Source organism: Pinus tabuliformis, chromosome 9, assembly GCF_031772625.1.
Source record: "Pinus tabuliformis cultivar Carrire ecotype Pingquan chromosome 9, CPIR1, whole genome shotgun sequence".
Classification (NCBI taxonomy): Eukaryota; Viridiplantae; Streptophyta; class Pinopsida; order Pinales; family Pinaceae; genus Pinus; species Pinus tabuliformis.
The window spans coordinates 1,229,925,369-1,229,997,457 of record NC_142307.1 but is presented as its reverse complement, the minus strand read 5'-3'; the positions used below and the strand labels follow the sequence as shown (position 1 = coordinate 1,229,997,457).

Below are 72,089 nucleotides of genomic sequence, written 5' to 3'. Positions count from 1 at the left end.
GACGAGTCCATCGTCTTGGCACACCAGTAGTATGCCGCTGCAACCTCAAGGGCAGCTCGTCAGTCCTCACATCTGGAATAACAAGAGTGAGGCCCTCAACCTGCTCCTATAATGCTATGAGAGTCTCGGCCACATCGAGGTCGCGAAGGATAGCCCTTCCAACAACCTCTCCTGCTGGGGCGGCAGCTGGCACTCTTAGGCGTGCTACTGGCCGAACAGGACCAACATCTGCATGAACACATGAGTTTGATTAGAGTATTGATAAAATAAAGCACAAGGACATTATAAATGAAAAACGATAAACAGGAATATGGTCAAAGAATTTACCAATGGCGTCCCACTGTTCGCCATCCGGCAGTACTAAATCTAGATCACCCCGGAAGTCCATGCCAGCATATGGATACTCGGAATAAACCATCTCTTGACAGTCAAACCACCTGAAGAAGGTATCAGAAAATGAAATCTGAGACTGACCAGCGTGCCTAGACATATGGTCAACCCATCTCTGCATACGTGGTTCAGTAGGTGAAGGTAAATCGAGTGCAATATACTGCGGCTGCATCAATGGTATCTTCTCCAAGGCAAAGGCGGTCAAAATAGAACCATACCCAAAGTTCTTCAACCTCCCGCTCTTTACCTTGGTCAACTGTTCTTTCATCACAAGAAGTACTGCGTCGCACCAGTTGAACACCTTCGGTTGGAGGCATTCCAAGGCATACTGCATATAAGATCGGTTGGCTACATGAAGAGCCGCACCACCAACCATCCTACCAAAAGTAAATAGAATAGTCCTGAGGGACCTGTCAGTGACATCACAGATGATGATCTTGCCATCTTTACTCGGCTGAGATCCCTCTCTGCAATACCGGCGAACATAATCTCTCACAGATTCACCTCCTCTGGCCGAACCTGATAAAGAAACGGGGGCACCCCGCCTTGACAAGCCGGTCAAGAAATAGATGTCTACTACAGTCAAGGGGATAGATTTGCCCCTGATCTGGAACACCTGGTTGGTAGGATCCCAAGCATCGAGCAAATACTACAGTAAGTTGATCTATTGTCTCAGGCTAGAAATGCGGAAAAACTTCAGCAAGCCATAGTTCCGCAGTGCGTTTACTGTAACCGGATCATGAAGGGCAAGCATGTCCTCTTCTTCATGCTCACGTTCTCGCCATGTAATAGTCATCTTACTCCAAAGATCTCTGGAAAACAAACAAGAGAAGAGTTAGATCTTGATTTTGGTAAGAAACAGGTAAAATTTCCATCAAAAACTGTGCATAAAATTCCTTCTCTGCGCCCATCGCACCTACAGTAGTGCTCTGGGTGCGTTGCATGTTAGATGGCCATTGGACAGGCCAACATCCAACGCACCTTTCGATACACAGAGGGTGCGCTGAAAGCAGAACAAGTTTTTCAAACCCCAGAGGCTCACGAAAACCAGGAATCAAGCTCAGAATGTAAAATGGAAAGCATGAAATGAAAGAGCTCAGTTTTAGCTCCTACCTGGTCCAGACGGCGCTAAGAATCGTCCACAAAATCTCCCGAAATCAGCTGATGAAAATCAAAGGGGGAAAGCACCTCCAAAGCTCCAACAAACCAAAGTTCAAATGAAATGGTAAAATGAGAGGTAAAAGCACTTTTCAATTACTTTTTACGTAGTTCAAAGTAAAATATTAGTGTTCTAACTCAATTTTCAAGCATATATTGTTCATTTCTGACTAGTTTGATGAAGCAATTGAAAATACAGTACAATCTTTGAAAGAACAAAGCTACTTATGGTAAAATAAAAAAGAGACCATTTCATCGAGCAGTTTTAGCACATAGTTCAAGCTCGTTAAAAAATAAACATAAGACATGAGCAAATGTTTCCCCCCGCGTTTAAGCTCATTAAAAAATGAGCTATTCCCCGGTAAATAACCATCGTGAATGTAGTACTTCAGCCTTTAAAGCCTTGGTCGTGTTTGCACCATCACCTCCACTTTTGCATTGGCCGATCATTCACCTCCATTTGATTGTTTACCCTTTTTGAGGAACAGCTGCGAAGAGTGATCTCACTAGCCATCCTTGTAACACTGCCATGATTGGAAAATTTCAAACCTTACCTGGAATCAGCTGCTACCCATTTTATCACTCGTTCCTCAAAAGACGAGTCTCCTTTAAGCTCTTTTCAACTGACTTGTAAAATATGAAAAGATTGTCGAGCCATTGGCCTCTCCAGCTCGTTAAAGGGACCAGAAGTGCTATCCCTCCTCTAAATTTTAATCTTTTTGGACCTGAGGGATTATTACACAAAAAGATCGAGCGCTTGTTTTGTTCGGCTCATTAAAACTATCGAAAATTCATCCCTTCTGTATTGTTTTATACTTTTTCAGACTTAAGGGATTAGATGACGAAAAAGGAATTTTGGAGTTTCCTTTACGTTCCTTTTCAGACTCTCTAAAATTGAAAAGGACCGAGTTATCTTTGTCATTAAACTCGTTAAAATTTTAATAGCGACAAACTTGTCTATAGACGAGAACGAGTTTCACCGTCGCTAGGCTCGTTAAAACATAGCGATGGGTTTGCCCGAAGGGCAAATTATAGAACAAGCATATGTTATCCTCCTCAAGCTTGATAAAAATAAAGAGGTACTGGTCAGCAATGACTGGGGAAAATTAAGAAGAAAACTTGAAGAAACTTTGTTGGTAGCAAGTCGCTCTTGAACATGACACTTTCACTCCGCATCCAAGTCAGGTTGGGTTGTTTCATTCACCGGTCACATCACCATGGTCCCATCATACCATCCACATTTGGGGTAATGCTACCAATCCATCATGTCAGTGTCGCCGATATGTTCAAGAGAAGTCATTCAGAGAATTCACTTGTGTCTCACCCACTACAATCCATTTATACTCCATTCTTTCATGACCGCCACCCTGAACCTTATGTCACCAGATCGTTTTCACCTCCATTAAAATCATTTGCTCCGTTCCGTGTCATTGATGTGGGATTCATTAAGGCCCTCCTATGACGGATCACTTCTTGTCGACATCAGCTCATTATCCAAGAAGTTGATCTAGGAACACCCCATTCAGTACTTTGAAGCTTGCATGCCTCAATGGCAAGTTTCTCACTTCCGGTGACAGGTTTACATCAATGACCTTCGACCGAGAGATTTTGCGTGGTGTTCGACGCCAAGTCCTTTATTCACACCACGTGAATTGTACTGCAGTACCTTGAGGGTCATTATCATTATCGGTGATTCCTCTCGCGCTTGTTAACAGCTTACATCATTGGCTGGTAATCAAGCGGTGTCTTTCCATGTTCGACTTCAGAACATTTCTCACATTGATAGACTTGTACTTCGAGTGAAGATCGAACGAGATTGAAGACCCTGGATCTAGTTTCATCCATCCGGGCTGCGATATACATTCAGGAAAATAAAAACATCAAATGTACATCATGGCTGCACAGATAATCATCCAATCAAAGGGATGATGGCTCTATCAGAATCATCAGTCTTCACTCAGACGATTGTTTGTCCTATGTACATGAAAATGAATTTATAAAGTTGAGCATGGGAATGCCCGCCTCAACTAGATCATGAAAATATTATGAAGATAATGTATTGTACTGTATCTTATTACAGGTCTCCTCCCAGCATTGAAAGAACTTCGGATCCTCATAATAAAGCATTTCACCCGACATCAAAAGATTAACGACCTCATGCTTTAGGGGGCAACTGTTATAGACATTTTTGGGCACTACAACCCCAAGCATCAAATGTCCATAAACCAAGGGCTCCTAAGTCCCTAAAAGTGTTGTTCTAACCCCTAAAGGAACAAGGTCAACAGATTACAGCTTCTCCCAGAAGTTCTCCATGAAAAACTGCTCAGAATTGGTCAAAACAGGATCATTTCAGCTGCTCCACTGGCCAAGTGCATTGCATCTCACCTAAATACACTGTGTGGGTGCGTTGCATTTCAAAAATCCCACCTCGCAGTGTCATTCCGCGAGGTGGAGAGGCAATGGAAGCTTCCAGAAACTTCTCCTGTGACACTTGCCTCTCTGAATTCGACCAAGGATGAGTAAGAGATCATCAATCTCCAAGTGGAAGCAAGAACTATCAGAGGGAAGACACTAATCAAATCATGAGATGACTCATCTCCATTATAGATATCTATATATGGATCTCTCATCCCAGAGATCCGGAAGTTGGAATTTTGCATATTGTAAGGAATTGCTGTTGGTTTCTTGAGACAAACATCAGATTGTTGGGTGATCTAAGCTTTGTATGAGGTGAAGAGGGGCTTCTTTGCTGAGAGGTTGATGCTGGGTCAGAACAACTGGTTGTAACTCCTCTTGGCTCTTTCTTGTTTATCAATAAAAGATATTCTAGTTTTCCTCCATACTCTTGTGTCATTGATATTTGTTGCATTTGTATGGTCAATTTACATCTGATCCTAGATTGTTTATGATTATAGATCCATGTCTTTGTATAGTGCTATGCTACTATGAGCTTACAGGTACTTTGTGAAGTTGGGCGTGCAAGGGAGCAAGTAGCGAAAGACTATCAAGGAAGAGAGGAATCAAATCAGGAGATTAGCGCAAGACAGAGGTTGGTCTTCTTGTTCCTCTCTATCTATAATTCATAAAGGAAAAACGAAAGTAGCTTTTCTCTGTTTGTTTCTAAGGCAGCTGTCACACCTTAGTGGGATAGAGCAGTTCTATATAGACACTTTTCCCTGTAACAGGGAGGAAGGAATGGAAACCTCCCCACCCAAGTTCAGTGTTATGATGGATGTTGAAAATATTGACTATGAAAAAAATAAATCATAAATTTAAGGAATTTTGAAAATCAAAGAATTAATAGATAAATTTCTTTTAACTTAATACTTTTTACAACAAATAAAAACTAGTATATTATTTGGAGAATAAATATACTATAAATAAATTGATAGTTGAAACTAGAGTATTCATTCTTTTCATTTACACTTTTTGAAACTTTATATTCCTTGAAGTTTTATTCGTTTGAATTTTGTAATATGTTTTAGGTTATATATTGTTAATTATATATATTTTGGATGGTTAAGATGAACAATTGTTATCTTCCCTACTAAGATTTAATTCTCATAAGTGATATGTTGAACTCATATCAATTACATTCTTATAATTACTTTGAAACTGTTATTATAATATTTTTAGTCTTGGATAATATCTTACTTTTACAAATGAATTGAATAACACTAGCCTAGATCCATCTTAACAGTGGATCTCTTAAGCATCTAGAGGGATCAAATCTTGCACTAAAAAAAAGAGTTTTGCATCTCAAGGAATTTGATCCCTCTCAACTTTGATAAATCTAGAGTTAAGATAAATCTAGACTGGTTAACAAACAATTAATTTTATTTATTTTTTAATTTACCATCCACATAATTATATCATAAAATATTAAAGGGAAACATGGTAAACATTTTCAAATATATCACATCTCACATTTTACTAAACCATGATAAAAAATTTCAAATAAATCACTTTCCTCATGTTGATGGTGCTGGAAATTCGTCAACCTAGGGGGTCTCCCTGATGTGAAGTCCCAATTATACCTCACAATGTTTGGAGTAGCAATTCCATTCGGGGTATCAATCCGACTGCCATGTATTGTTGTAGATTTTCCTTGGCTACAAATTTTGGCACAAGAGAGTAATACACAGGTATCTTCGGATCAACAAGTGAGTATGCCTTGTGAAATGTTCAACTGCAAAAAGTATCAAGGTCCTTCTACCGAAAGGGGAGAGAAAAGTGGGCCCTTTAAAGACAAGTAATAGTATTAATCTAGAAAAGGCACATGAGCACATACATAAGAATGAATCGTTGATCAACCGACGAAGTAGTTCAGAAATAAGCAATGATTTTTAAAGAAAATACAACACACCTTCAACAAGATAAGTACCAAAGCCACAAAAATAGTTCAATTTCCTTAGTACAGATGAGAAACAACATACATCACAAACATTCAAAGAACAATCTTACAATATTCACAACATATGCATGAAAGTGTGTCGGCTCAACGAGCTTTTGAATTAAGTAAAATTTCTAAGATACATCAAGACAATGAACACCACTATCCCCAATAATAGAGCATTAGAGCAGACACTTGATCCTCCAAAACAAATATCTTCCTCTCCAGTGCCTAGTAGGAGGAGCCAAGGGTGAAAAGTTCTTTACATAAGTAATGAGGGTGTATATATAACAAATTGGGTGATCATTCACATCCCTTGTGACTCTTGGACTACCCTCATGATTGTTTGACTTTTCAATGAACTTTCAACTTCCTACATGAATTTTCATACTAAATGGATGACTCTTGGACTTCCACTTTACATTACATTTCTCTGATATTGAATTTACATAATCTACAAATGACGTGGCAAATAATGACTTGTGACAGGACATGACATGACATTGATGACATGGACTGCATGATGATGTGGCAATGCCAAGCTATCCTTCTTGTTGCTTCTTTATTTCTGTCTTAAATAATAGATGTATCCAATACTTCATCTTCATGAGAGATATGATTTGTTCTTCATATCCACCCTCCAAAGGGTTGTGAATTAGATGGAGTCTTCATGCGGTCCTGATCTTTGGTCTTTTGTTGTAATCCAGTGTTCCTTCATCTTCTTGCCTGATTATCATCTTACTTCCTCAACTACTTAAGTTTCTTCTAGCATTGTCTCCTTCTCCATATCCTTCATCATCATCTTGTCATTACATAATAGAATACTTGCGACTGCAATCCACTCATGACAAGATGACATCAGTCCGATACACCCCTAGCCTAAGATGTTTCATGAAATCACTTCTTAGGGATGGAACTGGTGACTGATTGAGTGACTAACTCAGGGATTGCGTAGTTCCATAGGCCAAGGTCCGAGATTGAGGCTTGAGACTGCACAATGCACAGTTCAGGATGGAAAAGGTCAAAGGATTTCACAATTGAGGGACTCAAGGACTTAGGCCGCTTGAGACTGCGTCATGCGCAGTTCTGGAAGCTTGGGCAGATGGATTGTGCAGTTAAGGGATTAAAGGGCTCAAGTTGGAGGATTGAGGCTTGAGACTGTGCAATGCGCAGTTCTGGGGGCTTGGGTTAAATGACTGCGTAGTTGGGGAACTCAAGAGGTCAAGCTTGGGGCTTGAAGTTGTCCAATGCACAATTAATACAAGAGAACAAATTGGGATATTGTGTTGTTGAGGGGTTCAAGGGCTCAAGGTTGAGGCTTGAGGCTTGAAGTTTCCCAATGCACAATTTTGGAGGGAGAACAATCTCAAGGATTGCACAATTTCGCAACTCAAGGTGTTAGGCTGGAAGCTTAAGGCTTGACACTACGCAATATTGCACAGTTCTAGAGATGAAGGGTCAAATTTGGGCACTATGACTGTGGAATGCGCAATTCCAAGAGGCAAGGTCAAGGCTTGAGGGTTAAGATTGTGCAATGCACAGTTCAAGAAGGTTGAGTGAGATCAAGTTGCCCACGAGTGAATTTTTTTACATGAGGCTAAGTGTGTAATCAGTGAGACCAAAGTGGACAAGGAAAAAATTGAGCATGATCACACACTTAGAAAAGTTGAAGACACAACATTGATCACTCGAAATACATGAACAACATACTTCTCTCAATGCGACGACATTACGACGGCTAAATTCCCTAAGTGTAGCACTAAAGTTACACTTTGTGACAACAGTGATGACACTTGTGCGACAATGCATAAAACTCTGAGAATGAGTGTAAAACATGTCTACATGACTAGAGGGACTCATCAACTCCAAAGTTACCTATTGAAACAAGCCAAAACTCCACTTTACACGATAAGCGACGCTTCCCGTGCCAAAAGATGACATTTTCTATATAAAGAGAAAAGTGAGAATGACACTTGCGATATGTGAATGACGGTGAAAAAAACATGCCATAGTCAAGATAACATTAAAACGACACTAATTAGGATGAAATCAAGTGAAAGATATAGTCAAAAACATGAAAGCGACACTCGTGAAAGTGAAGGCGTGTAAAAGCAGCAGTTCAAAAAACTCACCGAAACAAAAGCACAATCACAACCAAAAGTGAGAGACTTTCAATGAAAGCACACATTGATTGTTGACATGGGTTGATCATCGCATAGGCAGAGTCTTGATGGACTGTGTTATGCATTTACAAGCTTGCGTAAAAGAGTGCACTCATGAACATGTTGCAAACTGAGCATGTGTAAGCAAGTGACTTCGACTCTTATAATCCACGAGGGAGCTTAGAGACTTAACAAGGCATCAACAAACCAAGAAGTGACTATGGAATGACCGATCACAAGATCCCTAGTAGGCTCCAAAATTAAAGTGTAGGCAAAATTTTGGAGGGTGTTTGTCGCAGCGACAACACCTCATAGTGAACCAACCTCCAAAAATATATATAAATGAAAAAAAATTGTGCCTAAATTATAAGACCTTCAAATAAAGAGGTTACTTTATTATTGTGAACTACTCCCAACTAAAAACTACTTTATTAATGTGAACCACTCCATAACGAAAGTACATGCATTAACTCCAACTCCATTGTTTCTCGTAGCTTGTTGATTGAGAGAAACATTATCTTCCAATATCTCTCAGGAATAGTTTGGTTTTCGTAAGATGAGGCAAATTCATGATGTCATAGTTGTGGCTCAAGAGTTCTTAGACTCGGTAAAAACAAGATATCAAAATGCTCTCATCCCAAAGTTAGACCTTCTGAAGGCATATGACTATGTTGATTGGGGTTTCTTTGTATGGTGTTGCATAAGATTGGTCTCACTTTTGGAGTGGTTTAGTGGATTATGGTGTGTGTATCTTCTGTTCAATTTGTAGTCTTAATAAATGGAGTTCCTTCCAAGATTTTTAAGGAAACAAGGGGGTTGAGACAGGGGTGTTCCTTGTCTCCGTGGTTGTTTATAATTTTAATTGAAGGTTTAAGTCGTCTTATAAACTTGGAGAAGATGAGGGACCAAATTATTAGCATTCGGGTATCTAGGAACTTGTCAATCTCTCATCTACTTTTTGTAGATGATGTCCTTCTTTTTGGTAAAGGTGCTCTCATGGAGTGGAGAAATTATTACAAAGTAACCTATTCCTTCAGTTGTGCTACTGGTTTATATATGAGTAAGGAAAAGTCTTTTTTCATTCATTTTGAGGTTGATGCTGGAATTTTAATGGAAATTTCTGCTCTTTTGATGTCCATGTTTATCCAATAGTTGAAGAGTTTACTTTGGTTTTTTCCTTAAACCAAATAAGTATGTTTTGTAGAATTGAAGGTGGTGAATTGGAAAATTCAAAAGGAAGAAGGATATGTGGACCTCTAAATGGCTAACCAGAGGAGGGAGACTCATTGTCGTCCAAGTCTATCCATTAGCTGAACAGTTTATTTACTTGGGGTTTTCCTTAAACCAAATTAGTATGTTTTACAAGATTGGAGGTGGTGAATTAGAAAATTCAAAAGGAAGCAGAATATGTGGACCTCTAAATGGCTAACCGAAGAGAGGGACTCATTCTTGTGTAGGTCATACTTCATAACATGCCTGGATGCACATTGCTATAGTGCCAAAATCCATTATCAAGTAGATTAATTCATTAATAGTGAATTCATAGGGAAAGACATGTTATAAAGTATTATTGTCATTCTAACCACTCCAAGTTGTCAATAAATTTTATTGGCAATTCAACTTAAAGTTTTTGAAATAGTTATTAAATCTAAATTATGTGCCTTAAATTTTTCAATACTAATATATTTAAACTTTAAAAAAAATACATTTCAAATAATAAAAATGAATAATATCATTTTTTTTCTAAGTAAGAGTAATCTATTGAAAAAAAATAAAAAGGTATTTACAAAGGTGTCCTGGTCGGAAAGGAACACGACCTAACTCAACTTGCTGCCATTAACAAGATCTGAGACTGCCCCAACAGAGGGGAAACCAGTCTGATAGAGAGAGAGATGCAAAAGAACACCAAAAATTATCCATAGTTTTCTGAAGAGAACCAATAAAACAACATTGCAAACCCAGCAACCCCACCCAAAACCAGCGGACCACCCAGAAAACCGGCAGTGCGTCCGCACTGGACCGCCAACCTGGACAAAAAGAGGCAGAAAAAACCAAGAGCTAAGTGAAGTGCCACCTGGCATTCGTGACACGCGTAATGAAATCCTCCGTGGCAGGTTCCTCCACAATCGGGCAAGCCCAGTCATCTGGGTTGTCTGACTCAGTATGGCCCACTGCCTGCTGCTCGCCTTCTCTGCTGCCGGCTTCCAGCTGCGGGCCCGACGTGTCCGTCATGCGGCTTTCCACAGCCTGCGTGTCACTCTGCAGGCCCAAATCCTCATGCAAGCTGCCAACGATGGCCTTCCCATTCCGTTTGTTCCGACCACCATTACCACCTTGAGCTTCTTCATTGTCTCTATTTCGACTCGGTCCAGCTCTGTGCATCTCGTCCATGGAGATTGTCATCGGGATACTCTGCTCTGCTTCCTCAGTAATGGAGATGGAAATAGTGGCGACGATGATCGGTCTGTTTAGAGAGCTTCTGAATTGGAATTGCATGGTATGGGGGGTCTGGTGCAGGGGCAAAGGGAAGGGAGCAGAGCGCACAGCCGCCGCACCGCTGCCAGAGCAGTGAAGGCCTGCTCTGCCCCGGCCACTTCTGGTGTTTGGATAGTGGGGATTTTCTGCCGAGGAAGTCGGAGAATCCGAGATACTGCGATGCCGAGCCTGAGACCAAGAGCTACCACCCCTCGAGCCGCCACGTCTGCTAAGCATACGGTGGCGAACCATGGTGGAAGGAAGAGCAGAGAGAGAGTCAGGGTAAGCGGAGGGGGAGTAGACAGGGGATTTGGGCGTTGAGGAATCAGAATGCTGGAGAGCGGGTGCTGAATTGCAGAGAATTGTTTGGGAATGGTGGTAACCCTTGCCCGAAACAAGGCTGCAAACAATCCAGCAGCGTCGCCCTGTACTGGTTCTTTCAGTATGCTCGGCCGCCTGCAGAGGGCAAGCGCAATGGAACAGGGGAAGAATGCTAGGTTTGTGAGTGGGCGTCATGGTTAAACAGGGTATGGCTCTGCCTCAGCTATAGTGGGCATTTAATGCCGTCTGCGAGGTGCTCTGAGGAGTATTAACTTTGTTCTTGGGAAGATTGCCGAGAGCCAAGTGGCCAGCCCATCCGCCATCGTCCCGTCTTCTCACCGCAAGCGCATTAATGGTCACCCGCATCCGGGGGATGAGCTTCCTGTTGCACCAAGTTAGTGCAAATTTGCAGTTGATTCTGGTCATCTATGATGTCGAGCGGTCCATAGTGAAGGATCTGGTCTTGATCTGTCCCAATGTTTGCTAGAAGATCAGCAACTTTGTTACAGTCCCTTTTGACATGAATAAAAGTTATTGCTTTTTTGTCTTTTATCCATTTCTCTATTGTTTCAAGCCTGGTCATTAGTCTCCAACTGTTGACAACTCGTAAGGCAGATCTTCCTTGTTGTATTTGAGTAGCCATATTGATGAGGATTTGAGTATCCCCTTCTATAAGGATTGGATAGAGATTATGTTGGTCAGCGAGCTTCATACCTTGCCACAAGCCTTCCAATTCTACCGAGTTGTTCGTGTCCCATCCAATGGAGCCAAAAAAAGATAATAAGGGTTGGCCCTCATGATTTCTAAATATGCCTCCATATCCTGCTTTGCCCGGGTTGCCTTTGGAGGCTCCATCAAAGTTTAATTTAATCACTCCTGTAGGGGGGCGTGACCAATATGAGAGCTGCCTGGTTGTGATGCTGGTTCTATTGTGAGTCAATTGAACTTGTGGGAGTTGTAGATTCCAGTTGGCCCATATGCTTAATTCCTGTGGCTGGGTTGGAAAGTCCTCCATTGTCCATTGATGCAAGGTGAGAGTTTCCTTGATGTTCTGACATAGGTTAGTCCATATTGTTTCTAAGGAAGTTTGATGATTTTTGAAAATTCACTTATTTCTTTCCTTCCAAATTGTCCATAGAAGGAGACCTGGCAGGATGGTCCATAACTTATTGAGAATTTTGCTGTTGTAGGGCTCTGGAGTCCAGTTGTTGATGGTGCTTCTTAAATCCCCAAGAATTCTGCAAGGTCTCTGGCATCTGAATGTGAGCTTCTCCCAGAGGTGATTTGCCATGCTGCAGGAATCCATTAGGTGCTGAATATTTTCTTCATTGTTTCGACAGTTGGGACAGTAAGAAGGACCATGAAATCCTCTTTTAATTAAGTTATCCCATGTGAGAATTCTTTGATGATACAGCAGCCAGATAAAAGTGGAGACTTTGGGCCAGATCCCTGTAGTCCATATACGTTGCCAGACGGGATCAATTGGTTCCTGAGTTTGGCATAGTATTTGGTATGCCTCTTTGGTGGTGTATGTGCCTTTCGGTGTGTAGCCCCATCTTAGAACATCACTTTCTGTATGGACTCTGATTCTTCTATTGGTAAGCTCTTTGTGTAGCTCCAAGTGATATGCTTCCGTTGCTTGCTGTACTATTTGCCTTGCCAGTTTCCATTGCCTGAATCCTTGTGTAATTCCAGGAGTCCAGAATTGTGCAACATTGTCTGCCTGGTTAATGTGATTTGCATGATGGCTTGTATCTGGTAAGAATGCTTCAATTTTGGGTCTCTGTTGCCAGGAGTCCATCCAGAAACGAGCCGTTCTTCCATCCCTTATCTCCTAGAAGCTATGTTGGTAAATTACCTCTCTGTGTTGCTTGGCCGCATTCCAGATTAGGGAACCTGTAGGTGTAGTCGTGATTCTGATTAGTTCTTGTTGCGGTCTATTGTTAGCATATTTTTCTATCCATAGTTGCGCCCATAGCTTCTTTGGACAGGAGACCCATTGCCACCAGATCCTTGCTCCCATCAAAGTGTTGCTTTGTTCAGGATCTCGTAAGCCGAGGCCACCCTGTTTTTTGGGCTTGCAGACTTTATCCCATTTGACTAGAGCCCACTTTCTGTTTTGTCCTGTGGAGCCCCATAGGAAATTGCGTTGCAAATTGCGAATTCTTTTCAGTACCCATTTCGGCGCTGCAAGCACTGAGAACAGATAAAGGGGAATAGCTTGAAGAACAACTTTTATCAGGACTAGTCTACTTGCCATATTGAGAGTTCTATATGTCCAAGATACTAGTCGATTTTCCATTTTCTCTATGAGTTGATGCCAGGAAGTATGCTTTAAAGCTGAGTCTATAAGAGGGGCGCCTAAATACTGAGACGGAAGCTTGGCTTGAGAGAAACCAATGATGCGAGTGATGATTCTTTGGGTGGAAATAGGAGTATGGAAGAAAAAGATCTGAGATTTGGAGGTGTTGATGGTGGTGCCCGAGGCTTCTGAAAACGTGTCTAGAATAGCTTTGAAGGTTCTGGCTTCTTGTACAGAGGGGTGACCAAAGAGCATATTGTCATCAACAAATTGTTGATGGGTAATGGCAGGGGATCCATGGACAGAGAGTCCTCTGAGATCATTGGATTGGACTGCATGTTTTATGATACGACCTAGACCTTCAGCCATGATTACAAAAAGAAAAGGGGATAGTGGGTCACCTTGACGAATTCCTCTGGAAGGGTGATAAGGTTTAGAGGGGATACCATTGACAAGAACAGAGCAAAGAGGGGAGGATATGAGAGTCATCATCCATCGAACCCAAGTTGGACTGAAACCAAAGGCCTTTAGCATCTGTCTTATATATGTCCAGCTGAGTTTATCAAAAGCTTTGGAAAGGTCGATTTTCAGCAACATACCTGCTTGTTTGTTCAATTTGAGCGAATGAATGGTTTCATGGGTTAGAATTATACCATCCAGAATTTGGCGACCTTCTACATATCCAGATTTCTCTGGAGAGATGAGAAAAGGAAGGAGCGGTTTGAGGTGATTGGCTATGACTTTCGAGATAATTTTGTAGATAACATTGTAGAGGGCAATAGGCCTGAACTTCTCTGGAGTGCTTGGTTGTGCGACTTTGGGAATAAGGGCGATGAAGGTTGAATTGAGCGAAGGGAGTAACCAATGCATTTCTCTTGATTCCTCTACTACCTTCCAGACATCTGCTTTAATAAGATCCTAGAAGTGATGATAAAAGTTGGACGTGAAGCCATCAAGTCCCGGCGCCTTCCCGGCCTTTAGCTGATTGGATGCTTCTTCAACTTCCATAATTGTTACTGGTCTCAGCAGTAATTTATTATGCTCCTCAGTAATGAGTTTAGGTATGTGTTGTAGGATATCATTGATGGCACTCTGTCTGTCTATGGGTTGTTCTTGGTGAACAGTTTTGAAGTGATTTATCAACTCCTTCTCTATGTCTTCCTGTTTTTCCAGTTTGTCTCCTTGAGAGTTTTGAATATGTGAGATTGTATTGTGCATTCTTCTTTGTATGGTTGTGCTGTGGAAGAACTTCGTATTTCGTTCCCCTTCCTTGAGCCATCTAATTCTTGATTTCTATCGCCATAGCAGTTCCTCTTGTTTGCCTCTTTCATCTAGCTGAGATAGTAGTGTTTGTTCCTACCTTGCATACTCCTCTGTTCTGCCTTCAAGGATGATTTTCTGCTGAAGTTCGATCATGCTTTGCTCCAGGATTTTTTTCTCTTGGAAGATGTTACCAAAGGTGGTATGGTTCCAGATTTTAATTTGTTTTTTGATATGTTTCAGTCTTTGCTGGAATTGGTACATAAGTGAGCCTCCGTTGGGAATAAAGCTTTCCCAAGCGTCTTTGACCATGGTGTTGAACTCAGGGTGGGTAAGCCAAAAAGCTTCAAATTTGAATGGTTTTCTGTTGGAGTTTCCTGGATTCTTCCATTGTAAAGAAATAGGCCAATGATCCAAGCCAGCTAAGGGTAGGATAGAGGCACTTATATCTCCACCAAGATGGACAAAGTTGTCTGAGAGTAGAAACCTATCCAACCTGGATGCTATTTGGTGAGTACCTTCTCTTTTGTTGTTCCAGGTGAAGATGTCATTGTCAAAGGGTGGATCCATAAGACTATTGTGTTGAATATATGCTTTGAACTCATTGCTTTCTTTGTCCAGCTTTCGTCTGCCGCCCTTTTTTTCCTCCAACTGTGTTATCATGTTGAAGTCTCCTCCTGTTATCCAAAGTGGATGGGCTCTTGGAGCGTTGAGGATCTTCAATGTTTCTAATTGCTTTATCTTTTGCGTACTTTCCTGAGGGAAGTAAACATTAGTTAGGTGTCCATGTATGTTGGTGCCGATCAAGTGGAACATGGCTTGAATGAAATAGTGTGAAGCATGGATATTTGTTAAAGAAATATACTAGGAGTTCCATGCTATGGCTAATCCTCCTGATGCACCAGTTGCGTCGACTATCGCCAATTGACAGCCCACCCAGGCTTTGGATAGAATGGGTTCTAAGGTACTGGCACTGCATTTTGTTTCTTGCATGAAAACAATGTGTGGTTGTTCTTGCAGGATCATGTTCTTCAGCATTCTGTACTTCCCGGGACCATTAAGTCCTCTTACATTCCATGAGATGAGCTTCATGGTTGACTGGTAGGTAAGGATCGGTAATACTTGGTCAACTTGGAGCATCTTCCCGACTCCACTAGCATTTCCCCAATTAATATGGTACGTTGTAGATCTGTCTTTCTGCCTCTTTTCTTTCCATCTTTAATAATGTGTTTCCCATCCCATTTGCCTCCTTGCTGTATGCCCAAAGTATTGTGCTGATGCACCCTTGTGAGCACTACTTCCAAATTTTCCAGTTGTCTGTCTGGTATTGAGTCGAAATCTTTTCTTTTGCAGGCCTGCTCTAGAGTGAAGATGTCTATTTCCCCCAGATCAAAGCTTTCTGGTTCCTCTTCCATTAAGCTTTGTTGATTTCCCCCATCCTGGTGGATTGATGGCTGAGAGGGTTCTGCCTGAGTATCATCTATGTCCATATTTTTTTCAGACCATAAGGCTTTGTGAATAACAGGATTGGGGTTTGGTTGCGAATCGGAGGCCAACTTTTCAGAGGGGATGGCTTTCACGGGATGACTGGTGTTAGCTTGGGTGAGAGTGGGGGACAGAGGTTTGGAAGGAACAGAGTGAGGGTTTGCTGGCCTGGGCGCTTCTGAATCGAGCTGTTCTAGATCCGTCAGAATATGAAAGCTGTTGCTGGAGGAAGGCATAGCCGAAGATGGAGCTGCATTTTTGGGTGCTAATGGAGGTTTCTTGTTATGCTTTTTCCTGCTTGTTACCTTGGTGAAGCCTTCTAGATCTGACTTGCCACTTGAGTTTATGGTTTTAGGCGGTATATTTAAGGGGCAGTCACGAAAGAGGTGACCGTGGGTATGGCATCGCCTGCAACGGAAGGGTACATGTTCATAGTCAAGGGGCTGAATCCATTCAAAGTCGTCGTGAAGAAGACTTACCGTGTCTGGTAGCTCATGGCCAAGCTTCATGTAGACGCAGATCCTCGCATAAGATGTGTATCTCCGGATCTTAGTTTCCTCTGTTGCCTTTATAAACTCACCGAGTCCATTACCAATGGCTGTTAGGGAATCCTCGTCCCAGTATTCTAGTGGAAGCGAATACAAGCGAACCCAGACTGGCGCCCAGCTGAAATCTTCCTTGTCGGGGTTGAATCTTTCGACCCAGTCACGCAGATATAGACCCGCTGCGTTGAAGAAGTAAGGTCCTCCATCCAGGACCCTGTTCCGGTCTTCAAGGCAGTTGAAAGTGGCAGTGAAGAAGCCTTTAGGGCCCAGCTGTAGAGTTACATGACCTTTGGGCTTCCATTTGGAGGAGATCCAGCCTTGCAGAGCTTTTTCAGTAGGCCAGAAGCCTATAAATTTGCCAATCAGGGCATGATCTTTCATGTATTGTATTTGCGCATTGATCCTGTGACCAGGCAGCTCGATCTTGGGCCTTTCCGTAGCGATGCGCTTACATGTGGTCGATGAAGCATTCTTCGGCTTGCCTGGAGTCGTTGGTTTATCCGATTTCTCTTGTTCCACATCTTCTTGTTCATTCTCCTCCGGCTATTGCGCAGGCTGTGTTTCATCTTTCTCTGTTGTTTTAGTTTCATTCTCAGTATGGTTTCCCTTATTGTGCGTTTTGGGGGAAGGCGCTGATGCCTCCCCCATTGGACTGCTCATTGTCCTTTGCTATCAGAGTTCCAGAGTCAGAGCTAACAGATCTGTTGGTGAATGTAGAGCTATGTGCTCAGACTGTGCGCCGTGGAAAAGTCTGTCAAGAACCCTAGTTCCTCAGTGCGCCGCATCAGAGCTCACCCGCAACTCAAATTATTTGTGTTAGCTCAATGTTCAAAAAATGAATAATATCATTAATAACTATATCATTAAATTAAATTAAATTGAATTAAAGAAAGTAATAATAATAATGATATTTAGGCCGATAGGCCTTCCTATGCATCAACAATTGTCAACACTTTTAACCTGAACTGTTTGATCAAGTTTGACAGTTTCAACCGTTGATTTGAAGTTGACTGCTTTTTCCAAATATATGAGTTGCCTTCTTTTCACCTCCAGTTCTGTTGTGAATTGAACCTGGCCCTTTGAGTTGCATTGCTACTTTTTCCAATTCTTTTGTCACTCTCGAAGATATTTTCACTGTCGAAGATATTTTCACTGCTTTTTCCTTTGACAAATGTTGTTACTGTTCTTCTTCCCTGGCTTTTGGCAGCTTTTTGGCCAGCACTGAGCTTCATCTACCATCACCTCACAAATTTTCATGGGAAACTGTTAGGCCCCTATACTACTAGTGTAACCCCTTATTGTTATTAGTATAACCCACTTATTATATTGATGTACCCATGTAGTCCCCATATTGTTACTATTGTGCCCCATAGAAGCCCACTATTGTTATTATTGTGCCCTTACATTATTATTGTTATGTCGGCTCTGAATATGTTATAACCCCTTAGACTCCTATATATAGAAAGGAGGTCTTTTCATTTGTATCATCCAAGAATTTTTCATTTATGTAATGTAAAGGAGGTTGCCCCCTCGAAGAGGCTGAATTCTAAGGCGTTGATCTATCTTTTCTATCTTTTCTTGAGCTGGTTTCATAACATTTGGTATCAGAGCTTTGGATTCTAGGGTTTCGCTGCTCCAAACAGGTCATCGTGGCATTTTCGCTATAACTTTTTTTCTGTGATGTTTCAGAAGTCTAAAAAAAACCCATTTGAGAAGAAATCGCGCTGAACCTTGGGACCAAATTTCAGAGCTTTTCACGCGATATTTGCGGATATATGATCTGATGAAGTTGGTCTTTTTGCAGACTCCTGAATTACATTCAAAACATGTGACCTGGGAAAAATCGTCATAACTTTCTCTCTGGGGATCGGATTGAAATTTCGTAAGAAGGTATAGAAATAGCACAGACTGTAGTTTCTTGTATGCATTTTTCAGATCCAAAGGTTGAAACAGTGACACGTGGCACTTCATACAATTTCGCTCTTCTTGAAAGGTCTATAATCAGGTCATCTTGGGAGATTGTGCATAACTCTTTCTTAGAGAATCCAATTTGGATCAGGCTGGTGGCATTGGAAAGAGGACACAGAGGGCTACTATAGTTCACAATTTCAGAACTTAAAGATCTGAAAGTACAGAGTTACAGTCGTTTCAAGGTCAAGCTCCTAAAATCAAGAAAAAGCAAGATGAGGAAGTTTGATGGCAAGGATCCGGTAAATTGGATACTTCAGATGGAGCAATATTTTGATCTACATGGTGTACAACTGTTACAAAAGGTATGTATTGCATCTTCATATTTAGAACCAGATCAATTTTTATGGTATGAAGGGCTTTGTTCTCGTTAAAAACTTGTACGTGGTCAATTTTCACGGAGGAAATGATAGCACATTATGAGGATACAAAGAGCAACACCTTCTTTAGAGAAACACCACAACAATTGGAAAGAGTAAAAGGGATTTGTGACATAATGGAAAGAAAAATTATGGAAACCAGGAAGCATACCCCTCACAACTATAAAGATGGAAGTGTTGTTTCTCCCAGCCTTCCACAACCTACAAGGGTTACACCACAACAATTGGAAGAAAAAAGAGAAAAAGGGCTTTGTTACAATTGTGATAGCAAATGCACTAAAGGTCATAGGTGTGCTGAGAAGAAATTATTTTACATAGAATATGAAGAGGAGGAAGAAAAGCATCAAGAAACATCAAAAGAAGAGGATATACGCAAGGACACCACCCTAGAGAAAGAAGAAATCAATCAGACCATATCTTGTAAAGCATTGGCAAGAATTACCATTCCTCAAACTCTCAAGATAGAAGGACATATCAAGAAGAAAAAGGTGCAAGAAGTGAAAGATCACATCGAGAAAGAAGAAATGAATCCAACCATATCTTGTAATTCAATGGATGAAATTACCACTCCTCAAACTATAAAGATAGAAGGACACATCAAGAAGAAAAATGTTCAAGAAGTGAAAGATCACATCGAGCATCAAGAAATGAATCTGACCATATCTTGTAAAGGACTGGAAGAAATTACCACTCCTCAAAAGATAGAAGGACATATCAAGAAGAAAAAGGTTCAAGCAGAGAAAGATCACATCGAGCATCAACAGCAAGTTCTCCAACTTTTAAAGGATAATGCCACTTCGGTGCAAAATCAAACGAAACAACAGGTAGATCAACATCCTAGTGAAAAATGTTTTGATGTAGGTGATTAGGTATTTTTACAGCTACATCTCAAGCAAGCTATTTATGAGAAGGAAATGTTGGCAATACTACATGCACTTAAAAAATGGCGACCTTACCGAATGGGAAGACTCTTCAAGGATGAGGATGTGGAAGCATTGTTTTGTGCTATTTATATTATCCAACCAGATTGGATAGATGAAGCAAGGGATGAATGGAAGAAGGACGAAGAAGTATGGCCACTTATTCAAAAGTTGCAAAAGATCCCAATTCAAGCAATATTGCCAGAAATTGAAGAGGAAGGAAAAATCATATTGGAACCTGGAGCAGTCACAGAAACAAGAACCCGACAGCTACGAAATCAATCAATTTCAGAGTATCTCATCAAGTGGAAGAACTTACCCGCTAAATATTCCACATGGGAGGACAAGAATTTTATACAGAAGCATCAAGAACTACTCAAGCGTTGAGGACAACGCTTTTTGAAGGAGAGGGGCATGTTAGGCCCCTATACTACTAGTGTAACCCCTTATTGTTATTAGTATAACCCACTTATTATATTGATGTACCCATGTAGTGCCCATATTGTTACTATTGTGCCCCATAGAAGCCCACTATTGTTATTATTGTGCCCTTACATTATTATTGTTATGTCGGCTCTGATTATGTTATAACCCCTTAGACTCCTATATATAGAAAGGAGGTCTTTTCATTTGTATCATCCAAGAATTGTTCATTTATGTAATGTAAAGGAGGTTGCCCCCTCGAAGAGGCTGAATTCTAAGGCGTTGATCTATCTTTTCTATCTTTTCTTGAGCTGGTTTCATAACAGAAACTTCACACGGGAGATACTCTGTCCCCTGCAATCCTTGGAGCCATTCAAAGTGCGTCAGTTCATATTTCCCTTTTTATTGAGCGTTACGTTGAATCCCCTTGGTGTTTGGAAGAGAACATTGACCTCAGCAGTGGATCCAAATACTCTGTCCCCTGCAATCCTCGGAGCCATTCAAAGTGCGTCAGTTCATATTGCCCTTTTTATTGAGCGTTACGCTGAATCCCCTTGGTGTTTGGAAGAGAACATTGACCTAAGCAGTGGATCCGTTGTTGAAATTGCAGGCATAAACGTAGCGCAGGTACTTACTACACCAATAAATTTCTTTTAATACAGTACATTTAAACTAACAATTGTTTGCTCAGAACATCTCAATGGTCTGTTTTAATGTTTAGGCTAATTAATTGTCCCAATATTGATTTTAGGTATCGAGTTAGTAGTTCTTTCGCTGGTTTTTAAGATTCTTATAGGAGGGAAATCAGACAGGCCGTCTATGACCTTAGTTGAAGCAAATATCTCTTTCATGACTAAACAGATTTTAAGAAATTATTTCCTTTTCCTGTGGCTGTGGTTTCGTTTTATTAACTTATTTCCTGTGTTTTGTGACGTTGAGCCTAAAGACCTTCGTTACGTTGAGAGTGGGCATTACGCTAAAACCTTTGAAGAACACCAACGCAAAGGCAGAGTCACGGTGGAATGCATCCAGACGTGGAAGGCAGCCCTTAACCAAGCCTCCCGCATTTCTGGTCTGCTATTTAAATCGACTGAAAGGTAAAACCCTTTTATTTTCTTACAAGTCCATTGATTTTATAGTCTGTGAACAAATGTATTGTGAAACAAATAATCCTTTTTAATCCAAACATTGCCTGTTTTCGTTTCAATACTGGACCAATGTTTGCTGCTGTGTTCACATAGAAAATCACTTTCCGATCAGATTTTCTTTTTAATGCAATGGTCAGAAAACTGACCATTGTTCTTGTTCTAAATCTGATTACTGCTGAAAGTGGTTTTGCTATCTTTTATTTAACAGTTTGTTTTGTAATGGACATTAACGTGTTAAATCCAATTTGTTAATTCAATAGATCTATCAATTAGAAATGATGTAAATCAATGTGGAGTTTTCATATCGGAAATCGATGTAGTTAGTCTTTAGCTTTAAGTTGCAGGTCTAACATATACACATCAACTCACAATCAATGGTTTCTAATGGTAATATGTCTACCCAATGGATCTGATGATTGTCACCTCATTGTTCGAAACCTTAAACGGTTACTTTGCCCCCTTGCTTTTTATCATTCACCATTGTTACGGAGACGCTATAAGTTATGAATATAATCCACAAAAAATTTAAGTACTCGCTGTCTGTTATGTTGCATCCAACAGAGAATAAATGTACAGAAAGCTGATGGAAAACAATGCATCAATTTTTATTTTTATTTTTATTTGTATGTGGTTTATGGAGAGATCCAGATAATTCCCAAAAAAAAATGGACTGACAATAAGTAGTTCAGTAGTTTTCATTTATTTCATGTAATTGGCCTTTAATTCAGAATTATTTAAGTCTTCAATGTTTTCATCATTCAATATGCTATTGTTGCCTAGTCACATGAATGAGATTGTTCCTTCTTTCAGTGATCACCCAAATCTGTAACTGCAGTAGTGCCATATTTTGGGAGAGGGTTCAAACACTTTAATATCAAACATGATAAATAAGCCAGTGGGATTGTTTATTCAAAGAGTAATAGAGTACAAGGGTTGTTGGGCTTCCCCAACTTGATAGTTTGCATTTTCATGCAATGTCTCCTAAGGTTGCTTGACCTTTTTATATCATGTATAAAAATATAGATTCTTTCCTGGAAGTACAGGTACTTTGCCTATCTTTTTGTTTCTGAGGAAAGGAATCAGCATCCCTCTTAGTCCAAGGGCTAGAGTGAGCTTGCTGGTACCTATGGTACCAGGCGAGGCCATAAGTATACTTACTTCTTTGCCCCCTTGCTTTTTATCATTCACCATTGTTACGGAGACGCTATAAGTTATGAATATAATCCACAAAAAATTTAAGTACTCAATGTCTGTTATGTTGCATCCAACAGAGAATAAATGTACAGAAAGCTAATGGAAAACAATGCATCAATTTTTATTTTTATTTTTATTTATGTGTGGTTTATGGAGAGATCCAGATTTTGGTGAAATGACTGCTATGTTTGTGTGCGATATTGGTGACCGGTGACTACTATGTTTGTGTGGAAATAGTATTTTAGGCATTTTTCCTCTCTTTGCCTTAATTATGGGGTTTAATTCCCAGGGCATATAGTTGAATTCCTAGTATTTAAAGTATTTTTTCTCGAGGATAGTTGAATACATGAAGGCCCAATTCTTTTAGGTGCCGAGATAGCTTCCTTTTTTTCTTTAGAGACCACCAGATATTCTATTTGAGAGGCCCCTGTGTTGGTTGTGGCCCTTTTAGCAACCATTTCAATCAACTGTTATTTTTCACTAAAAATTTAAATATGTAAAACTAAAAATGTTGTTGGAAACTGCTAAATATTATTGCTTTCTAAAGCCATACCTCCAAGATAACACTACGTATGAAACCTGAAATGTAAAATTCTTAATGTTGTATTATTGTCCCAAAGCATGGGTTTGAGAGTGCAGGGTGATATTGAAAAGTGGCTAAACAAAGAATCCATGAATGTTCATGATTGAGACAGGGCATTGGTAATCCCAGCATTGTCCAATTTTACCATCTCAGCTATGAATTTCTTCAATCCCTTACTTTGCACAATTACAACACATTATCTATTTTGATAGATTTTTTCTCGAGGATAGTTGAATACATGAAGGCCCAATGCTTTTAGGTGCCGAGATAGCTTCCTTTTTTCTTCATAAACCACCAGGTATTCTATTTGAGAGACCCCTGTGTTGGTTGTGGCCCTTTTAGCAACCATTTCAATCAACTGTTATTTTTCACTAAAAATTTAAATATGTAAAACTGAAAATGTGCACAATTACAACACATTATCTATTTTGATAGATTTTTTCTCGAGGATAGTTGAATACATGAAGGCCCAATGCTTTTAGGTGCCGAGATAGCTTCCTTTTTTCTTCAGAGACCACCGGGTATTCTATTTGAGAGGCCCCTGTGTTGGTTGTGGCCCTTTTAGCAACCATTTCAATCAACTGTTATTTTTCACTAAAAATTTAAATATGTAAAACTGAAAATGTGCACAATTACAACACATTATCTATTTTGATAGATTTTTTCTCGAGGATAGTTGAATACATGAAGGCCCACTGCTTTTAGGTGCCAAGATAACTTCCTTTTTTCTTCAGAAACCACCAAGTATTCTTTTTGAGAGGCCCCTGTGTTGGTTGTGGCCCTTTTAGCAACCATTTCAATCAACTGTTATTTTTCACTAAAAATTTAAATATGTAAAACTGAAAATTTTGCTGGAAATTGCTAAATACTATTGCTTTCTAAAGCCATACCTCCAAGATAACACTGCATATTAAACCTGAAATGTAAAATTCTTAATGTTGTATTATTGTACCCAAGCATGGGTTTGAGAGTGCAGGGAGATATTGAAAAGTGGCTAAACAAAGAATCCATGAATGTTCATGATTGAGACAGGGCATTGGCAATCCCAGCATTGTCCAATTTTACCATCTCAGCTATTAATTTCTTCAATCCCTTACTTTGCACAATTACAACACATTATCTATTTTGATAGATTTCCTAGAAAAACATGGACTGACAATAAGTAGTTCAGTTGTTTTCATTTATTTCATGCAATTGGCCTTGAATTCAGAATTATTTAATTCTTCAATGTTTTCATCATTCAAAATGCTATTGTTGCCCAGTCACATGAATGAGATTGTTCCTTCTTTCAGTTATCACCCAAATCTGTAACTGCAGTAGTGCCATATTTTGGGAGAGGGTTCAGACACTTTAATATCAGACATGATAAATAAGCCAGTGGGATTGTTTATTCAAAGAGTAATAGAGTACAAGGGTTGTTGGGCTTCCCCAACTTGATAGTCTGCATTCTCATGCAATGTCTCCTAAGGTTGCTTGACCTTTTTATCTCATGTATAAAAATATAGATTCTTTCCTGGAAGTACAGGTACTTTGCCTATCTTTTTGTTTCTGAGGAAAGGAAGCATCCCTCTTAGTCCAAGGGCTAGAGTGAGCTTGCTGGTACCTATGGTACCAGGTGAGGCCATAGGTATACTTACTTCTTTGCCCCCTTGCTTTTTATCATTCACCATTGTTACAGAGACGCTATCAGTTATGAATATAATCCACAAAAAAATTAAGTACTCGTTGTCTGTTATGTTGCATCCAACAGAGAATAAATGTACAGAGAGCTTATGGAAAACAATGCATCAATTTTTATTTTTATTTTAATTTGTGTGTGGTTTATGGAGAGATCCAGATATTGGTGAAATGACTGCTATGTTTGTGTGCGATATTGGTGACCGGTGACTACTATGTTTGTGTGGAAATAGTATTTTAGGCATTTTGCCTCTCTTTGCCTTGATTATGGGGTTTAATTCCCAAGGCATATAGTTGAATTCCTAGTGTTTAAAGTATTTCTTCTCGAGGATAGTTGAATACATGAAAGTCCAATGCTTTTAGGTGCTGAGATAGCTTCCTTTTTTCTTCAGAGACCACCAGGTATTCTATTTGAGAGGCCCCTGTGTTGGTTGTGGCCCTTTTAGCAACCATTTCAATCAACTGTTATTTTTCACTAAAAATTTAAATATGTAAAACTGAAAATGTTGCTGGAAACTGCTAAATATTATTGCTTTCTAAAGCCATACCTCCAAGATAACACTACATATGAAACCTGAAATGTAAAATTCTTAATGTTGTATTATTGTACCCAAGCATGGGTTTGAGAGTGCAGGGTGATATTGAAAAGTGGCTAAACAAAGAATCCATGAATGTTCATGATTGAGACAGGGCATTGGTAGTCCCAGCATTGTCCAATTTTACCATCTCAGCTATGAATTTCTTTAATCCCTTACTTTGCACAATTACAATACATTATCTATTTTGATAGATTTTTTCTCGAGGATAGTTGAATACATGAAGACCCAATGCTTTTAGGTGCCCAGATAGCTTCCTTTTTTCTTCAGAAACCACCAGGTATTCTATTTGAGAGGTCCCTGTGTTGGTTGTGGCCCTTTTAGCAACCATTTCAATCAACTGTTATTTTTCACTAAAAATTTAAATATGTAAAACTGAAAATGTTGCTGGAAATTCCTAAATATTATTGCTTTCTAAAGCCAGACCTCCAAGATAACACTGCATATGAAACCTGAAATGTAAAATTCTTAATGTTGTATTATTGTACCCAAGCATGGGTTTGAGAGTGCAGGGAGATATTGAAAAGTGGCTAAACAAAGAATCCATGAATGTTCATGATTGAGACAGGGCATTGGCAATCCCAGCATTGTCCAATTTTACCATCTCAGCTATGAATTTCTTCAATCCCTTACTTTGCACAATTACAACACATTATCTATTTTGATAGATTTCCCAGAAAAACATGGTCTGACAATAAGTAGTTCAGTTGTTTTCATTTATTTCATGCAATTGGCCTTGAATTCAGAATTATTTAAGTCTTCAATGTTTTCATCATTCAATATGCTATTGTTGCCCAGTCACATGAATGAGATTGTTCCTTCTTTCAGTGATCACCCAAATCTGTAACTGCAGTAGTGCCATATTTTGGGAGAGGGTTCAGACACTTTAATATCAGACATGATAAATAAGCCAGTGGGATTGTTTATTCAAAGAGTAATAGAGTACAAGGGTTGCTGGGCTTCCCCAACTTGATAGTCTGCATTCTCATGCAATGTCTCCTAAGGTTGCTTGACCTTTTTATCTCATGTATAAAAATATAGATTCTTTCCTGGAAGTACAAGTACTTTGCCTATCTTTTTGTTTCTGAGGAAAGGAATCAGCTTCCCTCTTAGTCCAAGGGCTAGAGTGAGCTTGCTGGTACCTATGGTACCAGGCAAGGCCATAGGTATACTCACTTAAGAGTTCACAAGGTTTGAAGCCAGTACAACAATATTCATAGGCACAAGTCCATTACAACAATATTTATCAAGGCATTATAGCTCATCATGTCACTAATGGGGAAGATAATAGCCATTTTGCCCAACCACCCTAGATAACACAATTGACAGCTACTTTGCCTACCTATTACCAATACAATTACTAATAACATATCACAAATTCACAACTTATTATCAATATTTGACCACTTAGAGTTTTTATGCCTACTATTCCCTCTAAAAGCTACCATAGAAAGTCCTAATGTTCAAGTTGATAGATTGATTTTAACATTTTCGATGTCTTCCGTGCTTTTATAGGCAAGGATGGAACGAGCCTTAGCAAGTGATCTGGCATATTGTGAAGAAATAATTGTAATTAACATCAACGTATTGCTAAATCAACCTGAGATGCAACGTTGCATATGCATTAAGATTTCAGCTAATACACATTGTTGTTTTATGTGGGTGTGATAATAAACATTTCAAGCTTGCGGATTGCAATTTTCCATACGTGAATTTTTTTTCCTGTTTTTGTCTGTAGTTTAAGACAAACTCACTATTTATTGTTTTTTATTTTGCCAGACATTTCACTGTAGGCATGGGAAGTCATATCTCCTTAATACTGTGCTGCTGAATCACACAATTGTGATTAATAAAGGTTGATGATCAAAATGTATATCGCGTTTGAACTTGACATTTTTATAAACTTAAATTATGTCCCCATCAATATGATAGTGCATGTCATTCTTGATCAATGACATCTATTTTTTATTTTATTTTTTCAAATATATAGTTATGTAATGAATGGGATCCATCCAACTTGTATCTTTTACCATTTTACTAATTCATCATCATAATCAATGATATTAGTACAAACACTTGTGATATGAGTACGTATTCATTATATATTCACTATGAAGATACCCTTTTTCACTCATATTTAATCCTACCTCTGAAGAATATGGTTTGTAACTACTTCGTTCACAAAGGAGGAACTTGATTTACAACCATAACTCGATAATGGAATTTCTACTGTTATTACTAAGCCGTAGCTGCTACTGCTGAGTTTATTGATGTCACTATTGTTTTCTTTGTTATTTTCTACTATTAGCACACTATCAGGTTTAGATTATATATATTTAAGTTTCAAAGTTTCAGTTTTCCTACTGTGAGTTTCTTTTAGTTTTGAAAAAAAGTCAGACTTCAAGTTTAGGTTCATGACATTTTATGATGCTCTTGAGGCAAGGATTCAGTGTAGAAAAAAGTGTTGATATTGCTAGAATACCCAATACCTCCCTCTCTGGGATTCTCAATACTAATGGTCTTGGACTAAGACATGATAAAGTTTAATATTCCTCAGTATCATGTTTGGCTTTTGAGCTTCTTTAGTTAACGTCACAATCGTTCTTTTGTGCAGGAATCATCTTGGAGCCGGTCATGAGGAGTTCTTCTTACTGCACAGAGATCCCCAAGCGAATCTAGAAAGAACCAAAGGTGATCCTTTCTACACTTCCTGTCAATATATGTCAAATAGATGAACATGTGTGTAACAGGTACCTTTTGCAGATAACCTTATGGTCTGTCGGAAGTCTCAGGAAGACTTTCGAGGGTAGTTTTCATCCCGTGCATTTTACCCCTTAGCAGAAATGACGTTCTTTGTATCCTTCTCTGATCCACCATCTAACTTGTTGCATCCTGCAAAGTTGCTTTCTCTTCATAAACTGATCCCAAAAGCCCACTTTTTGAGCTCTTTCTCTCACTAACGCATGTTGCCAATCTACACAGAGCTTTATAAAGCTCTTTGACTGTGCACATGGAGCATTAGTGGCCAAGCTAAAGCTCTGTTTACACATAGACAGAGCCTTAGTGAACCATTTCCATGTTTTTCAAGAGATTTTGTGGACCAAAAGGGGGGGAAACTTGTCCCAATGGCTAAATTAGGATCTGCAACAGTATCATGCTAACAAATTTGGTGTCTTAAAATTTATTTTTTAAGAAAATGCTTTAGTTTTTCTCTCATAAAAGAAATTCTTGTTGAAAGAAAAGCTGATAAACTGTATATCTCCTTCTGTCGAAATAGTTGTAGGTTGCTTTGTTTTGGTTCAATAGTTGTTAGGGAATATTGAGAAAATGAACTTTCAGTTGTGCGTTAGTGACCCATTTCCATGTTTTTCAAGTGATTTTGTGGACCAAAAGGGGGGGAAACTTGTCCCAAGGGCTAAATTAGGATATGCAATAGTATCATGCTAACAAATTTGGTGTCTTAAAATTTATTGTTTAAGAAAATGCTTTAGTTTTTCTCTCATAAAAGATTTTTTTGTTGAAAGAAAAGCTGATAAACTGTATATCTCCTTCTGTCAAAATAGTTGTAGGCTGCTTTGTTTTGGTTCAATAGTTGTTAGGGAATATTGAGAAAAGGAACTTTCAGCTATGCAAAGTGTTGAATGAATTTATATGCACTGATGAATACATGAATATGTGAAATAATACATGTGTAGAATAAGACTTGTTTGCATAAGAAATTGAAATTTTTTTTTACAGCATTGTTTTGCACGGTTTATTGAGTCGAGAGTCTCATCATATTCATACGTCAACACCCCCTCCGAAGACAAATAAGAAAGTACACTAAAATTTACACTAAAATCAATCAGATACTCTTTTTTAGAGCAAACCAACATTAGATAGATTAGGACCTTGGGATAAGAGAGTGAGTCAACTACCCAAGGTTGCAAATCAAACTAGTGTCGTTAAAGAGTGAAAAATCCTTCTGCACTCATATTACCAGGACCACTCCACTCACAACAGAGCGAAATACGAGACAACATTGGATTGTAATCGAAGGTAGCCCGCCTTCTTTTACAACTCCTTTGGGCATTCTATGTAACGGGGGTCCCTTCGAGGATTTCGGAACTGAGTCGGGGACTCAGGTATCCTACCCACACAACGTGCTGTCTACGACTATGTCCCCCCTGGTAATGTCTGTGATTTGAGGTATCTCTAGTGGCCAATACTTCTAGGTACTTACCTAAGGTGACTGGGACGAGCTGTCCTGGTACCTCAAACGAACAGACCTACTTTGTCTTCATTTTTTGGGAGGGTGCTCGTCTTCACGAGAGTACTTGGCCCCTCAATCTGAGGTTCGGGCGAAGCTCAAAAGTAACTGTAACCGTACATTTGGCCATCCTTCTCTGTTACTCATTGAGAGACTGGGTTTCATCTCCAGTAATTGGTGTTTATCAGACAAGGTAATTTCACTTTGTTTGCTGATTGTCATTTTTAGTGTATTTTTTCTTTTTAAGTACCTGAGTGCTATCGTTTTTGAGACTTAAAGAATATCACCTTAAAATTTATCTGATAAAATATACCAGTCATTGTGACTACATCTGGCCCTCACCGTCAATCCAGATGGTTGTTAGGACTTCCTCCACTCACTGTGGAGAATCTGCCGAGATCCACTGACTTGGATTCTTCATCTTCGAGGAATCAGTCTCCTAAATTGCACATGGGGTCTATGTGGACAACCGATGATTTGTTTATTTGATTCAGCAACGGCTAATATGAAATCCCCTGTTCTTCCTGCAGAAGAATTCCATTCCTAATTTCACTTGCAAGGCTGCAAGAGATTTCTGTTTGAAATCTTCTCAGAATTGATGGAAGCAATAGATGTTACTATTGAAAAAACAGATGAGTCCAAATTAATATCACATGGATCTTTTGATGCACTAGTACTTCTACCTAAGCTAACCTTAACTGACAACACCTACAAGGTCATCTCATCTTTAATAGTGTTGTGAATGACAATTTACTCTCAAACCTTCTGCCCTTATTATTGTTTCACCATCGAAAGTTAGCCTTGCTAGATTAGTTCCCTCATTCACATCACATTATTCTTTACATGACTTTTGTGTTGTGGTGATTTGATGAATTACAGGTACTACTATCACAGAAATATAATCCCTCTATTAATATTATGGAGCCAGCATTGACTACAAATGCCATTCCTCTGCTGCTGAATGGTTCCACTGATATTCAACCACTGCTCTAGATAATCGATATTAGTTCTGTTACATCATTAAAAACAACATCCTCACACTTTTGCATTACTCTATCTGATGGAACACATCAACACAAGACTTTGCTACCATCAACATATAGCCAACAAGTTGCATCTGAAGACATTCAAATTGGCTCAATAATTCTACTTAAAAAAGCAGCTTGCACGGTGCTTCAAAACTCCTCGTAAGGCCCAACATTTGAATTTACCCTTTTCTATTTTTTGTCTTCTATACGCTTCCTGCATTACACAAAAAAAAAACTTCATTAATTCATTTCTCATTTGTTTACATAAGGTCCATCCGAGTGGTTGAGCTTGAAGTTGTGATGCGCTCAGTAGCATTGACGAAGGACTCATCAACCCTGCTACATGCAAAGGCAGGTACATCCCAAGTTAGCTCTTCATCAATAGAAGATACCTTGCCCTCTATAGTTACTCCACCAATTACGGCAACAACTACAACAATTCCATTCACGGCACTCAATCCTGCTCGAAAATATTGGTCAATCCAAGGTAGAGCATCTGCAAAAACATCATTGAAGACTTACAACAATGTGCGAGGGTCAGGAAAATTTTTTGGGTTTGACCTTATCAATCGTGATAAGGAAGAGATCCACCTTTCTGCATTTGCTGAATTGGCTGAATCTCTTTACAGTCTAATTCAAGTTGGGCAGCTATACATTGTTTCAAATGGCACAATTAAAGAAGCAAATCCAAACTACAACCACCTCAAGAACAAATGGGAAATTTACTTGTTTGCTGCTTCCACTATCAATCCATGTCCCATAGATGATCCAACGTTTCCTTACCAGAGCTTTCACTTCAAGACTATTGCCGAAATAAAAAGTGCAAGTCCAAATACGAATGTGGATGTCATTGGTGTTGTTACTTCCACCTCACCTGCATCAACAATTCGACGAAAAGACGGAAGTGAAACATTAAGGAGAACACTCATATTAAAAGACAAGTCGGGTTTTAGCATTGATGTAACATTATGGGGAGACCATTGTGACTCTATAGGACAAAACCTTGTTGAATTCTACTCTTTCGACAACCCACCAATCCTTGCAATCAAAGGAGGTCGTGTATCTGAATTTAATGGCACCACAATAGGGACGATATCAACAAGCACTCTCATCATAAATCCACAAGTTGAAGAAACTCATCAACTACATGCATGGTTCCGTGAAACAGGTTATAGCTCTTCTTCTCCATCTTTGAGTAGAAACTATGGTGTTGCTTCGAAACGTGCCCTACCACGAAAGACGTTTCATGAAATTGCTGGCATGCAAACCTCCGATAAAGCAATATGGGTTTCAGTTCGTGCAACAATAACTGCTCTTCACATGGACGACTTCTACTTTCTAGCATGTCCATTAGATTTCAATGGAAAACAATGCATGAAGAAGGTTGTGGAGCATTCTAACAATCTTTGGCATTGTACAAAATGTAACGGCGACTTCCCAGAATGTGACTATCGTTACAAACTTAAAATTGAGCTACATGACCACACCGGGCACCTGCAGAATGTCACAGCTTTCAATGATGCAGGAAACGAGCTCATGGGCATCACGGCAAAAGACCTGTTCCTTCTTTCTATCGAACCAACTGATCTGCAGGAAATTTGTGGCCGAATTTCAGGACGCCGCTTCCTGCTAACACTTTCCATTAAAGCAGATTACTTCAATGGTGTTCAACGCTTGCAACCAATACTGATAAATTTAGAAGAAATTCAATATGCCTCTACATGCAAAGAAGCCCTCAATGACATTCAAGCAATATCCACTTCAAAACGACCTGTTGTTTGTCGCCTTTGAAAAGTTTTTTAGGGTCTCTTCAAACACTATTGTTTTTACATAAACAAACATTTTTGCACAACTCATTGTTTCATATTGTTGTAAATTACACCCATGTTATTGTGATGCACACTGTTGCTGCAAATACTCTCTTTCAGTTATTCCAAAATATGTATGTTTACCACTTTTCATTTTACATAATATAGATATCAACATTTGTAAAGACTTACTACATAATTTTCTCGTTCGTTGTTTACATGTCTATACATTGATCTCTTGCTTGCTAATCTATTCATGCTATCATTCAAACTTGTAAAAAAAAAGAAGAAGAAGGAAGAAAAATATTGGTTATCTTGCTCCTCTCCTCTCAATAATAGATGCCAGAATAACATATGATTTTATAGTACTCCTAATTGCATGTTTTTCCTTCTACCTAATCTACCTACATTCACTGATGTTCAAATAAAAAAAAAAATTTCTAAAACTTGTAATACATTCTCCAAACATGCAATACTTGTTTATGAAAACTAACACTAATTGTTTGTACTTGTTTAGATATGCCAAAAAACAATCAAAATGCGGACAAACACGAGCGGCGACGTCTTCTTTATGCACAACAAAAGGATACAAATAATGCACAGCGGCGACTACTTTATAAAAACCGCAACAACCCTACTACTTCCTCTACATCCCTTCCCACCTCAAATGCTCTCCCAACTATACAAACCAACCCATCTCACCTTCATCAAATCCAATATAACCCTCCCCTTAATGAAGAACACCATCGCTTTCGAGAAAGGATTGATGAACTTTCTAGCATGCATGTTTGCACAATATGCAAAGAAGCATACCCAGGAATGAAAACAAAGCTTTTACATTGTAGGCTTTCTTGTTTTCGTTGTGCATCATCTAAATCCACCAATCATTTTTCTGAACTAAACAACATGAACCCTGGTGAACAACCCTATGTCCTTCAACAGTTAACACAAGTTGAAGAAATGCTCATTGCACGTGTAAACCCCATTCTACAAGTCACTCATGCTCGTGGTGGTCAATACAAATATAGTGGCCATACAATTAGCTTCCCTCAAGACATCACCACTATTGCCAAATACTTACCCCGAATGATTTCTGACTTAGACATCCTCATTGTGAAAAGGAAAAATCCATCTGAAAAGGCTTATGAATTCTTCGTTTGCAAATCACGTGTCCTTGCAGCCCTTGAATACAAAACAAAAAATGACCCTTACTACTGTGATGTTCAATTCAATTCATCTGCTATTTTTGCACTACCAGATCACCCTACCGATATTTCTTCTCTTCTCCATAATGTAACCACCTCCTCTTTTGAACCCCATCAAACCAATATTGATTCTACTTATGATACCGATTTCATGCTACCTCCATTAGAAATCCAACCCTCTTCTTTTGTTCCAATACTCCCAAATTCAAGTACTGAGCTTGAGCACATTTGTAATTATTTGCACTTGACCCATTCAAATTCAACAAGCTCTATCGATTGGCCTCCAATATCTTTAACAGCTATGAATGAATACAACACCATAGGCCTCTTTGCCATGGCATTCCCCACACTCTTCCCTACAGGCATTGCCATGATCATGCAACCAAGACTTACAAAAGTTGAGATGCATGAATATGCTTTACACTTGCTGCACTACCATGATAACCAATTTGGCCAACACCCAAGATTCCGCTACTATCTTTATAACATTCTAATGTGCCATCGTAGCCAAACTACTGCTAGTGTTTTTGTGAAAAAGTACATTGAGAACAACTTGCCAACAACGATTTCAGACCTACGATAGTGTCTTCGTGACTCTCCAGATTCAAGATTGCCAAAGCAAATAATGTGGTTCGGTTCAGCCCTACGGGGAACACGGTCTTTCTGGAACAGACGATGATCTGAGCTGACTGACATGATCACGCAAATAGGAAGTCTGACATTCTTTTTCACTCTCAGTGCAGCTGATACTAAATGGCATGACTTGCACATGATCATGCCTGCCAGTGTTCCTTCCAATTCAATCAACCACTTCTAATGGAAAATCCAAAACATAATTAAGAACCCACATCTAACAGCCCAATATATGCATTGCAGATTTACAGTTTTTCTCGAAGAAATCCTACAAAAAGGCCTCCATGCAGTAGACTATTGGTGCAGGTATTTTTTAATATCCATTTCCTTCTACATTAATTTTCTACATTGCATATATATGTTTTAACGAGATTTTACCTTCATATTATATTCAGATACGAATGGCAACATAGAGGATCCACACACATTCATGGCTTCCTCTGGCTGCAAAATGCACCAAACATGGACACAATTGACTGGAACAATGCATTAGAAATTGCTAATGCACAGAAATATTTTGACCACTACGTAACTGCCTGGAATCCACGTCAAGCAGAACACCGAAATATTCCGCTTCACCAATCAACAATTCATAACCCATGTCTTCTTGACACAACATCAATATTCACATCCAATCAGTTTGAAGACTATACAGAGCTTGTCAACTGCATTCAACGTCATACAAAGTGTCATGAGTCTTCTTGTCTTCGCAAGAAAGACAATGTACTTAGCTGCCGGTATGGAGTACCGTGGGAGTTGAAGTCCACATCTTCACTTTTCATTGATGATAAAGGTCATAAAACCTATGTCCCTGCACGCAATGATGAAAGATTGAATATTCACAATGCCGATCTACTCTCTATTTGGAGAGCAAATGTTGATTGCCAACCGGTCCTTTCTCGCCATGCTGTGTTAAAATATATTTCAAAATATGCAGCAAAATCATAAACAAGATCTGAGAGCTACTGTCAAATGCTATCACGGCTATCACAAAGTGCCATTCCAGAAGCACCTACTATTGCCGTTATCTGAAAGCTCCTTACAAAAACCATTGCAGATAGAGACATTGGAGCACAAGAAATATGCCATATGTTACAAAAGCTACCTCTTTCTCTCAGCAGCTGTACATTTCAGTCGTTGAATGTCAACAAGTCTGTTTTCAAACGCGTTTCACAAGATACTGAGAACCCTGGTTTGACACCAAACTTTATCCTTGCATACATGAACAGGCCTGTCTCATTAGAATCACTGCCCCTCCTTGAAGCTTCACGCTCATGGTCATATTCTTCCCAGCGGAAAAAAAAACCAATGGAAACACATATTCCCACCAATGATTGTACATGTATTGCCCCGTTACAATGTCATTCCTTCCTCTAATGATCCTTCTTATGCCACTTTTTGCTGGAGTGAATTACTATTGTATTTCCCCTTCCAAACACTCCCCAATGATATTGGTTCAACTGATGCAACAATTATTGCACACTGGGAACAAAAAAAGGGTACATATACACCATGGCATGTCCATTGAGAAATTGAAAACCCACAAACCCCACATACTGAAGATCAAACTACCCCTGACATCCCTCCTGATTCCATGCAGATGAATGAATGGAAAATCCTCTCTCAGCTGCACCCAGGTTACAATATTGCAATTGATGACCTTGACATGATTGGCTACCGCGACTTCGATGCCAACCACAATTGGTCACATAATACTATCCCTCCCCACTTGCAAGAAATTGCCATAAATTTTGTTGAATTCAACCGCTCAATGATTCAAAACCAACATCATTCTTTTTCCAACCTTCCCCAAGATCACACATTATCTCCTACCCAAAACATAGCCTTCACCACTATTTTTTCACACTTTAAAACCCCTTCGCCAAAACCCCCACGCAAAATCATCATACAAGGAACAGCTGGGACAGGAAAATCCCATTTGATTAAATGTCTACACCATGCATTTGTGGAAAACTCACCAGCAAACAAAAACCCTTTGTTGTTACTTGCACCAACAGGCGTTGCAGCTTTCAACATAAATGCCCTCACAATTCACTCTGCCCTTCGTATCCCTATCCAAACAATGCATCCTCTTGAAGGCCAACCACTCCTACAACTACAAGAGCAACTCTGTCATGTAGAGTACATTCTCATTGATGAAATGAGCTTCATTGGTCCAAAAATGCTTACTCGCATTGACGATCATCTAAGAGAGGCATTCCCTCTTCACCGAAATGCACCATTTGGTAATCACTCAATTATCCTTGTCGGAGATTTAGGCCAGCTACCACCTGTAAAAGACATTCCTTTATACGCTGGGACATCGCGTGGCACTGCACTTTGGCGCAACTTCGACATATTCATAACACTTTCAACCGTTTTTCGTCAACAAGGAGCTAGCCCGTCCCAGGTTGCTTTCCAGCAAATACTCACAAATCTCAGAAATGGAATATCTACACTTGAAGATTGGCAACACCTAATGTCAAGAACAAGTTCGTCTCTTACACATGAAGAGCAACGCACATTTGAAGAATCCATGCACCTATATGCAATAAACAACTCAGTTGTTTTGCATAATAAGAAAATGCTTAAAAAATTGAACATCCCAGTAGCGCTTTGCTCTGCAGAACAACAAAGGCAGAAAACTCCTACTACAATAGAAGATGAGCATTTTCCTGCAAAAGTGCTCTTATGCAATGAACAAAAAGTTATGCTCACCAGCAACTTATGGGTACATGTAGGCCTCGTCAATGGCGCACTTGGGAAGATCATCTCAATATTTTATTCTATTAGTTCAAAGCCCCCAGAATTACCATCCTTTGTGGTTGTCGACTTTATACAATACAAAGGAACACCATGGGACATTTCACACCCAACATATGTACCCATTTCTCCCATCACAAGGGGTGCACGCCGTCAGATACCACTTCAAATGGCATGGGCTTTAACGATACACAAGTCACAAGGAATGACATTAGACAAAGCAACAGTAGACATCGGCACCAAAGAACGACAAGGGCTAACGTTCACTGCAATTTCAAGAGTGCGGTCATTGGCAGACATTCAAATCAATCCAGCATTCCCATTCTCACGCATTGCACAAATGCACGAGAATCCATATCTTAAGCGTAGACAACAAGAGGAATCATTGCTTGCATCAAAATCTATGCAGGAGAATATACTCTAGCCAATCGTACAACCTGTTTTCCAGAATTACCCACATGGTAAACACCACTTGCTGCAATAACCAAATTTCACATACATTTGCTTTCTATTACATTTAACCTCATATGATTTTATATTAGTTTGAAATCATTTATTTTATTTCAAATATTCAAACAAAATATTTCCCGCCAAGAACAACAAGGTCTAGCATTCACTGCAATTTAGAAATTTCTTTAAAAATTTATTTATTTTACTTCAGCGCTTTAAAAAACATGCTTTCGTCAAACACATCCATTGTCACTTACAATGTTTTCTTTTTGGATGGAAACAGGTATGAATACAGGCTATTTATGATTGTTGTATGAGTATTGCCAAGAAATTCAGCATCCTGCCCCAACAAACATTGCCTCTTTACCATTTGCGTCCAACCATTGAATTGTTAAAGAAGGTAAAAGAAATACTCAAGATAATAATTCACATCCATGAAAGTGACACACACAGGAAAATGCAGCGTCAATTGCAGGAACAACTCTGTTGCCGATGCCATGCCCCATCATGCATATATAGCTGCTCATTGTCAATTACATCTATATGTAATAGAATGCTCTTATTTTACATATGTTTAGAAGCCAAAGAATACTTTCATTGTATATATGTTTAGTTATTACCTACCAAACATGTCTCTATGTGTAGACCATATGTAAAATTTCAAAAAATACATTGCAAAGCATGTAACTATCTCCTGTATAATTGCTTGTGATAAACACACAATACCAAGTAAAATATTTAGAAGTATTCAAGTGTAATAAGTCTAGTATGTTCCACTAGACATGATGCATAGTTATGGAGTGTCATAAGTGTTTATGTACCTACAATTTTAATAAAAACTCAGTTTACATAGATTTGGCCTTTTGAGTGTGGTTTCTATTGTTCATGGAATGCCAGATGTTATGCTACTCAAGTTAAGTTATCTTTGTTTTTGTTTTCAAAAATGTTATATAGGAATATGTATACCTTACATGGGCTTCTGCAATGACATTTATAGAGTGGTTAGTTGTTTGTTTTTAAATTAGAATACATTTACATGAAATTTTCAAATTCTCTTCTTTTTTGTTTCAGTCATGTCAGCATTTTTAAATACATGTGAATGAATAGAAAGTCTTGTGGTTTTCTTTAAGTATTTCTGCTTTGACATGCTGCTTTGTTCTCTTTTTCACTTCCAGTATAAAGAACGTACATTCCCAGTCTGTTCTGTCTCCTATATCTTTTACTCTATTTCAGATTTAATAAACTGTATAATATCAATACTATACGCAGCTGAGAAGGTGGCCCGACCTTTTATAAAAATTCAACAATTCTAACTTCATAAATCTATCAACCTCTCTTTGTACCTTTTGGGACAATTGCTAGTTTAATTACACCTAAAACAATCCATAAATATTCACACTCATGTTTTGAAAAAACAGTATTTAATACTACTTTATCTTTATTCATATTTCCACGTTTATAGTTTGATTATTCCACTATTGTAAAAGTTCCCAGTCAAGTTTGCGTGCTAAAATTGACGGAACAAAACCGCCCATACACTCGAACAGTTTTGATATGGACAACCAACCTCTAATGCATTATTGTCAACCGAACACGTCTTTGAAGTAATGGTTTACGTTATTGGTTTTCAATTATCGTTTTATTATGGCTGGACTTATTGGGATTCAAAAGCAGCATAAGTCGTCGGAAAACAATAATGTGCTAGAAATATGAGAAAATTTTGGAAAGTACAAAATTAGAAAATAAATGAAGTTTTTAATATAAAATTATAAATTAAAAGAATATTTGAATGAGATTTAATTTTAATGTTTCGAGTCTTTTTGTAACATGAATACATACTAATAAAATCTCACCCAGACAACAAAAAATCACCTCCAAATAGACGAAATTATATATATTTTTATTTTTTCTAATTTAGTATTAAAAAAACATCCTTTTCCTGTGTGGAATTATTAACAAAATAAAACTTTTTGTAACTACTCCATGGTTCCACCTGGTATTGGAGGATTGAGTCACTGGGTTAGGTGGACGATGGCTGCATTCTTTGCGTGGGCACTACGCCTCTCCTATTTTCTCCAAATTCATATTTTTAAATGTACCTATATTGTTCCACCTTTCCTCTTTTTGGGTGCCTGCCGCTGACTACACGTCATTCAAAAACTAATTTTTCCACGTCCGATACAGCGTTGTGCGTTATGGCGTCAGCGCGTACGTATGCCACCAAAAAGATACGAAGGCGTGATGTTCTTGCGATTTCTTTTCCAAGGGATGATGTGACGTGACGTGACGTTTAATGTATGGCAGTAATTTAAATGTCAAAATATGATATTGTAATTTTAAATAATAAGAATGGTTAAAAATTTAAATTTACAGTTTCTATTTAAATTTTAATATTAAAATTTAATTTACAGTTTAAAAAATCAAAATTATTAATTTATATTTTTGAAATTAGTTTAATGTAAATATAAAAAATGGATTAAATTTCAAAAGTATAAATATTGGAATTTTACGTGTTAATAAATTTATACAAATTTGATGCTTCTCTATGGATTTGGATTTTAAATGATTTAAAATAAATTTAATTTTTAAAATATTATTAATTAATTATTTTTAATTGTTTAACATTTATTTTTTTAAATAATAAATATTTATATTGCTTTTTTATTCGTAAAAATATTTATAAATTTAATAAAAATTATATTAAAAATTAAGGTTTTATTTGAATATGTTTATGGGTTTTGGATACATTATGATCGGGTGGTTGGTTAAGATACTTCTTGATGCACTCTTTTAATTCTCTTTTCTCATTGGAATAATATATTGGACATGATGAAAATTAGTCTGACCAAACTTTAAAAAATTATAGAGATTAATATTAACATATGAATTAATTTTCAATGTTTAAAAAAATAAGATTCACAAATTTTCATTTTTTTAAATTATTTATCTAAATTTTATAATATAAAATTAACTTACCTTATAAATCATCCATATTTCATATTTTATAAAAACTATATAAAGTTATTAAAATTTCAAATATTTTTATAAAAATATCACCCAATTATTAAAAAATAACCAAATTCACACCGTTCTCTAAATTTTAAAATAAATTTCCACTTTTGACATTTTTTTCCAGCTTCAATATCAAAAACTTTATTTCAAAAATTTAATAAATTTTAAAATTAAGCAAAATCTTTTTTAGAAATCATATCATAGAAAATTTTAGCCTTTGCTTAATTCATGATGTGATTTTTAATTGTGGATCACAAAACCTGAATACAGAAATTTTAAAATTATTAAATTTAAAAAATAATAATAAATAATTAATTCATAGAAAATTTTAGCCTTTGCTTAATTCATGATGTGATTTTTAATTGTGATCACAAAACCTGAATACAGAAATTTTAAAACTGTTAAATTTAAAAAAAAAATAATAAATAAATAATTATTATTTTCTTAAATAGCATTTAAAGAAAAATAATAAATAAATAATTATTATTTTCTTAAATAGCAGATACTCCGCCGGGACCAAAAAAATACAACTTTTTCTGACCGTAAAACCACCATTACCGAAAATAATACGTCTGCATCGCACCATCACTATCATCTATCAGTCAGCGACGCCTAAACTTAAGTCGGTCCTTTTATGGGAAAATAAAATCGGTATGCAGGGGTCATGGTCCAAATGGTAAGTGCCTTTCTACATGGATACACCTCCCGGCTCCACCAAAATGTCGAAACGACGGTGCGACGAACGGCCCTCAGCGAGCGCGAAAAGCTAGAAATCACTTAAATAAATAACGTGTAATCGGCGTGCCCTTTGAATGAATCCTTGTAATTCAAGTTCAGATACGCCTCTGCTATTGGTATAGGTTTTATTGTGATTCAGCAGCCTTATTGTACTGAACTGCGTTCTTTCCACCTTTATTTTGTTCTCTGTGGACCAGGATTTTCCTTGATTCCATATTTTGTCGTGTTTGAAAATATTCCTCTTCTGAATACAGAGAAATTCATGCTTTTTGTATCCTTGGGTTTTTGCCAAATTGTCGCTTGCGTTTTACAAACACCGCTGGGTTATTATCACTCTCCTGTGCCTTGTATCGAGCCCTGTAATAAACCTTCGAGGGATTCTTGATCTTTTCCCATTCAATGGCGATCAAAGGAGATGGCCATCCCCTGACTCTGACTGCGCTTCTAAGCAATGCCTGCGACGAGTTTCCCCAACACAAGGCTCTCATTGTCTCCGGGAAATTTGAAATCACATATGCGGATCTGCAAAGACTTGTAAATGGATGTGCCGCCAAGTTAAGAAACGCCGGGATTGGAACCGGGGACGTGGTGGCTCTCGCCTGTCCTAACTCTATTGAGGTAAAGTTTCATGCTCTGTTTTCCTTGGTTTAAATAATATTTCTGCACCATTTTTGCAGTAACTTTCTGGTCATTGCTGTTTTCTCTGTTGCTTATATCACGCCTATTTCCTTAAATGTCCGTTTCTTTTTCCTTTGGTTTTCCCTTTCATTCTGTTAGATTTCTTATAGCTGTAGATTGTGCTCATTTTTGTGCAATCCAGATGTGTTCTTGGGTGTTTAAGGTCAAAATACGCGGTCATTTTAATTTTCAGGGTTATTTTATCAGATGATAGGTTAATTTCAAATTTCAATTCGCTGAATATGTTGTGCTTCTTTGGCACAGTACGTCATATTGTTTCTTGCGGTGATAAGGGCCAGAGCAGTTGCGGCACCACTAAATTCTGCCTACACAGAAGAGGAATTCGAGTTCTATCTGGAAGATTCCGGTTCGAAAATGCTGATTGTGCCGATGGAAGCAAATTCATCGGCCGAAAGGGCTGCCTTAAAGCTGGGTCTGTCCGTGACCGCTGCACAATTCTGCCTCGACACCGACAGAAATGCAACCGTCGAGTTCCACCCGAGATCGAACTTCGTGGCATCCGAGGGCGGCGAGGAGGTGAGCGAGACCTGGGTGAACCTTGAAGACGACAAAGCACTCTTTCTTCATACGTCTGGCACCACCAGCCGGCCCAAGGGAGTTCCGTTAACGCAACTAAATTTGGCGGCATCTACGCAGCACATTGTTGACGTGTACGAGCTTTCGCCCTCCGACGTGACGCTCATTGTCTCACCGCTTTTTCACGTCCACGGTCTCGTAGCATCGTTGCTTTCGTCCATCGTCGCCGGCGCAACCGTCGTCCTCCCGTCGGCGGGTCGATTCTCGGCCACATCATTCTGGAACGACATGAAAACCTACGGCGCCACATGGTACACAGCGGTGCCTACCGTCCACCAAATATTGCTGGAGAGACACAACACAAAGCCTGAGAGCGAGTATCCAAAGCTACGATTCATTAGAAGCTGCAGCGCTTCCTTGGCTCCAGCCATACTAGAACGTCTGGAACACGCCTTCAGCGCCCCTGTTCTTGAAGCTTACGCGATGACAGAGGCTTCTCATTTGATGACGTCCAATCCGTTGCCACATCGCGGTGTTCACAAACCGGGGTCCGTGGGCAAGGCGGTAGGGCAGGAATTAGCCATTCTCGATCAGAATGGCGTTGTTCAGAAACCGGGATGTAGCGGCGAGGTTTGCATACGGGGTTTGAACGTCACCAAAGGCTACCAAAACAACCCTGAAGCCAGTAAAACCGCCTTTCAGTTCGGGTGGTTTCACACGGGAGACCTGGGTTACATCGACAACGACGGATACCTGTTCCTCATTGGTCGGATTAAGGAGCTCATCAATCGAGGAGGTAAACGCAAATAATGAAATCGCTAGGATAGGTAGAAATTGCAACATAATGGCAGAAATTGTTTTGATTAATTTGTGAAGGTTATAACATTTTGAATCGATTTTACAGGAGAGAAAATATCACCTTTGGAAATAGATGCCGTGTTGCTGTCACACCCAGCAGTGGCTGAGGCGGTTGCTTTTGCAGTTCCTGATGACAAATACGGAGAAGAGGTGATTTACTCACATTCGACATTTTTTTGAGATTTAAGAAATAAATGAAAAAATCTTTGAAATTTAAATAACGAAATAGATTCCTTTGAAACTGGTTGTCACGTGACAGATCAACGCCGCGGTGGTTCCAAAAGAGGGAGTTACTGTAACTGAAAGCGACATAAGGGATTTATGCAAGAAAAATTTGGCGAGTTTCAAAATACCGAAAAGGGTATTCATCACGGACTCTATCCCCAAAACTGCTACAGGAAAGGTCCAGAGGCGACTGGTGGCAGAACATTTCATCGCAACCCTATCGGCTGCCAAGGTCCCCAAATTTGGGGCATGACAAAATGAATGTGTGTTATTAGCTGTTTCCCCTCCAGTGGCGAAGTCAGTTATTATCCTTTGCCCATCTCATGAACTTTCTTTTTCCTTCCCGCTTATCTCTATAGGATGAAGTAGAGGACCGGTTTCTGTGGCAAAACAGAAGCAGTATATGCTGCACCGGGTGTTATTCATTTATTCCTTGCACTGTAAGAAAATTTTATTGATATAATATGGGGTAAGCGGATGGTTGTCAGAGTTGTATTTAGTGTTCGATTTAGATTAATTTTTAGAATTTTTTTTGAAAGACATTTTTTAAAATTATAAATTTTAATGTAGGATTTTAACTATATAATTATAATATATATTTTTATAATTTCCGAAAGGAAAAAAATTACAATTTTCTTAAAAATTACATTAAAAAAATAAAAATAAAAACATTCTCATAATTAAATTATTCCATATATATTATATACATATATTCCATATGTTATATATGAAATATACAATATTACATATGAAATATACATATGGCTCAGTGTTAAAACTGCTTAAAACATAATAAAAACATTCTCGTAATTAAATTATTCCATATATATTATATAGGTATATTCCATATGTTATATATGAAATATACAATATTACATATGAAATATACATATGGCTCAGTGTTAAAACTGCTTAAAACATCTTAATAACTTAAAACCTGGCATAAAATATACATTAAAAATTATATAAAAAAATAAAAATAGAAACATTCTCATAATTAAATTATTTTATATATAATTATTATATATATTATATATGAAATATACATATATTCCATATATATTATACATCAAATATACATATGGCTTAGTCTTAAAACTGCTTAAAACATCTTAATAACCTAAGAAAACTGCTTAAGACATCTTAAAACAGCATCTTAAAACCTTGCGTAAGTAAAAATCTGCCCTCTTGCTAATCACCAATTAATTATTCCAATTAGCTTGCATGAGTGAAAGTCTGTATAAGTCTGCAATGACTACAATATTTCAATCAACTTGTATTCACAAATAACCACTAATAATCCATTACTAATTTAACAATTAAATTATAATAATATTTTCTTATATAAAACAATATTACATATATAGACACAACAACATACACGGTCGTACAAAAAAAAAAACATACACGGTCGTAAATTCCAAATTCCAATATTTATGAAAAGTGTTCGTGATGTAATAATGATTGAATGCTTCTTTGGATGTTCGTCAGAAAATACTTTATGAGGGTAAGACAGAGACCCGCTTTACAATGAAGATGTTAAGTGGGGATTCTTTGCGCACAATGCAACATGTTGGTAAGCGTGTAAGTGTTTTTATTTTTATTTTATTTTTCCGGGTTAGAATTTTTTTAGGCGTAGTCTAACGAGGCAGAGAAGTTGCTTTGAAAGTTATGAAAATTCTCGTCATTTTTATTTTATTTTTCTAGGTTAGAATTTTTTTAGGCGTAGTCTAACGAGGCAGAGAAGTTGCTTTGAAAGTTATGAAAATTCTCGTCATATTTAGATAAAAAGGTAGGGGAGGAGTTGCCCGGAAAGTTATGGAAATTCCGGTCATATTTAGAGAAACTCTGGCAAGGATTTTTGCAAATCCAAGTTATAGTTGTTAAATTTCAAATTTTTAGGTGTCCTAGACGTTTTTGATGGTGCAGAATCCATTTCCACCATCAAAAACACGATTTTGAAAATTTTTTGCCCGGATTCCGGCCATTTTTCGCTGTCCAGGCAATTCCTCAGCCTCGTTACCATCAAAACACGATTTTGAAAATTTTTTGCCCGGATTCCGGCCACTTTTGGCTGTCCAGGCAATTCCTCAATCTCGTTAGACGATTCCGTGTTTGAATCGTGTTTTTGATGGTGGAAATGGATTCAACGCCATTAAAAACGTCTAGGACACCTAAAAATTTGAAGTTTAACAACTATAACTTGGATTTACAAAAATCCTTGCCAGATTTTCTCTAAATATGACCGGAATTTCCATAACTTTTCGGGCAATTCCTCCGGCTGGTTAAACAACTCCTCTACCAAATTGTTTGAATTTTTTTTTGCCTACTTTTGGCCGTTTGTCTTGTTGAAATTTTAGAGAATAAAAATTGTTTATATATTTTTTAATTAAAATAATTTTTTTTTAAGTAGATAATTTTAAATAATTGTTTTTATTATATCAAATACAATTATTTTATAAATTTTATAATTAAACTAATTATAATATGTTTTTAGAAATTTGAATTTATATAAGTAGTGAAATTAATTATTTACCAATCTACTTCAACTAAAATTATTTAACAAATCTATTTATATATTTAAAAACATATTTTAAATAATTAAAATTTACAACTTTACCAAAAATTATATAATCAAATTTAGATTAAAAAGGGAAAAAGTTAAAAGTATTAGTATTTTTTGAAACTTTTACAATTAAGGCAATATCAAAGTACCAAAATCATTATAATAACTACCAACACAGACAAAAAAAACATTATAGAAACTAACTAAATTATAATTTTATTTTAAATTATTATTATACATAATTAAAAAAAAAACATATAACAAGATTCTTAATTATGGAGGTTCACCCCTTTTACAATGAATATTTTTAATTTATAAATAAGTTTTGTTACAATATCATTAGCGCATACTATACCATATCATGACTTAAAAATACCACATGCCCAAAAATTACAACTCTTTCATATCATACATATTTTTATAACATTTTTTAATTAATCAATATAAAAAGATAAAAATAATATAACTTTTTTAAATACATCTCAACCTTTAATTTATAACCATTACTTAAAAAAACTTATTCCAAAATAAACATAAATCAATACCATCTTTATCTTCTTTAAGTTTCTGCAATTCAAAAATCCCATTGAACTCCCAAAATAAAATAATATACATAAACACAAGTTGACCAATAAAACATTACAAGAACGTACTAATCAGGATGTGGTTTAATATACATAAACGCAAATTCACATATAAAACATTAATAAGAACGTACCAATCAAGATGTGGTATAAGGTCTTTTTCTATACCCTTTCTAAAAACATTCTCTTCACCCCTATATAACATGTGATCTTATGGGGAAACACAAATGTTATTGAATTTGTAGTCTATTACTTCCAGTGGCATTGACTCTATACACCCCTATATAACATGTGATCTTATGGGGAAACACAAATGTTATTGAATTTGTAGTCTATTACTTCCAGTGGCATTGACTCTATACACCCCTATATAGCATGTGATCTTATGGGGAAACACAAATGTTATTGAATTTGTAGTCTATTACTTCCAGTGGTAGTAATGGCCTATACACCCCTATATAACATGTGATCTTATGGGGAAACACAAATGTTATTGAATTTGTAGTCTATTACTACCAGTGGTAGTAATGGCATTGATCCATACATGGAGTACTCTTTCAATAGGTTGTTGTGAGGTCTTGTATGGTTGCGAAGTTTCTTAGGACCAAATAAATCCACATGGAGTGGGGATACTATTTGTACTCTTCTTTAAACGAGTTGAATGGAAATTTCTCGAATTTGAATGTCATTATTGGCAACATTAGTAAAAATAAAAGTCTTTTCTGTTTTGTTGAATTTAAACTTATGGAATTTCATAAATACAATTAATTAATATCATTAAAAATTTTAGTTTATCTTTTTTAAGTATCTGTTTTAATTATAATATTGAATTGGTGTAAGGATGTATTCCATATCACGTATGTTTTGCTTTATAAAAATAGTTTTGATATTTTTGGTGGATTTTTAAGAAATTTGACAATTAAATTTTATTATTCAATAATTATATAGAAGATATTAATCATAAAATATATGAGAATAAAATTATAAAGAGACCGGGTATATAAAGATTACAAATATTTATTTTGGAAAATCTTCATGAGAAAAAAGCCAACAAATTTTTCCAACAGAGAACACAAAGACTTCCCTTGGAAAATCGTCCATCCTCTTAGTCAAGGAAATTTGGCCGAAAGTCTTCTATATTGATAACTATCTTTTATGAGTATGATACTTTGCATTCTTACCCATTAGTTACATCATTCAATAATTATGCAAAAGACATCAACCATAAAACATATGAGATGGTAAAATCATAAAGTGAAAGTCCACACAAAGAACACACAGAGTTACCTTGGGAAAACCCTCATGGGGAAAAACCCAACAACTTTTTTCAATAGAGAATACACATCTAAGTCAACAACTAGGTCAAACCTAATCCTTGGTTCACCCTCTTAGTCAAGTCAATTTGGCCCAAAAACATACTCTGTTTTGTAGCTTACAAATCGCAGAACGATGACTTTCTGTAGCTCACATTCAAAGAAGAACGAATATTAATATGTCTGATCCAAATGATCTCATCGTTTGTTCACATACTATAAGATGTAAATCTAGCAAATTTGAAATCTCAAGTGAGTAATAGGAGGTTCGAAAATCTCAGTTCAAGAGAATGATCAATCCAATCCTCAATTGTTTTCAGTCTTGTTTTCATGAAACTCTAGTATGCATTGTCTTGTCAATTTGCAAAGAAGGTTGAAGGCCTATGGAATAATGATAAAAGGACAATCTCAGTTTGTTTGATCCCTTTTATAATTTGATTAATGTTTGAATCAAGTTGTTAGGATGAAATCTCCATGAAATGAACATCCTAATATCAGAATCAGTGATTAAAGAAGGAGTCGGATCCTTAAATCAAAAGTTTGATGAGTCCAATGTTCTATTCATAATAGAAGGAAGAAAGGCTTGACTTGGTGCTAACCTATATGATATTGGCACTTATCCTTATAATCCTCACAGGTCTATTTTTGCATCAGATATTTTTCCTTTAGAACTATTGATCTCTAGTTCAATGGAAGTAAGATCTTTGTAACCCCCTTTTCTCATTTTTGACGTCTTAGTGCTATTGACATTTGTGAATGTGTTTCATGTATATTGTATAATTCATGACTTTTTCCTCCATATGAATGATGATGAAAAATGTATGAGGACTATGAGTCCAATTAAAAGGGTCTAAAGTAAGACTTGTGTTAAAGGCTCTCCTTGAAATAAGAAGAAAGTCCTGGAAAGATGTTGAGTCATCTCTTAAGAAGTTTGGCTCATCTCTCAAAGAAGTTTGGCTCTTCACGAACTAGCTTATTATGGTGACAATAATGAATTGTTGACAAAGATTCTACCATTTCGAAGCATCTAGGGTTTGTAAATCCTAGTGAGGATTTGAACAAGAAAATTCTAAGGTTTGTGGGAAAATCCCTAGGAGTAATCGTTTTCGCTAAAAGGAGAAACCATAGCCTATACAAGGGAGGTATGACATCATGTTGATGCTTAAGATAAGGATGGTGAAGTTACGAAAGTCTAGGATTAAGAAGGATCTAACATGTCTTTAAAAAATAAGTATTTTACATCTCTCATTTGATTATTACTATTGTTGTTTATTTTACTATTAGTAGGTCTCTTGTCCTTGAATTATTTTCTTGGTTGTTATTGTTCTTCCATGGCCTCCTAATGAGGAGTGTATGTACATATTGAAGGCTACCAAGGTTTTTGGCAACAGATGGAAGAATAGAGCAAAGCTATGACGAAGAGACTCTTTGTGATGAGAGATATTGTAATGGATGAGATCTAGACTCCACGGAAATATAATGCCTTTAATTATGGAAATAAATACAAGGGAAAGGATTACCTCAGCAAGGGGAAATAAGCCTACGAAAGGACATCTTGTCAAGTACAATTTTGTAGAGATTGTATTTCTCGATGAAAGAAGTGAACTACCTCAAGATATATATGCTATGTATAAACTAAATTTGCACTTGAATTTTAGTCTTAGAATAATATTTGATTAACCATGTAACATCCTAATTTTCCTTACTCATCTGCTCTTTTTGGATGATGTTCTTATCTTTGGTGATGGTTTAGTCCCTGAATAGTAGGCTTATTACAATATATTCTCTTCTTTTTGTGTTCCTACTAGGATGATGGTTAGTCAAGTTAAATCCTATTTTCTTCTAACACAATATTCCAGACCAAGTAACTGCCTCCATCACCTCTTTTCTTCCTTATACCAATGGTTATTTTGTATGAGGATTTTACATACTTAGGTTTTCACCTTAAGCCTAACTATTATAATGTGGAGGATTTCTCATGGATCTTAAAGTGTATTGAGAAACACATCAATAATTGGTGCTATAGGTGGGTCTTGATTGGAGGGTGGTTGACATTGGTAAAATTGGTACTTGAAAGTATCCATGTCTATTGGTTGTCTTTGTCAAAGGTTGATAAAACTACTATTAAGAAGCTCAAATAGTCCATGTTTAACTTCATGTAGGCGAGCATAAAGAATAAAGGAGGCTTTCATTTGGCCAAGTGGGAAGTGGGGTTTAAAGAATCTCCACTAGTTCAATTTAGCTTTGGAAACAAAATGTCTTTGGAGAGTTATAATTGGGTCTGGCTTATGGAGTAAAATTGTTGTAGTCAAATATTTGAAGAACTTTCCTTTTTTTAAATGGATTTGGTCAGCCCAACCTTCTAGTTATGCTGTGGGACCAGATTTTGGAGGGTTTTGATGGCTTCCCTCCCACTGATCACTAAGTGGATGGCTTGGGAGGTCGGCAACAGGAAAAAGGCCATCCTTGGGATTAATCTTTTCATTGGGGGATCGAACTTTTAAACATCTCTCCTGATCTCATTGCACAAATAAAGGATCATGTTATCTTCAGGCCTGGGCAAGTTTTCCTGTATTGTTCTCATGTCAGACTCAATGGTAGGTGGAAGTTATCAACTAATATTGGTTTACAAGGTTTTTTGGATTATGAGTGGGATGGGTTCGTCTCCAATCTGTCTTGTATTGGAAAGTTTCTTAATGATAAATAAGACTCCATTGTTTGGTGATGGAATGCCTCTTCAAGCCAAGTCACTGCTAGTCTGGCGTATGATGCAATTTATACAAATGTTGATCCTTTTGAAGTTAAATGGTGGTGACAAAATATTTGGAAGTGGCCCATTCCTCCAAAGGTGTTTCAGCTGACTGGCACTAAATAACAATATTTTTAAATGGGAAAATCTTATTTGTATTGGTTTCAATGACTCTAATGTTTTTTCACTAAGAATGCAGGGTTTAGAGTCGTTTGATCATCTTTTATTTCTATGAGATTTTTATATAGCTCCATGGCAAGAAGTTCTATAGACCTTTAATATTTGGGAAAGAGGTTCGATCTCCTTCAAGTAATCTTGTATTCATTGGTGGGATCTCAAAATGAGGAAGCATAAATCTCTTCCCATTTTAGTTTCCGCAACAAGTAGATTTTTGAATGTTATCATATAAATATCTCTTGGATTATGCCTCAAATTCTCGGATTTTTCTATGAATATTTATGCCCTTTGAAGACCAGGAAGTCTCGTGATTTCTCCTATCCCATGGCTGATAGCATAATAACGATTCTATAATGTAGAATAAACACTTAAAAAGAATCGAAAACTTTAATGCCCAATAAATCATACCTCCGGCCATTGATGCTACTCACACTCTGATATCGGACCTTCCACTACGCTTGATGTAGTCCACTTTCCTTTTTTCTTCCACGTAGCAATTAAGTCCTGAGCTGAAGCAGCTACAGATTGGCAGATACTCACGATATATGTATCTCTTGGCTAAAATTTACTATGAGAGTAAATTTTGTGAGACTTGTTGATAATGCGTCAGGACTTGAAACTTGGCTAGCTTGGGAGTTGACAAAACAAAACAATGCATGAAAACATGGACTCGGCAAAACTGTGCAAAAAGAAAATTTCAAAACATATGAAATTTTGTGCATGGAAACTAATAATGTGTGGTTCTGAGTGTAAGAACAACACCGCCCAAAACAACCCAACCGAAAATCAGATAATGCGAAGCAGCACAGATCTGGATGGCGAATTCAGGTAAAAGATATATCTGGAAGGGAAACTGCCCACGAATCGAGACTCTAAATTTCAATGTCAATATTTGATTAATGAACTCCATAATTAGAAATGCCTCGTGGAGATCAATGCAGTGATGACATATATCTGGTACTTCCAAGCTCTACTCACTCTAGCTTGATGGTGTAAAACTGAAGGGGATTGAGTTAGTGAGCTTAGGGACCAAACAGAAGTATGTATAGCCAAGCTTCCATCAAGCTTCTATTGGCTATGTGTCAAGTGTTCCACAGATCATGGTAGAGAACTGCAGAGGGAGTAATGGACCACTCCACGAGCTCCCAACAAGAAATTAATTTAACTGCAGTTGGTTTCCGTAATTTAAGGAAATGACTGCAGTTGGTTTCCATAATTTAAGGAAATGAATGCAGTTGGTTTCCATAATATCGGCGACCGTTGGGAGAGAGAGCTTAACATTCTCCCACTTGGTCCATACTTCCAATCTTAATGTCTCATCTTAAAACCCATTGAAAATCTGTATTAAGTAATAGATACATGAATCATGGCGATAAGTCCTCTAATGACGAGTATTATCTTCCATGTATTACTATGTATTTATTTCTATTATGTGGCAACAATTTCTTAATGAATAAACCTTATGTTTATTCTTGGTCCTACATAGATGAATTTTCTCAACTCAAATTAAGGTGCACATAAATATGAGAAAAAATCACAATAATTAAGAATTTCATTAAAATAACATTGTCCATACAATGAGAAACTACATAATGGAACCAAGTCCCATATTCATTACATGATCCTTGAATTTAAATTGTGGCATGCCCTTAGTCAAAGGATCAACGATCATCAACTCAGTGCTGACGTGCTCAATGACCACTTTCTTTCCTTTAACACATTCCCTTATAGCTAAATACTTAATGTCGATGTGCTTATTTTGACTCCCACTTTTGTTGTTTTTAGCCATAAAAATAGCAGCTGAATTGTCGCAATACATTCTCAATGGCTTAGAGAAAGAATCCATAATTCTAAGCCCAGAAATGAAACTCTTAAGCCATACACCATGTAAAGTAGCCTCAAAACAAGGCGACGAACTCGGCTTCCATAGTGGAAGTGGCAATCAAGGTCTGCTTGGCACTCCTCCATGATACAACTCCACCGGCCATCATAAAAATGTATCCTGATGTTGATTTGCATGAATCAACACATCCAACAAAGTCAGAATCTGAGTAGCCAATTACTTCCAAATTGTCCGTCCGTCTATACATAAGCATGTAGTTTTTGGTTCCTTGAAGGTACTTCATTACTTTCTTTGTAGCTCTCTAGTGGTCTATACTTGGATCACTCTGATATCGTCCCAACATTCCCACAACAAATGCAATGTCAAGTCTTGTGCAGACCTGAGCATACATTAGTCTTCCGACAATAGAAGCATATGGAATGTTCTTCATTTGTTCCCTTTCAAAGTCATTCTTCAGGCATTGGTTCAAATTGAACCTATCACCCTTCACAATGGGAGCTACACTTGGTGAACAATCCTTCATCCGAAATCTCTCTAAAATTTTATTAATATAGGTTTCCTTAGACAGACCCAAGATGCCTTGAAATCTGTCTCCATGGATCTTAATGCCAATGACATAAGATGCCTCACCCTTATCCTTCATATCAAAATTTTTAGAGAGGAATTGTTTCACCTCATGCAACAAACCCTTATCATTGGTTGCTAGCAAATTTTCATCCACATATAAAACAAGAAAACAGATTTTACTCCCACTGACTTTCAGGTATATACATTGATCCATAATGTTTTCTACAAAACCAAATGAAGAAATTACATTATGGAATTTCGAATACCATTGGTGGGATGCTTGTTTTAAACTGTATAAGGATTTCTTGAGCTTGCAAACCAATTGCTCACCATCACTAGAGGGAATCCTTCAAATTGTTTCATGTAAACCTCCTCCTCTAGATCTCCATTGAGAAATTTTGTTTTCACATCCATTTGTTGCAACTCCAAGTCAAAATGGGCTACTAATGCCATAATAACGCGCAAGGAATCTTTCTTAGATATAGGAGAGAAAGTCTCCGTGTAGTCGATTCCTTCTTTCTGAGTGAATCCCTTAGCAACAAGTCTTGCCTTGTATCTCTCAATGTTGCCCAATGAGTCTTTCTTTGTCTTAAAGACCCATTTACATCCAATGGCTTTTGCACCATTAGGCAACTCAACAAGATCCCAGACTTCGTTACTCTTTATAGAATTCATCTCTTCCTTCATGGCATCGTACCATAATTCTGATTCTTTGCAACTCATGGCTTGTGAAAAGGACTCGGGATCATTTTCGGCTCCAATGTTGTAGTCAGATTCTTGCAGATACACAACATAATCATCAGGAATTGCTGATCTCTTTGGTCTAGTAGATCTTCTTAATGTTGTACCATCATCTTCCTGAGAAGTATGTGGTTCAACTCGTTGTTCAAAAGTTCTTGGCAGCTCTTGAACTACTTGATCTACTGGAATGCCGTCAGCAGCTTGTGGAACTTCAACAATTGGTTGTTCAACACCAGTTTGTACTTGAGGGGTGCTGTGAACAATAACCAATCTATCACTTGAGGTGGAAGGTTGAGATTCTGAATGATCCTTCACAGAAATTATGTTCCTGGTTTGATCGCTCCCACTGATCAAGTCATTTTCAAGAAACTTTGCATTTCTTGATTCCACAATCCTAGTGCTGTGAGATGGACAATAAAATCTGTAACCTTTAGACCTTTCAGCATATCCAATGAAATACCCACTAATGGTCCTTGGGTCCAGCTTCTTCTCTTGTGGATTATAAATTCTCACTTCAGACGGGCATCCCCAAACGTGCATATGTCGCAAACTCGGTTTCCAACCTTTCCATAATTCAAATGGCGTTTTAGGAACAGCCTTGGTTGGAACCCTGTTTAATATATACATTGCTGTCTTAAGTGCTTTAGTCCAGATTGGAGCTGCTAAGCATACTCTGCACCATGTCCAATAATGTTCAGTTTCTTCTTTCTGCTACATCGTTCTGGCTTCCTTAGGTTTTGCAAACCCTGCAAGGAATTCAAAATGTGAATTGTTGATCCGGAATCAATCCACCAGGTGCTAATATTGACATTAACTATATTAGATTCATAACAAACAAACGAGATTAGATTACCTTTGTCCGCAAGCCATTTCTGAAATTTGGCATATTCCTTCTTCATGTGTCCCTTCTTTTTACAGAAGAAACACTTGGAATCCTTCTTGATATCGGCTTGGGTAGGTACTTTACCTTTCCCTTTCTGATTGGCTTGAGATTTTCCCTTTCCATGCGTTGCTAGCATTGCACTTTCTCCGAGTTCCATCACCAGTCTCCCTTCCTCTTGAACACACATGGTCATGAGTTCATTAATTGGCCATTTATCTTTAGTGTGTTCAATGAGATTTTGAAGGGTCCGTATTGGTGCGGAAGGGTGTTCAGGATGTAGTGCACCAGGAAGGACTCCGAAATTTCAACCTCGAGTTTCTTCAATTGAGCCACAGTGTCCCTCATTTGCATGATGTGCTCGCATACACCTTTCACACTGGTGAGCCTTAAGGATGAAAATTTCATGATTAGGGTGCTTGCTAGTGCCTTGTCTGAAGTGACGAATTGATCATCAATTACTTTCAGCAAGTGTCGGACCTTTTCATGCTGGTCAATGGAACCACAAATACCAGCTGAAATTTTAGTTTTAATGAACATCATGCTTAGGCGATTAGATCATTCCCATCGTTCATAAAGCGTGATGTCCGCTGCAGTGCTGGTATTAGTGAGTGTTGGTGGTATTTCCTAATAGCATAGTCTATGTCCATCCACCCCAAATGAAGGAAAACTCTCTCCTTCCAGACCTTATAGTTATCTCCCTTAAGTTCAGGGATATCACAACGAATTTCAAAGAAATTTGCAGGTTGTACAACTGCATAAAATTAAAGATCACATGCTTATTTGAAATTTGAGGCCTAAATAAAATTTCATGCTTTACCAATGTAAATCATGCTTAAAATTGAATCTAATGACATAAAAATTGTCTATGGACTAAATTTTCAATTCAAGCAGATTCAATTATTCTTTATGATAGAATTTATCAAATTATTCACTTAATTCATAATCCTAAAGGGTATATTATGATTATAATTTGATATAAATTCTATCTTACATTTGAACTTTATGATAAAACTATCAATTCATAATTCCTATGGGTAAGGTATGAATAATTTGATATTTTATCCTAATTAATTATATAAATATAATAAAAATTCATGTGGGATAAAATTTATTATATTTAGTATAATTAATTGCAATTAATGTCTAAATATTCTTTATGTGATCCTAATCAATCATAATATATAATATTATTTAATTAGAAATGTTGTGCCTATTCTTTAATCAATTAAAATTATATGGATCACCAGACATTATTTCTTTCATAAAAATTTACTTGATATGAGAATAATGATAATTTGCATAAATAAAACTATAATATTCATGCATAACATTCAACGATGGGTCTCGTATACTCATCCAAAATAGCATGTTTTAATTAGAGTAGAAATAATCAATTCATGCAAATTAAATACGAGCATAGTTAATAAATTTTGCACAACAATTATCCAAATTGCATATAATTAAACTAAATAAATATTATAAGCATAAAAATTGAGCAAAAATTAAACATATTTCCAAATAAATGCCTTAATTCAGAACTTCTCAAAATATGACATTTAGCCAAACACAACATGTCTATAAACACCAAGGCAGAGATACAAATAGCTCTGATACCAAATTTTAGCATAATAATGATTCTATAATGCAGAATAAACACTTAAAAAGAATCGAAAACTTTAATGCTCAATAAATCATACCTCCAGCCATTGATGCTACTCACACTCCGATATTGGACTTTCCGCTACGCTTGAGGCAGTCCACTTCCCTTTTGTCTTCCACGTAGCAATTCAGTCCTGAGCTGAAGCAGCTATAGATTGGCAGATACTCACGATATATGTATCTCTTGGCTAAAATTTACTATGAGAGTAAATTTTGTGAGACTTGTTGATAATGCGTTAGGACTTGAAACTTGGCTAGCTTGGGAGTTGACAAAACAAAACAATGCATGAAAACATGGACTCGGCAAAACTGTGCAAAAAGAAAATTTCAAAACATATGAAATTTTGTGCAGGGAAACTAATAATGTGTGGTTCTGAGCGTAAGAACAACACCGCCCAAAACAACCCAAATGCAAATCGGATAATGCGAAGTAGCACATATCTGGATGGCGAATTCAGGAAAAAGATATATCTGGAAGGGAAACTGCCCACGAATCGAGACTCTAAATTTCAATGTCAATATTTGATTAATGAACTTCGTAATTAGAAATGACTCGTGGAAATCAATGTAGTGATGACATATATCTGGCACTTCCAAGCTCTACTCACTCTAGCTTGATGGTGTAAAACTGAAGGGGATTGAGTTAGTGAGCTTGGGGACCAAACAAAAGTATTTATAGCCAAGCTTCCATCAAGCTTCTGTTGGCTATGTGTCAAGTGTTCCACAGATCATGGTAGAGAATTGCAGAGGGAGTAATGGACCACTCCAGGAGCTCCCAACAAGAAATTAATTTAATTGCAATTGGTTTCCGTAATTTAAGGAAATGACTGCAGTTGGTTTCCATAATTTAAGAAAACGACTGCAGTTGGTTTCCAGAATATCAACGGCCGTTGGGAGAGGGAGCTTAACAATGTCTTCTTCACTAGATATTGTGGGTTTCTTTGATGAGGCTCAATAAAATGACGATGACGTTTGTGGAGGTGATGCTATTATTCTTTTTCTGGGAAACATCTCTATCCATATATGGATGAACCTAGGATGTGGCTACAATATGAAAGCTAAGAGTATCTCATGTTGGGGCCTCCTCTATGTTAAAACATCTATGAATATGTCTTCCATGTAGGTATATGGGGATTCTTTATGTATTATATATTGGTTGACCAGCAAAAATCACCTCCAACCTCTTTTCCGTTAGTGTTGGATGGACAAAATTAATGCTTTAAAGAACAATTTTCTTCTACTTTCCTTTCAACATGTTTATATGGAACTCAATCGTCAGGCTAATGCCCTCTCAAGAAGAGGCTCAATGTGGAGGAAGGGTCTATCTTCTTGGAAAAAAGTTAGGGTGCTCAGTTCCTAAGCAAAGGCAAACTACAGTTCCCCTCTAGTCATCAACTCCATCTTATATAGTTCATCCGAGCTCTTTGTGATTTCTGTTATATTTTGATGTCATATTTTATCTTTGATCTTGTGTTTTTATGGTCAGATGATCAGAACAACTCTGTGGATCTCTAGCTTCATGAACTATTGTTATTTTTTAGACAATTTTGATTCTTTGTATTTTTGTCATCAAAGATACTTATGTAAATTATTTATCTCTCTCCTGGTTAGTTTTTGGCTCTGCAAATACTTGTAAATGTGCGATAGTCTATCCCAATTTTTTTAGTTGTATGCTTGGTGCTAAATTTTACCTATATAATTTGTAGAAACTTAACTATACAATTTTAATTTTAATTTATATATTTAAAATATATATTTTAAACCATTAAAAGTTACAATTTTATTAAAAATTATATAACAAAACCAAAAAAAATCTCATAATTAAATTATTCTATATACATTATATATGAAATACACATATGATGTATGTTTTAAAATCGTTGTTTTAAAATAGCTTGAAATATGCAGATGATCCAACACCTAGAGATGCTTGGTAGGATTGAAAGTTGTCGGCCTTATGGACTACCAACTAGTTATTTGTACCTAGTAGGACTGAAAATAAACCCCTAGCAAGTTTTCCCATGTGGTGTGGTTTTCTTAATCATAGTGATGAATCAACTTGCATTTGCAAATAAGAACTAATAATTACTGTCGAGTTACTAATTTAACAACCAAATTATAATAATTTTTTCCCTAATATAAAAAATTCATATCTATATATATATATATATATATATATATACCACATAATGATCTCAACCTCTATTCACATACTATAAGACAAAAATCTAGCAAATCTGAAATCTCAAGTGAGCTACAAGAGGTCCAAAAATCTCAATTCAAGAGAATGATCAATCCAGTCCTCAATTGTTTTCGGTCATGTTTTCATGAAACTCTAGTATGCACTATCTTGTTAGTTTGTAAAAAAGGTCAAAGGCGTTCGGAATAATGATAAAATGTCGATCTCAGTTTGTTTGATCCCTTTTATGATTTGATTGATGATTGGATTAAGTTGCAAGGATGAAATCTCCATGAATTGAATATCCCGATCTCAGAATTGAATATAGGCCAAATGACATGACTAACCACCCATACAAACCTTTTCTAGTTTTGAAGGAAGTCTTCTAGGTATCTTCTTCTTTGAACTGAACTTGGTGATATCAAGACTTTAAGTCCAACTTGGTGAAGCATTTGAATTTCTAGAACATATCCAATAGGTCATCTATCTTGGGTATTAGGTACTTGTTCTTCAACATAATTTTGTTTAATGCCCAATAATATATACACATTCTCCAAGTTCCATCCCGCTTCGGAACAATGATGATGGGTGACCGATATGCTGATGTACTTGGTCAAAAGACACTCTATTCTAACAACTAATGCAATTACTTCTTCACCTCACTTACTGCTATAACATACTACCTATATATCCCAATTTTTAGAAATAGGGGGTTCAAAAGTAGCTAGATCTCTTGTTTCACTTCCATCTTGGGTCGTAGCCCTTTAGGCTCCTTGAACACATCCTTGTATGCATGTGGAAAATATTCTAGTTTTTGTTTTTGTTTCGTAGTACACCCCTCCATGGATGAATTTTCTTTCATTGAATCTTCTATAGACTAATTTTTCTTTTAAACACTATAAAACATACTTCTTGGTAGAAATAATCAATTTCTTAGCTTGGTTGGCACTTACTAGCGAAATTTTTGACTTAGCCTCGTGCATGTTGATGGTCAAGGATTTTCCATTCTTGATGAAGAGGTATTTATTTTCTCTTTGCATGAAGATTACATCTCACATGTACATATAAGGACATCCAAACACCACTCCACATACATCAAGGGGAACTACATGTAGTTCTACTTCATCGATAGAATCAACACTCATAGAAAATCTGGTTTTACACTGTTTGGTTACCTTTATTTCCGCATCCTTATTTATCCATCCCAATGGATATGGGCTTGGATGATCACAAACTTCAAATCTCAATTTGTCAACTAGCTCTCCTGCAATGAGATCTTCCTGTGATCTTGAGTCGAACAAGGAATTAGTCTTTGTCTTCTTGACTTGTATCTTTATGGAGAAGAGTGGTATTTTCATTCTCTTATTTTTTATGAAGGCTAATCAGATTCACCTCCTCTTGCACTATTGAATAGACAATATTCTCATCCATGTCCAAGTTTCTTTCACTTGGTTGCTTTAATTCATGACTAAGAGTTTCTTCTTCTTTGTGTCTTTCTTTTTGTTTCTTTAAGTTAAGCTCCAAATGTAACTTCCATCATTTTTCCTGTGTATGACTATCAATGTTATAATGGTTGCAATGGTTAGTAGGATGTTTACACTAGTGCTTTGTGGCTGATGTCTTCTTTTCTTTTCACCCTTTCCACTTTTTATTCCTCTCCTTGGAAGCATCCTAGTGCTCCTTCTACTTTGACCAACTGTTGTGAAGATAAATCCCCTCTGTAGACAAAAGGGATCTCTCTAGCCCAATGAGTGGGTCTAGCAACAAACTGAACAAACTAATGCATATTTTCCTAGCTTATGTTTAAAAATTCAGAGGGATAGAGAAACCTACCTCGCTCTGATACTAATTTATCAATCCTTTGGTGATGGCTTTGATCTCCTAGCTTCCAGGATCACTCCTTGCTTGTTCCTTACGTCTGAATACCTGCAAGAGAGATCAAAGGACAATACAAGATACAAGAGCATACATAGTATATATCAAACATAAACTACTTGATAGATCAAGGAGTATCAATCTAAATGCATAAATATTTAGACATTTATGGAAAGTGAACATCATATGTATATATTAATGAATCAAGAAAGGAAGCATACAACCATTGCCTTGATATTGGAGACTTCCTTTTGGTGGATTTCCAAGTCCAAGCCAAGACTCTTCAAGCACTCCTTCTCCAAGTTAGATGGGCAACATTTAGGCATAATCTCAGCATCAGAATGCGGGGAATCAATGACCAACCATTTGGGGAAGGAAGGGATTTGATTTATAGGAAGGGAGAGGAAATTAGGGATCCATAAAAGAGGGAGGAAGGTCTACATCTTAAGGGGAAGGCTCTTAAATGTAGGATCAAGAGATCCTAATGGGAGAGGTCGACCATATCTCTATCCAACGATATCCAACTCGTTGTTTCTCGAAGTTTCCAACATACGAAGCTTCTCCTCCATTTTGAGAAAACCAGCGAGAAGAGGTTCAACGTGGGTTTTCATATCCAAACTCACGCTGGAAGCGCTAGGTCAAATAACTGCAGCCTTCCATCAACACAGGCAGGCAGTGGAGGAAATAGCGTTGGTCCTGAAATTTAGGTTTTCAGTCAATCTTCTCCAGAATTGACTCATGGGAATTTTTCTTCCATTCTTCAAGGATGTTTTAGTATGTATTTCATGATAATTATACTTCACAGTTGTCAACATTTTGGAACTTCGGGATATGGAATAGGAAGTGAACAGGAGGTATGACAAATATTATGTAATAGAAGCCCCCCTAAAGCATGAAGGCAAAACAGGGAGTGATGGGTGAAATACGTTACAAGTCAAGGCAAGGACTAGAAAAACACCATTAGGAGACCTAAAAATCAAGCATATACATAAACATATCTGACATCTAATATAAATTTATGGGCCTCTAAATTAGACATAAATTAAGGCCCATGCCTCTAAATTAAACATAAATTAAGGCCCATCTAACCATCATTCAACACATTAAACCTCTCTTTTCCACATTAGATAATGTATTTTTAACTTTAATTTGCTCATTAGGAAGGTTTATGAATAATTTCATATTTGTGCCTAATATTATTTATTTTTGTGGAATATTATGAGAATATTGAGCAGATTATGAAGATTTTGAGGAGGGGATAATTTAGGGACTTTCTCCCTACTACAGGAGGATCAATATTAAATAATAAATCAACAAGATATTATGGAATTATGGCACAGATTGTGGAACTCCAATGATTGAGAAAATCTAGGAATGTGTTCCCTGCCATTTAATGTAGATTCCTAGTATTGGGAACCGAATCCACTAATCACGAGATTTTGTTGGGAAAAGCTTCCTCCTTTCACGGGGAATGATTCCTAATAATTTTGTATAAGTACCAAGTCAAATTTTCCTCTAGGGGTACATTTTGATTAGTCTTCTTTTGGAGAGAACTCGTATTTTTGCAGCTCCATTGTATTTTCTTGCAGGGATGTAATTGTATTGATGAAAATAATGAAGATTGGTGTCATGTTCAGCTTCTAAATCTTTTTCTCCTCCATAGGTCTCTGAGTTTCCTTGGGCTTGGCCATCCCAGGAGCCTTAGAGCCCTTTTCTATCATTTTATTTTCTTCTTGTCACTTCTTATTCACATGCATCTGTTGTTCTTGTTTCTTTCTATTTCTTCATTTAGTATTTGTTGTAGTATTGGGTTAAATGGTTAATGTAAGTTATTTTGCAGTATCTCAAGCATCATTTCATCATTGGAAAATATTTGGAAGGAAATATTAATCATTGAGCTACTTGGATTAGTTTTCTTATTCCCAAATCTAGATTTCTAGAACTCCTTTATGGCAAAGAACAATAGATTTTTTCTATTTTTTAGAGCATGCTAACGAGCTTCAATTGAGTTGGTTCCAATTGCATTAGATCACAAAAACATTCTATTTAATAACAAAAATTACCCCATTGTATTTTCACTTGATTAGATTAGGAATTTTATAGATTTACTAGCTCACTAGTTCTCGAATTTATGGATTTTAGACTAGTAATTTTCCACTATTTTTTTTAGCATGGCTTAATTGTCTTTAAGTTTCTTAGGATAAGTTGCAATTTTCATTCTGATCTCTTAGATTTCGAACTAGTTTCAAAGCACTTTTTCATTGATTTCAAGCACTTCCATTCATGCACCTAGCCATTAGATGGTAACAGTTTTGTTTTCTTCCATTTAATAAATCTTCCCTATGCGTAGATGAATTTGTGTATAGATACAGACAAGAATGTGTGTTTGTGAAGGAGGTCTACATTTCAAAGAGACCTCATCTTGTTCGCCTCATCCAAGCCTCATCCACCCATGTTTCCAAAATCCACTAAATCCTCAATCCGAATTCTTGTTTTATAAGAAAAAATTGCCATTTCCATTGAACAAATCCAACCATCTTGAAGCCCTTGCTTGAGTTCTAGGTAGTTTCCACCACCTCCATGCTGTATTCTTCCATTATAAACCTTTCCCAAGCTTCATTCCAAATTCTATACCACTTCCTAATCTTTCGGCCTGTTCCTGTAGAAAAACAGGGGATCCTGTAGGAGAATTAGTACATCCTGTAGGAAATCCTGTAGCAGCCTGTTTTGAGCCCAAATTGAGAAAAATCATCACTGAAGCTAGGATTAGGCCCCTACTTGACCTCCATGCCATCAATACCATTGTAACCCTCTTCCTCCATACCAGTCTCCCCTGCCAAAGAACAAGGAAAGATTAGCATTTGCATTTATAAAACAGAAAGATTAAAAGAAGAATTCTTTTATATTCACACATGCACATAACAGTTAATACTCCCTAGATCAGACTCCATGATCAATTAGTTTAAATCATGACATGTGATAAATAGGGTTAAGTTAGGTTTCTTTTACATTTAGTTCGTGATCTTTATGCAATTAGAATAGGTTTCTTTCCTTGTACTTTATTTCTTGCAATAGGTTAAGGTTTCCATTTCGAGCATTTCATTTTCTACAATGAGTTTAGAATTTGATTTCAGTACATGCACTCCATTACATCATGACAAAAAAGGAAGGAAACATTGTATTCTACACATATAGTGCCGATACCTCTTAAGTTTGTATGAACCCCGGGTTGATAATTAAAGTTGGTAACCTTGGAGTTGCAGCATTCTTGTTGCAATACCGAGGCTCATCATAAACATTCCTGATGATACATGTATAGGCATCCAATAATACATGAATCCACGGCATGGGCGCAACCATTCGAATATAAGGGATCATGTGCATGGATCCATGGTATGGACGCAACCTTCTGAATAAAAAATATCATATATATGGACCCACAGTATGGTTGCAACCATCCGAATAAAAAGGATCATATATATGGACCCACAGTATGGTCGCAACCATCTGTATAATCATGTGTACAATCATAAATAACCCATACTCCACACAACCTGGATTTTATCAAATGGAATCCAGGGTGTTGAGCTTTGTCCCAATCCGATCAATGTATGAATTGTAGCATGCGAATAGATGTGTCGAAGTCCAACATGATATAAAACCATTTGTGTCAATGGAAACTGTTAACATGCACGAGAGAAACCACCAATAATGAAAATGGCTCTCAAGGTACAATTAGAAAAATCCACGAGTGTGAATAATGAAGTTGTAGTCGAACACCAGTAGAATCATTCGATCGAAGGCCAATGATGTAAATGTGTCGTCGAATGCAAAGAACTTGCCATTGAGGCATGCAAGCTCCATGGTACTGGAAAGGAGTTTCTAGATCATGTTCCCGGTTAATACGCTGAAGTCGATAAGAAGTGATCCATCGAAGGAGGGCCATAATGTATCCCACATCATTGATATGCAACAAAGGATATAGTAGAGTAGGTGAGTTTGATTCAGGATTGTGGCAGAAAGGTCAGACATTGTACAAGCGGTGAAAACTACATATAGGAATTCTCTTGAATATATCGGTGACACGACTCCGGAGTTTGGCAGCATTTGACTCAACATGAGATCATAGGTCATGATGACGAAGCAGTATAATTAGATGAGAGGAAAAATGGATGTCCCAAACCCAAAAAGGAAAGTGATGAAGTGAGGATATCCCAAACCTGACACGAGCAACATATAAGTGTCATGTTCAAGAGCGACATGTCTCCTTTACAATAAATACAAGAGATGCACACTTCCATTCCCCCCCACTATTTCTAGTGAGTACCCCATTATTTTTTATCGCAAGCTTGAAGGAGATAACATATGATTTACATATAAGTTCGTCCTTCAGATGAATCCATCCTAGTAAGTTTAACGATTCCTAGGAAGGAGAAACTCGACCTTGCCATGGTGACAAGTCTTGTATAGTCTAAGTTTTGCAAGTTTGACAGAGGTGAAACTTGACATCTTTTTCATGTTTAGAGAGTTTGAAAAAGAGGCAAAAAAAAAACTCCAAAGGTCCCTTTTCATAAATCATCTCTTGAATCCGAAAAGGTAGAAAACGATATCCAAGAGAACCACTTAGCCATGTTCGAGTAAGGTATTCCTTTTTTGTACAATAGTCTATCTTAGTCCGAAAAAGGGTTAAACTTATACTGAGTAGACATCATTTCATTTACTTTAATGAGTTCGAAACGACAAGTACTTGACAATCTTTTCATGTTTCGAGAGTCAGAAAAGAGCTTAAAGATGACTCCAGGGGGTTTCTTTTTCGTTTATTTTTTACGAGTCCGAAAAAGTGATAAAATAAAACTCATTGAATCAGTCATAATTAATCACCGTCACCATGTTCTATGACATGTCGCTACACAAGTGAAACATACATTACCAATTTCGAGGAAAAATATTAAAATATAAGTGAAAATGCCCTAATTTGGTAAAAATGTCATTTAAAAACTTATAAAATCTCAAAAAAGTAAATCATTTTCACCATTTTACCATTTTGCAAATCAAAGATAATTTTACACTATTTTACCTTAATCTTCAGGCGGAGAGTACGATCAATCCCGAACACCATTCGTCGAGTCGTTCACTGTAGGTAAGAGATCTGTCACTTCCCTTCAATTTGGTTGTATTTTTATGTATTTTCATCCATATACTAGGCTACATGGAAGGATTTGAAAAAAAATATGTTGAGGGAAACTAGCGTGGGTTTTACCCATCGAACCTGCGCTGTTCATCCTACGTCCAACTATGGCAGTGCAGAAAAATTTATGGACACTCGCGCTGGCACAAATTTGCGATTTTTTTGGAAAATCCTCCACATTTAATGCTTTACTTCCATATTTTCTTCCATAGAAACTCGTTAAATGTTGTTTGATGGATGTTTTACAGGTTAATCAACCAAAAATTGCAATCGAATGGAAAGAAAGAGGACATGAAGCCAAAGATTATCAAGTAGCCCAAGACCCAAATTTCATTTTTGCCCTTCGAGACTGTGGGTTGTTGAAATTCTTCCAGATTCCTGGGATTAAGAGCCAGGTAGAGCTACTGCAGCATTTGATTAGTTGGTGGGATGTGGATTGCCAACTATTCATGATTGGGGACCAAGAACTCGAAATAGATGTCATATACATTTATTTCATTACTGGCTTGTCTAGAAAGGGGCAACGGATTCAACTGTTCAGTTCTCGCAGTGGAGGGGAGAGAACATATATGTTGATAGCGAGACATTGTCCAGGCACTCGAAAAAATTAGAGTGGAAAGATAGATATTAAGACCATCACTAATATCCCACTACGAACAATCCTTCATACTATGGCCCGAATAGTTGGGGCTTAGGCGTTGCATGGAGCAACAGAGTCTCATTTCTAGTACACAATTGATTATCTAAGTCCCATGGTCATCAACTGGTATAAGGGTTTGTTGGTCAATATGAAGAGCTAACTTACCAAATGCAAGTTAGGAAGGCTGAAACAATTTGCTTTCGGATCTATCTTGGTGATGTTCTTCATGCACCGTGTGCCATTATTTCAATATCAGTGGATAGAAGTGGATGCACCAGCGCTCAAATATCCAAGGTTGATGAGGTTGGGTGAGCTGATGCCTCGATAGGGAGGTGGTCAGTGGATGTATTTTCCCCCATCATTTTTTGGATGGATGCGACAACAACTAATAATGATAGATGACTGGGCATATGTTGGCACGGATTTTTGAGGATATCTTGATCTTCCACTTCCACTAGGTACACAGTGGACTAATGCAGGTAAAAATCAGTTTTTAAAGTTTTTATTTTTTTATTTTTTTTTATGTGTGTACTGAGATTTGACACTCGTGATTTTGTAGATGTGGACTAGGGATATCTCCAAAGTTTTCTCCAATATCCAGGCGAGTGGCACGCCAGATAGAGGATGCTCCTTATGAGGAGAGATCAGACCTGATTTTTGAGGTGGAGTGTAATCTAGAAGTCCTGACAAGGGGCATTCCAGACTATGCGTCAATTGATGAGGTGCCACTACGATATCAGAAGCACAATGTAGGGGTACCCACTAGACTACGTCGGTTACTGAACCCAGTCATTAGAGTTGCATCGTGTTATCATGAGCACCATGTGGGCTAGTATTTATTTTTCGCACTTATGTATTCTTGAGAAGCCATGTGTCTCAGAACACGGTTTTTGACATTTTGATGTAATAAACTTTTTGCAAACTCTCTCTCTCTCTCTCTCTCTCTCTCTCTCTATATATATATATATATATATATATATATATATATATACATGTTTTCTTGTTATGTTCACTATGTGATGGCTTTTGTTTTAAATATGTCGCAGATGTCTATCTAATACATAATTAGCTAATGTATCTATTAATGTGTTCAAACGCCTCGAAATATGTTGATAAGTGATATAATCAAAGTATTGTTCCAAAAGATGAACTCGCAAATACATTCTCAAAATTTGAGGGTTTCTAACTAAATATTGTCTATTAAGTTGTAGTACAATGAGCTGTGAATCAAGATTAACGACTAACTCTCTAATGCCAAGGGCAATGGCTTCTGACAAAAGATCGATAACTACATTGTATTCATAAATGTTATTAGTAGTACAACCTAAACATATTCCTTGTAAATTCACTAACTCACCATTAGGGTCATAGATTACCCATTCTGCGGAAGATAAATTCTGTGTACTACGACAAGCTCCATCAACAAAACTGACATAAAGGTTTGATGACATCCGAAAACCAAGTAGAACACATGGTAAGTAGGGGAAAACACATTTGCAAAAGAAGAAAAACACACAAATACCAAACTACACACTAAATAATAACACACTAATGCACAAAGTATTTACACAAAATCACATGTAAATTTTTAGCCCATTTCGGGACTCGGGTAAGTGATCAAGAGAGAGTAAAACCGTAGTTTCACCATTGGCATGACATGTAAGCATAAACTCGGCCAATTAGTGGAATGACACACAAAAATGACAATGCCCCCATGCCCCCTGGGCGAGTGAGGGTTATGAGTCAAAAAATCAATACCCCATTGCGATAATGGGTGAACGGTAAAAACTCGGTGAGAAAGTCTCATAACGGAGGACACAAAAATATTAAGCTCATCGCGAGAAAAATATGCCCACAAGTGAAAGATTTTGATAGCCTCAGGCTAGGCTGAGATGTCACTGGGCAGCGTAGCCAACATGTTCCTCATGTTTCCTTCGGAGAACACTTCGTGAAACAAAATAGGTGTCAGAAGTGGATGAGTCGGTACATCGGAAACAAGGATTTCTAGACAAGAAGAGATCTCACTAAGGCTTTGGAAAAATAAGGAACAATGATGGGCATCATTCCATGGAGTTTCTTCAAGACATATAACTTCTTGGATACTTTAGTCAGTCATAAATCTCTCCTTCAAAACATCTGAAGAATCCCAAGAATCGATCCAGGGAGATTGCGAATATGAGTCTAGACTAAAACTTAAATGATCATGAATTTTAGAAGTTTCCACATAAGCCTAAATGACAACTTGATATGCTTTCTCTATGGGGCTAAGCGGCATAACATCACCAAAACCATTAATCTAATTAGGACAGGGAACAACCCAAGGATCGTGAAAAGTCGAGATCATGTTAATTCAAGCGACGTTCAGAGGTGAAAGGGAATAAGTTCCCATAAGGGAAGAGTCTTTAAAAAGACTCGCCCCAACACTCTCATAAGGGATATCGATATTCCCAAAGTATGGTACATTACCATTTGAAGAGTTGGAAGAGAAAAAGGTGAGCTAATCGACAGTGGCTATTTTCCCTTTTCATTTTGGTGTGAAGATAAATCCCCTCTGCGGACATAGGCAATCTCTCTAGCCTAATGAGTGGGTCTAGCAACAAACTAAACAAACTAATGCAGACTTTCCTAGCTTATGTTTAAAAATGCATAGGGAGAAAGAAACCTACCTTGATTTGATGCTAATTGCTCAATCCTTTGGTGATGGCTTTGATCTCCTAGATTCCAGGCTTACTCCTTTCTCGTTCCTTACGTTCGAGGACCTGCAAGAGAGATCAAAGGACAATACAAGATAAAAGAGCATACATAGTATACATCAAACATAAACTACTTTATAGATCAAGGAGTATCAAGTTAAATGCATAAATATTTAGACATTTATGGAAAGTGAACATTAGATGTATATATTAATGAATCAAAAAATTAAGCATACAACCATTGCCTCAATGTTGGAGACCTCCTTTTGGTGGATTTCCAAGTCCAAGCCAAGACTCTTCAAGCACTCCTTCTCCAAGTTAGATGAGCAACATTTAGGCATATTCTTAGCACAGGAATGCAAACAATCAATGACCAACCATTTGGGGATGGAAGGGATTTGATTTATAGGAAGGGAGAGGGAGTTAGCGATCCACAAAAAAGGGAGGAAGGTACACATATTAAGGGGAAGGCCCTTAAAGGTAGGATCCAACTCAAAATGGGAGAGATCAACCATATCTCTACCCAACAACATCCAACTCGTTGTTTCTTGAATTTTCCAGCATACGAAGCTTCTCCTCCATTTTGAGAAAACCTTCCATAAGAGTTTTTGTGCGGGTTTTCATATCAAAACTCGCATTGTCAGCACTAGGTCAAACAATTGTAGCTACCATAAGCACAAGCATACTGTGGAGCAAAGAGCGCTGGTTCTAAAATTTAGGTTTTCAGTCAATCTTCTCCAGAATTGACTCAAGGCAGTTTTTCTTTCATTCTTCAGGGATGTTTCAGTATGTATTTCATGATGATTATACTTCATAGTTGTCAACATATTGGCACTTCGAGATGTGGAATAGGAAGTGAACAGGAGGTGTGACAAAATATTGTGTAACAGATGCCCCCTAAAGCATGAAGGCAGAATAAGGAATGATGGGTGAAATGCTTTACAAGTCAAGGCAAGGACTAGAAAAACACCGTTAGGAGACCTGCAAATCAAGCATATACATATACATATCTGACATCTTATATAAACATGCCTAATGATACATGAATAGGCATCTAATAATACATGAATCCACGACATGGGCGCAACCATCCAAATAGAAGGGATCATGTGCATGGATCCACGGTATGGACACAACCATCCGAATAGAAAGGATCATATATATGGACCCACGGTATGGTCGCAACCATCCATATAATCATGTGTACAATCATAAATAACTCACAACTCCACGCAACATGGATTTTATCAGATGGAACCCAAGGTCTTGAGCTCTGTCTCGATCTGATCAATGTACGAATTCTAACATGCGAATAGATTTGTTGAAGTCCAACATGATAGAAAACCACTTGATTATCAGTCGATGATGTAAACCATTAACAGGCACGAGACAAACCACCAATAATGATAATGGCTCTTAAGGTACAATCAACACAATCCATGAGTGTGAATAATGAAGTTGAAGCAGGGAAAATTTTAAGAACCACCCTAAATTTATATGTATAATAAATGGGCTAATCCCCATGATACATAGGAAAAATGGGAGGCAATTTTATCAATAATATAATATGTATATATAATTTTTTTGGTGAATCTCTCATCAGATTATATTATCTTGTACAGTGATGGAGAATATTTCACTGAATTATAAAATCTTGTAAGATCTTGGCAAATCTTTTACTGAATAGTAAAACATTGTGAAGTCTTGGCGAATGTTTTGTTAAAGTATGAAACCATATATGATAATAAGAAAACATATTCAGTAAATAGTAATATACTAACATACATGTTTGGAAAGAGAAACACAATTTTCTCTTCCTACAAACAATGTTCTAAGTTTCAGTGGCCGTGTTTGTCAAGGTTCTTACAATACACTCTTTCATATCCTTCTATTAGTTTTGATAATATTCCACAACAAAGTTCTTGTAGGTTTTGATATTGACAACGAGTTCTGTCAAGGTAGGAGAGATTAATCTTTTCTCTACAATTTTTGTCAAGCTACCACTTTTTTCAAGTGATCAAATTTCTTTCTTATTCCATAGACTCCAACTGCGAGATAAAAGAAAACACATCAAGTTTGTTTACCCCAACACGCTAACAAGTAGCAAGCCCTAACTATATTATATAAGAAAGTATTAGGTATCCCAAGGGCTTAATTGAAAGAAGTGACCATTGTGAGAATCCTTCCAATCAATATATGAATATATAAATGTAGATTTATTATTATTTTAATTGGAAATCTTCAATTAAATAATAAAATTTAATTACATCTCTCCCAATCTAAATTGCTTATTAGCATAATTCACTACCCTCATAAGTCTCATTTTTTTAACAACGTTGTAACATGTAGATTAATTTCCTTTTTAGTGAACAATCTCCACCTTTTAGGAAAATATGGTACAGTGGCTCCAGCTCCTACAGATCATTAGGACAAACTAAGAATAGCACAGAAGATGAAAGGTTGTACAAACCAACTTATTTTTCAAACAACTAGTCCAACATCAGTACCTAAACTTTTTCATAAAGATATCATATTGAGAATGTTTGAAAAATGGTGAGAAATATTCTGCGATGGTGATGCGTAAAGAGTGATAAGGTTTCATTGTTTTGAATTTTTTTTGTTAAATTAGAAAAAGTTAAAAACCAATATTAATGGAGATATTGGTATTTTTTACTAAATTTTGTGAAGTGACTAAATGTAGCTTTAACCATTCACCTTAAGATGTTTTTACAATATAATTTTCTAATTCTATTTAATATCTTCATTATCATAAAAAGCAACCTATATCCATCTTAACTCCACATCTACCACTCTTAGGGGGATGAAATCTATTTATCCCTCTGAGCACTTGGTAGACCCAGAATAAGA

The 72,089-nt window shown here is 37.2% G+C and overlaps 1 protein-coding gene across 1 annotated transcript; it reads left to right on the top strand.

Annotated features, from left to right (window-relative positions):
- Positions 1-41,239: 41,239 nt before the first annotated feature.
- On the top strand, positions 41,240-44,059 carry LOC149152978 (putative CoA ligase CCL9). The gene is made up of 4 exons (XM_089438381.1): positions 41,240-41,884; positions 42,209-43,277; positions 43,386-43,489; positions 43,599-44,059. Exons 1-4 carry the CDS (start codon positions 41,666-41,668, stop codon positions 43,815-43,817), a joined length of 1,611 nt encoding a protein of 536 aa, XP_089294507.1. The 5' UTR covers positions 41,240-41,665; the 3' UTR covers positions 43,818-44,059.
- The last annotated feature ends 28,030 nt before the right edge of the window (positions 44,060-72,089 follow it).

Coding starts and splice junctions, on each gene's coding strand:
- LOC149152978 (XM_089438381.1), top strand. CDS start 41,666: ATGGCGATCAAAGGAGATGGCCATCCCCTGACTCTGACTGCGCTTCTA. Junction 41,885..42,208: donor CCTGTCCTAACTCTATTGAG/GTAAAGTTTCAT, acceptor TCTTTGGCACAG/TACGTCATATTGTTTCTTGC. Junction 43,490..43,598: donor ATGACAAATACGGAGAAGAG/GTGATTTACTCA, acceptor GTCACGTGACAG/ATCAACGCCGCGGTGGTTCC.